The sequence below is a fragment of the Lepidochelys kempii genome, chromosome 10 (genome assembly GCF_965140265.1).
Source record: "Lepidochelys kempii isolate rLepKem1 chromosome 10, rLepKem1.hap2, whole genome shotgun sequence".
Classification (NCBI taxonomy): domain Eukaryota; kingdom Metazoa; phylum Chordata; order Testudines; family Cheloniidae; genus Lepidochelys; species Lepidochelys kempii.
The window spans coordinates 45328877-45381635 of record NC_133265.1 but is presented as its reverse complement, the minus strand read 5'-3'; the positions used below and the strand labels follow the sequence as shown (position 1 = coordinate 45381635).

Sequence of the window (52759 nt, the reverse complement as noted above, 5' to 3'; positions counted from 1 at the left end):
AACGCAGCACGGCAGGCACACAGCCCAGTGAGCACCAACGCACAGAGGCATGTCACTACACAGAGATGCTGAATATGAAGGATTAAAGACAGGGAGAATCAATCTTACTCCTAACACAGGGGGCGGTTTTTTTCCAAGTCATGCATGCAGCTACTGGAGGCGAGCCAGCTCTCACGGGCAGGCAGCTGGTTGGAATAAAAGCAGAGCAGAGACTGAAGGCTGGCCAGCTGCTGAAGACGCCAAAAGCTGCTACTAATCGCTCAGGGGAGCAGCCTCGCAAATAAAGCTCTGAGCAAGAGGGGGCAGAGCAGCGAGTTCACCTTTCCCCTCCCACAGCTCCTCCTCTGGTCTGCGCTCGGCAGAGGCAGGGATGGGGCTCGGGGAAGGGGCCCGGCCCGGCTTTATGACATTCAGCCCCATCCTACTTTGCTCCTTTTTGACCAGTATGTCTCCTGCTATAAGAGAGCGCACTGCATGCCAGGGCGGCGTTGGGCAGCTCCAGCAGGAACTGCTGCCAAAGCCTCTCTGTGAGCAGCTGCAGCACAACTCCTGAGAGCCTGGTGCTGTGACGTGCCTGACCCGCTCTGGCCAATGGACCTGGAGTCACAGTCTCTCATCCCCTAGCTGCCCAGGGAGCGGAGACTGACACCGCCAGGGCTGAGCCAGCTCGGAGCTGCTGGCTGACGTTGGCCTGTTTCCGAATCCTCTGACCCAGTCCGGGGCGTGCTTTGAGTGCCATGCCCCAGCAGACGGAGCCAGATGCCAGCACTCCGTTGAGCTTGCCATCAGACCAGCCTCTGCAGCCAAAGCTCCAGAGGTCTTTTAAGACCCAGGATTTCACCCGGAAACTCCAAGCTGCCAGACTGACTGGGTTCTGTGCACGTAGAGAGCGAGGCACAAGGCTCTCCTCGTTTAATGGCCTTGGAATACAACAGTCAAATTTTAACAACGCTCTCCTCTCCGTCCCCCTGGAAGCACCTGCCTTTCAGAACCTTCCACCTCCTCTCTGCTCCCAGGCAGGGGAAGAGCAGCTGGGCTGGGCTCCTGGTGGGTGGGGAGTTCAAACAATCTCCTTCTGCTTCATTAACCCCTTCTTTGCTCCCTGATGAATCTTTGAATCCAGTTTCCCTGTAGAGGGGGGGAGAAAGGGAAAAAAAACAACAGAACATCTCATCACTTTATTTTTAAGCATCATTTGCAATGCAAATCAGCTGGAGGCAGCGAGGTCTCCTAGTTAGTGTGTTCCTGTCACATTCAATTATCCTGCTTCAGAAGCCAGGCATTTCCAAACTCATCGCTTCGCTCTGCAGGCGTGACACAGAGAGAGGGGAGGCACTGTGCACCACGCAGAAAAGAAATCCTGGGGGGGGTTTCAGCAAAGAGGAGAGGAAATTAACATCCATTGCTCCTGCCGCTGCTGGGAAGAAACAGATCGTGCTGCTCACTGGTGTGACATGACATGTTTTAAGGAAACACTCGTACCCAGGTATCTTCTCCAAACTCTGTGCAGGAGAGACATCCCTGTGTGCTGGCCCAGTGGCCCCGTCAGAGCAGAGCCCCTGCTGAATGAGGGCAGTGACCTGAAGAAGCAGAGCAGAGCAGACTGGAGCCCTGCATGACTGCCCTACTGCCAAGTGGGAGAGGTCAGAGTTTGAAGCCTGCAGGGCTCCCAAGTGTAAAGCCCAGCCAAGGGGCCTCTCTGGGCTGCAGCCAGAATGGACTAATGGGAAGCACATCTCTAGCATGCCCCGCCTCCCTCCTGGGAGCAGAGCGGGCCAGCAATTGTGAACAAGCAGGCTCACAGACAGCTGCACCCCGCTGGCAGCAGCAGGACCCAGAGCCAACACTGCCTTCCTTGGGCTTTGCTGGCAGACGGGCTACGGCCCTGACAGAGGCTCTACCATGATTCCCAGCCTGCCAGGCACTGTGCTTCCAGCTTCCCTTCCCCAGCATGAAGGCAGGGGCAGGCCATTAACAAACCTGATCCAGTAACTGAAGCACAGACCCTATTCAGGCCAAGGGCTCATGCAGAGGCACTGGGGGGGAGCAAGCTGGAGCCCAGAGTGCAGGGGCAAATGTTTGCCTCCCTGGGTCATGCCCATCCCCCTCTTTCCCCTTACTTTCAATCCACGTCTTCCCTTCCATGTCACTCTCTCCAAAGCAATGCATGTGGCAAGGGCTGGTTTCCCTCCTGCCATGGAGGCCCTTGTTTGGAGGTGAGGGGAGGGTGCCCACTGCAAATTTACAGTGGTACACAAATGGGTCGGTACATCATCACATATCACACTGACAGCCCCGCCCAGGGCAGTGCCCTGAGACCCTTCCACGACCTGGGGCACCACCACCAGTTAGGATAATCCCATATGGTCTCAATCTCTGCCCTAGCTTTCTAGGGGAGGCGCACTTAGCTCCACCGCCCGCCCACCCACCATGCAACAGCGGGAGAGAAACAGGGAGCCCTCCTAAGCTGCCGTGCTCACTCCAGAGAGGGCCACGGGGTTGATGGCTCTACGTATCTTCTTTGATCCCTGTCAGACTGATGGAGGATGCACGACATCATCCCAGCCTGAATGGCAACCGTTCTCTCACTCCCCAGCACTGACTGGCTCCTCTGAATGAGCATTGCTTCCCCCTGCTGACCAGCCAGCTTCAGCGCTGGGCGACAACAGCGCCTCCGAACAAGGCCATGCTGTCTACCCCAGGCCCCCTCCTCCCTGGTCCCAGGACTGCACCACCCCTCGCACTAACATTCATCTCACCGTGTAGAGTCACAACCCCGCCCCGCAGGGTTCTGCATGGTGGCGGGTCCCACCCTTTGCAAATACAGAGCTTGTCTTTGGCTTTTATAGCTGCTGTACACATTCTCCGCTGCCATTTGTATTCCTTAATCAATGTGCTGCAGAGCCCCTGACCATTGCTCCACAGACAGAGCAATTCGTCAGGGGGAAGCAGCCTGCACTGATCTCAGCTCTGTCACAGCACAAGCTGACTTTAAACACGCTCATCCATAACCAGCAGTAACTCATTAGCGCCATCCGTGGGGTCAGCTCCGTCTGCCTGCAGACACAAGCGGCTGTCCCAGCGGTGCTCCGACTGGCAGAACTGAGCATGCCCACTGTGGTTCAGAGGCGCGGCACAAAGGCGCAGGTGCTTGTGGCTGCCTCTAGAGGGAGCTCTAAGCAGCATGGAGATGTCAGGCAGTTCTACCAGCCTGTCTGCGAGCAGCTAAGGGCTTCTAGCTAGGACAGGTGCTATTGAAGACTGGTAGATAAAGGGCAGTTACCTGGTCGAATAGCAACTGCAGGCATGAGCGCCCTTAAAAGCAAAGAAACAAACCCTGCCCTGGAGTGCAAGGAACACAACAGGCAGAACTGCACTGGGAGAGGGGCTGGGGAACAGGCCAAGGAGCCAGAGCTGACATGCACTCCACTCTCCGGGTTACTCCATCTCCCTTCTGGGGGTTAATCAAGGTACCATCCCAGGACACGTATGATACTGTTCCAGGCAACAAGGGCATGTCCACTGGGAAATGGGACCATACACGGCCAGCTGTGTCTCCCCCTGGAAGAGCCGTGCTGCTGCAGCTGAGCTACACCTCAGCAGTGGGGGCTCTCTCGGGCCGGGGCAGCTGCCCACATTTCATAGAATCATAGAATATCAGGGTTGGAAGGGACCTCAGGAGGTCATCTAGTCCAACCCCCTGCTCAAAGCAGGACCAATCCCCAACTAAATCATCCCAGCCAGGACTTTGTCAAGCCTGACCTTAAAAATATCTAAGGAAGGAGATTCCGCCACCTCCCTAGGTAACGCATTCCAGTGTTACACCACCCTCCTAGTGAAAAAGTTTTTCCTAATATCCAACCTAAACCTCCCCCACTGCAACTTGAGACCATTACTCCTTGTTCTGTCATCAGCTACCACTGAGAACAGTCTAGATCCATCCTCTTTGGAACCACCTCTCAGGTAGTTGAAAGCAGCTATTAAATCCCCCCTCATTCTTCTCTTCTGCAGACTAAACAATCCCAGTTCCCTCAGCCTCTCCTCATAAGTTATGTGTTCCAGTCCCCTAATCATTTTTGTTGCCCTCCGCTGGACGTTTTCCAATTTTTCTACATCCTTCTTGTAGTGTGGGGCCCAAAACTGGACACAGTACTCCAGATGAGGCCTCACCAATGTCGAATAGAGGGGAACGATCACGTCCCTCGATCTGCTGGCAATGCCCCTACATCCCAAAATGCCATTGGCCTTCTTGGCAACAAGGGCACACTGTTGACTCATATCCAGCTTCTCGTCCACTGTAACCCCTAGGTCCTTTTCTGCAGAACTGCTGCCAAGCCATTTGGTCCCTAGTCTGTAGCGGTGCATGGGGTTCTTCCGTCCTAAGTGCATTTCCATGTGTTTAGCTATTAACATTTCAGGGCTAGCTCCAAAACACAGCAAGCTGCTTGGGTTTGTGCTGGAGTGGCTGGTGAAGTTCCCCTCGCCCCAGAGATAAATCCTGCGCCTGCCCAAGGAACAATGGTGTCTTGGGCTAACTGGCCTACTAATTCCAGCGCAAAGCAGCGAGAACCTACATGCATGGCTACCATGAGAGGTCTTGTTCACACCAGGCAGCTTTGCTCAGAACCTCCCACCGATAATGGGAGGAATCAAATCCCAGAGGCTTCCTCCTCCTGCCTCTCTCTCAGGTCACCCTAAATCTCCCTGAAGTTGGCTTCCCCTCCTTTGGCCTAGGTTCTGGGCTAAGTCTGGTTGTCTGGCCAGTCCTCTGCGACAATCTACACTCCAGCAGAAGCTTTCCGGGAATAGGGATGCACGGACTTTTCTGCAAAAAGGAATTTGCAAAAAGGTGTCAGCAGCTGATGGTAGTATCCAGCACGCAGATCACCTCTGCCAGGGTTTGCAGCCATCACCGGAGCCAGAAGCAAGGTGAAACCATGCTTGGGAAATTGGAGTGGCCATGGGCTGGGAGGATCTACTGCTGCAGGGAATCTGCACTGCCCTCATTCTCCTTCTGGTGACAGGCCACATCTAACAGCTGTCCCAGCCCTAGAGTCACCTCTGGCTGAAAGGAAAGTGTGATTAGCCACCACACGTCTCAGCAGTTGTGAGCTCACAGTGGCCGGACTGCCCAGTAGCCTCCCATGTCAGACCAGCGTGTTACCGAACGGAGGGCTCCTCACAGAGGAAGAACGGCAGTGAAGCTACAAACTTAGCTACACGCTTCCATCTCACATGGCCAAGAGCTCTGCCAAGCCTGGAACATCTTGGCTTCACATTTGGCACCAACTTCATTTACTAGTCTCAAGTGCAACTGCTTCTCCTTATCTCCAGAAACCAGGCTGATAAGAAAACACCCAGCACTATCAGCTAGTTAAAAAATTGTCAGCCAGTGGGTAACCTGCAGCGAGGACAGAGATAAGCACAAGTCAAAGGTGAATAGCGAAGAACAGGCACCAGGAGTCCGGTTCTCTCAAAACTTGATCAAGTCATTAAATGCCTTTCTATCTCACATTCCAGAATCCACGGAATGCCCCACATGCAACCTCTGCTGTCTGAACCCCAAAGCTTCCTGGACAGCTGCGTTCTACTGGAATGTCCGACCAACAGGGGGAAACTCGTGAATGCAGGCAGCAGGACTTCTACTGGAGCTGGGCCTAGACTGTGGAACTCACTGCCACAAGAGTTAAGGATGAGCACAGGCCTCCTACACTCAAAACTAAGAGAAAATGTGTTTCTCCAACTCAGCTTTCCTTCAGTGAGTTTTGCCCACACCGCCTGCCCAAGCACACACAAGCAATGGAGCTATTTCCTCTCCAATCTGGGGATGGAGAGAGATTGCTATTGCTATTTGTATCCCCCTGGGAGGCACTTAGACACCACAGTGATCAGGATCAGATCTCTACACGGATTAGACGGAGCCTTTCCTGCACAAGCCCCATTTCTGTTTGATCAAACTAGGGTCTCGTTTCCAGGGAGAATGCTTCCAGGCATTTGGGTCCCTGGCTGAGTGAGGTTTACAGGAGACCCTGTAGCAAGTCAGTGTGCTCAGGTGAGGATGCTAAAGTGACCCGTACTCAGGGCCTTGTTTTAAGGCTCATGAGGCGTTATGCTTTTGAGGTTGATTGTATCCGATCTGAAGCGTGCCTCTGTTATGACAGTGCATTACTGTGGTGAAAGCTCAAAGGTTCTCTACTCCTTCCCACACTTGTCACCAATATCATCTGCCTGGCCCGGAATGACTGTCTCCCCGCTGAAGGGGAACATGAATCACGGCTGCTGCTGCTCTGCTTTACCCTGATGACAGATCCTGTGCAGAAGGAGTCAGGGAAGGCAAAGCCAGCAGTGGGAGTGGGACACTCAGACACCCTCAAGCCCAGCTGGCGTCCTTCCAGTCTGTTAAACTGCTCCCTTCTCAAGCAGGAAACTGTCACAACACAAAGGACACGATGTGGCAGCTGGCATTTGTATGTGGAGATGCAGTCAGCCCCTGCCCACACTGCACAGAGCACATCAGCATTCCACTCAGCCACTGCACCCTGCAGCCTCCTTGCCAGAGGTGGCTTGATGGAGGGAGGTGCGGGGAATGTGGGCAGAGAATGAATCAGAGAGGGGAAGGGTTGGACAGGCTTGGGGTCAGGCAGCTGATGCCAAAATAAATCACACTTGTAAGGATGTTCCAGCAACACAAAAAGCCCCTGTTACAAACAGCTCCTTTCACTCCCACATACATCCACCAGAATTGCTGCTCAAGGAGTTAGAGCACTCACCTTCCACATGAGGATGCCGGTGCCCGTAAAAGGAAATAAACCAAACAAAGCCACTTTGCCCCCTGGAAACATGCGGTGGGGGAGAACGGTCCGCATACAGCCAATGAAAGGCAGACTAAAGCCACAGGGAGGGAAACGTTCCTCTCAATCAATGGAGAGAGAAAAGACTCCAGACTGTACGTCAGAGGAGGTTAACTAGTCCCTAGAAACCCTGCTGCTTCTGAGTCTAACTACTCCCAGTGAAACACACTGCAAATTCGAAAGAAGACCTAGTGATCAGCTAGCGAAACAAAGAGCAGAGACTAGTTTTGCTTATGCTGATCTGAGCCTGTCAAATTAATTTTTCACATCCCCTGGAACCATGTGTGGTCCCTTCCCAAGGCTGGGAAGTGGGGATGATGCTAATAAGGCCAGAGCTGACTGCAGGATCCCCAACTGCTGCACCCCTTTTCCATTCTCTTTACAGGGATGGGCAGTAATAACCAGCAGCTGCGAATGGTTGGTTGCTCATAAAAGGGACTTACAACACTAGCAAGCATAGAGTGGACAGATGCTCTGCAGCGTCCCTCACAGCTCTGCCAAGATAGTTCGGCCTAGACCTGCACCCTCTTGCTATTTCACTCCTGGGTGTCCCATACTGATAGCCAGTCAAGCCAAACTGGGTGGCAATTTTGTGATGCAGACAAGTGTCTACTAGGGACTAGCCTAAGACCCATCTAAGCCATGTTCTCTTTTAATGGCAAGTTGAGACTTGAATTGAGGTCTGTGAAGGTGGAAAAGGAGTGCTATTATCCCTGTACCAGTGAGACACCATTCCCTTCATGCACATGGCTAGCATGGTGGGATCTGTAAGTTTGCTACTTGTCCTATTTGAAGGGATGCTTTTGGCTACAAAGGTTTATCATCGAATCAAACAACCTGGCATCCTCAGCCATGCGCCATGTGGTCGTGCCAAAAACAGATCAACTGCAAACATGTGTTTCCTACTTCCATGTGATGAGTCTTAAGCCTCTAGGAGCCTTAGCAAGGGAAAGGGAGAAGTCATGTGTTTTCAAGGAAGCAACGGCTGGGGATAAGGGAACTGAAGAGGAAGCTACTACAGATGTGTTTGCATTATTAAACAAACACCTATGGATCAAAGCCTGTGAACAGCTACACAGAATGCAAGCACAGCTGGAGGACAAAAACTGACAATAGCCTGCCAGAAAGGGAGAGAGGGGTGTGTCTGTGGGGTGCCATGACTTACAGATTTTGGGTTTTCCTTTCATGGGAAACTTCACGATCATCTCCTGGGGATTAGTGCAGACATAGACGAACGGAGACGCAGACTCCTGGCTCAACTCAGGATACTGAAAAGAACAAACACAAACTGCCTTAGACAAACTGCAGCGGGTGCGAGAGCAGCTCTAGATTCAAAAAGAGCACAGCGGGCAGGAACATTTGTGTGGCATGAGAAGGTAATTCAGAATTTAAGGGCTTGTCTAAACACATTGGTTGCACCAACTTAAATAGGTTTAAAAACTACACTAGGGGCAAACCCTGGGTGGCTCTGATATCAGCTGGGCTTGCGTCTGATAAACGCCAGCTTTGGCAGATAAGAGTTGAATCCATTCACAAAGTTTAACCTGTTTAACTGAATCGCTTTTATCACTACTATTCAATCAGACCTATTCTTGCTGTAGAATGGACCCGTCTTGAGAACCTTCTGCTTCTGAGGAGTTGTTGACAGAATCTTGCTGGTATATGTAATGGTTTGCTGAACCCATCAAATGACAAGACCCCTCTTCCAAGGAGTTTATTCTAACTCCAGGTATGTGACTGCAGCATGTGTAGACATACATGAGTCAGCTTTGATCTAGATAGCCACGGCAGCATGGCTTAGCTGCTTCAGTCCATATCCACGGTCCCAGGAAGACTTGTGCAGCCCATGTTGCTGCAGATTCACTACTACTGTTCTTGGAGCCAGCTAGATCAAAGCTAGCTTGGGTATGTCTACACATGCTGCAGTCACCCCTCTGACTGCAGTGCAGACATACCGTCAGACTAATGTGACACTAGGAGCAGGTCTGCAGTTTAAAGAGGAGCCAGCACCCAGATGCAGTTGGGGAGAAGAACTGTTTTCTCCTTTTGAAATCCAGGGCATCTTCTGGAAGGAACTTATGTAAAGCAACTTCACTGCAATGAAAACATCTGGGGAATTTGTACAGGAAACACAGTCAACAGAGCTCTTCTCTTGCTAGCCAAAAAGGAAGGATTCACCAAGAAAGGGAATGCACTGAAGCTCTGTCTGGACGCAACTAGTCTAGTTGCACTGATGTTCAGAAGGTGTGTTTAAGTTCCTAGATGAGTAAAAACTAACACACACGGAGACATCTGCAGTTACAAGTTGGTAGGATACAGTCTCAAGGGTTACCAATCCTCAAGCTTCAGGACTGAAAAGACTGAAAAGCCCATTACCAAATATTTGTTTCCCATGTAGGTACTTACAGAGTGTGATAAAGTCACTCCTTAACTTTCTGTTGGTTAAACTAAATAGATTGAGCTCCTTGAATCCATCACTATAAGGCAGGTTTTCTAATCCTTTAATCATTTTTTTGGCTCTTCTCTGAACCCTTTCCAGTTTATCCACATCCTTGTTGAATTGTTGACACCAGAACTGGACACAGGATTCCAGCATCAGTGCCAACTACAGGGGTAAAATAACCTCTCTAATGCTAGACTGCTAGAGAAAGTATAGTCTGTTCATGGGCTTCCATAACTGTACATGTACACAAACGCACATGCACACGCGGCATTCCAACAGTAATCAACACCCATCCTTAAACCTCACCTTGTGTGCTCTTCCCACATCCCCCAGTAGGGCCGTTATGGCAGCATGGAGGTTACAAAACTCAAAGGCGTGAGACTGCCCTTGACAATTCACTGGCTCAAGGGCTTTGGTTTTCCTTGCATTGACTCTGAAAAGGGCAGTGTTTTGTTGAAACATAACCTTTTGCCAGCAGGAATTTTTGCAGGCATGAGAACTTAGGCAAAGCTTCCCTCTCATCTGATTGGTTCTACCTCCCGTGACTGTGAGATTTCCCTCTGTGGAATTCCGAGGTCCGTTTGCCAGTTCAGCAGCAGTTGTATCTGCCTTGTTCATTACGATGCCCTGTTCTCTCAGCCATGCTGATGTCCCATTAGTTGCACACTGTCAAGCTGGGCTATTAGTGTGCGTTCTGGATGGAAGAAGAGGTGCTCAGGCCACATCAGTGGGCAGCATGGTGTGAAGCAGCACACAGGAATGGTGTAAAGGCTTCCTGAGCCTGAATCCATTCGGGAGAGTTGTGGATGAGGCATCAATAGAGCTTTGTCGATCTGTGTACTGGGCCCAGCTCAGTTGATTTATACCAACACAGTGTACAGACCTGAGGCTCTGAGAAAAGTGCCAATGTAGTCCCCAACTGTGCAATGGTTGGGGGCACCCCACTGTTCACCAATTACATTTGTGATCAGAGAACTAGTAAAGCTAATAAGTTACCTAAGTGAACCCTGATTCTTACTGGATGTTTTAGATTGCAACCAAATTACGAGACCAGTCAGACTGGAGAGAGACACCAATGACTGAAGTGGCAATTTAGAAATGCACTTGAGCAAAATTGAGAAGGCTATTTGCTAAATCTGGTGGACCCAAGGCATGAATGATCACCTACTCTGCTGGATCACCACTCCTAGGGACATAAACATCTTTGGAGCAGCTAACATCAACTAACTGAAGCCCCTCATTATTGCTATTTGAGCAAGCATGTTGTCCTCTCTCCACCTCTTGGGCTATCTGTAGCCTGACCTGGGGGCACGCAATATAACTGATATATGTCTGTATTCTTTTGACTCGGCATTTGTACCAATCGGGTCATGATGCATGATGCTCTGTAGTCAGAACTGCTATCTCACCAGATACTATGGAATCTTGTGGGTGCAGTGGCCCTCCCCTACTTCTACAACTTCATCTGTCCTTCCTGAATAATTCAGATCCCAAGTACTAGAGAATCCCATTTATATATATCCTGCCACGCTTCTGAGTTGTCTCTTCTACCGCCGAGCATTCTAGCTCCCCTACTTTTGCTTTTCAGCTTGCGCTGTCTGACAGAGATGCTGGCAGTAGAACACAAAGGTACAGTTTTCAGAAGTGCATAAGTGAGTTAGGAGCAAAAGTCCCATTTCCCCCCCCAGAAGTGACTTAGGCACTTTAGGAACCTAACTCACACTGACTTTCAATGGGACTGAGGTTTCTAAGTGCTAGTCACCTTTGGAAATTTTTACCCTTTGCTTAGTTATATGTAACTTCTTTATCTGACCCCGTTACCTTTCTTGGATTGTACGTCTGAGCCCTCCTGCCACTTCGCTGAGGCAACTGGAATGTCTCTCCTCTCCACTATGAGTGGACTCAAACACAGCGAATAGCAAACCCCAAACAAAAAGAAAAGGAGTACTTGTGGCACCTTAGAGACTAACCAATTTATTTGAGCATAAGCTTTCGTGAGCTACAGCTCACTTCATCGGATGCATACTGTGGAAAGTACAGAAGATCTTTTTATACACACAAAGCATGAAAAAATGGGTGTTTACCACTACAAAAGGTTCTCTCTCCCCCCACCCCACTCTCCTGTTGGTAATAGCTTATCTAAAGTGATCACTCTCCTTACAATGTGTATGATAATCAAGTTGGGCCATTTCCAGCACAAATCCAGGGTTTAACAAGAACGTCGGGGGGGAGAGGGGGGAGGAAAAAACAAGGGGAAATAGGTTACCTTGCATAATGACTTAGCCACTCCCAATTTCTATTCAAGCTTAAGTTAATTGTATCCAATTTGCAAATGAATTCCAATTCAACAGTCTCTCGCTGGAGTCTGGTTTTGAAGTTTTTTTGTTGTAATATCGCAACTTTCATGTCTGTAATCGCGTGACCAGAGAGATTGAAGTGTTAACATTCATAAACCAGTCGGAGAACACTTCAGTCTCTCTGGTCACGCGATTACAGACATGAAAGTTGCGATATTACAACAAAAAAACTTCAAAACCAGACTCCAGCGAGAGACTGTTGAATTGGAATTCATTTGCAAATTGGATACAATTAACTTAAGCTTGAATAGAGATTGGGAGTGGCTAAGTCATTATGCAAGGTAACCTATTTCCCCTTGTTTTTTCCTACCCCCCCCCCCCCCGACGTTCTTGTTAAACCCTGGATTTGTGCTGGAAATGGCCCAACTTGATTATCATACACATTGTAAGGAGAGTGATCACTTTAGATAAGCTATTACCAGCAGGAGAGTGGGGTGGGGGGAGAGAAAACCTTTTGTAGTGGTAAACACCCATTTTTTCATGCTTTGTGTGTATAAAAAGATCTTCTATACTTTCCACAGTATGCATCCGATGAAGTGAACTGTAGCTCACAAAGCTCATGCTCAAATAAATTGGTTAGTCTCTAAGGTGCCACAAGTACTCCTTTTCTTTTTGCGAATACAGACTAACACAGCTGTTACTCTGAAACCCCAAACATGAACTAGGACTAGATGAGCACAGCCACTCGCACAGAAGCCAGGAATTCCTGGCTCATTCCACCACACCAGAAAGATCCAAACCCCAGTCTAAACAAGAGCACTGGGGGGACCTGAGTTTGTTACTAGGAGGAATTAAGGAGATCCTTTTCTCCTGCTAAACAAACAGACAGAGCTTGAGGCTAAATGCAGCATTTCAGTACCAGCTGGAAGTCAGCTATCTAGTCAGCTCCACAGAAGGCAGGCTGCCTACAGCTCCCACACTCCCTATGGATTCAGAAGTCCGAACACACAGCAGGTGGCTATCAGCCACTCCACACAACCAAAACAATCAGGATGGAATCCACCACACTGAATGTTTCCACCTCTTTGCTATTGACCTCTCCCCAGCATGCAGTGACCAGCCTGTTCCATGGGGGGCCATTTTCATCCAGTCAAATTTAACTGAACGACAATTTTCTGCACTTTATCTTAATTCAGGGGAGCAGTGGAAACCCTGAAAGAGGCCAGGAAGGGGAGGAACTGAGAGCAATAGCTGTAGCTAGGGGGTGTGCAGATTACCCCAGAGATGCTTGGACATAACACATTTGGCAATAAACACTGGGTCAGATACTCTTGGCCTACTCTGCTCCCTCATGCAGTTTAGCAGCATAAAGGAAGCAAAGACTGACTGCACCACTCAAGCTGGGATTCCCCTGGCACAGGAATTGCCAGCAGGCATAGATTGATGCCACTGGCTCCTATGCCACTCTTCCTGTAGCCCACCTGAGAGGAGACACAACTGGAGCACACTGCACTCCAGCTATTTTCAGCAGGAGGATGATTCCCAGGGGACTATTACTAACCGGGAGAGTTCAGAGTAGCCCCTCACAGCTCCCTCTCTCTGCTGCACCCAGCACAAACTGGATACAATAGACGACCTAGCCCATTCAGATTTTTTCCCATCTCCTTCTCATACTAGAATATTTGAATTTTCATATTATTTTACAGAGGATATTCCTGCTCCCTCATCCCATTTCTCCTTGTATTCCCCCACCCCCACTTCCCCACCTCCAGCTGATTACCATTCCAGCGCAGGAGGGCTGGACACAGCTCCTTGGAAGCCTGTAAACCATTACCATGTCATTAGCCTGAATGGGGCTCTCCCTATCCCCACCTCCAAGTCCCTGGCTCTACAGTGCTGAGTTTGCCTGTCTGAAAGGTGTCACACACCAAGCTGGGCAGAACTGAAACAACCAAGGATAAGAAAAGTGCTAGGAGAGCACAGATCACTCAGGCTGCGTCTGGACTGCCACTTTCAGCGCTAAAACTTTAGTCGTTCAGGGGTGTGGAAAACCCACCGCCCTGAGCCACAAAAATTTTAGTGCTGAAAAGTGCCAGGACAGACAGCGCTTCCGCTCCCAGCGACAAAGCTACCACCCCTCGTTTGGGCTGGTTATTTCTTATTGCGGAGCGCGCTCTCTCCCGGCGATAGGGCGCGTCTACACTGCCCGCGGCACGGCGCTGTCGCAGCCACGCTGTAAGGTGGGCAGTGTAGACGCACCCTGAGAGAGACCTGGTGTGGCTGAATCCTATCAGAAAACAGAGGCACAACTCATGATGGAGCAGAGGTCCCAGAGAACAAAGCAGGGAGCAAAACCTTTCCCAAGGAGTTTTACTAGTGACCTTTCAGGCTATTCTTTTGGTCTGACTGAGGTCTTCAGACAGGAAAGCAGAAGGAAATAAACAAATGCCCCAGAAAAGACCAAGGTATAAAAATAATGTGTTAATAAGCCTAGTTCTTTTCTTGTCCCTGTCTTAAAGAAAGGCCGGCCTACAGAGCTCTGCAGTGCAGCCTGCCACCTTTAATATGGAGCTGTACAGGTCCCATGCTGATTGAATCAAGGTGGAGAAAACTGCACACGGGGACCTGCAGTCTCTGAGAGCAGCTGCCATCTCTTCTATCCCATGGATGTTAGGGGTGGTCCTCAGACTCCTGGTAAGGTGCCAAAGCAGCCAGTTTGAGTGCCCTGGGGTACCAGAGAAAGGTGGGCATACAGAGGGGATAGGGGCTAATGATGGAAACAGCTGAATGGCATTGACAGCTTTCCTTATCAGGGCCCAGAATGAGAAACAAACCTAAACTTTGTCACCCGCTGCTGATCCAGGCGGCCATCTTGAGGTCTGGGCTTCATCTCCCCTCAGTGCTTCAAAATAAAAGAGGCTACGCCAGAAAGCAAGGCTGTCTGGAAGGAATAAAGGCCAGCGGAGCCCATGTGCTAACATCAGAGCTGGGTTATTTCTCCCCATGAAATCTAGTTCAAAAACGTCTTGGCAGTGATTCAGCCACTCGGAAAGAGCATAGGGCTGCTGCGGCGGGGCCTGTGTGTCAATAAATCAGCCATCTGTGGCAGGCAGAAACACCCCATACTCTGTGCTGCCTGCTCCAAGAGTTAGAGCGAGAAGCCACTTGGCTGTCCCCACGTCAGGAGGCTGGGAAGCAAAGCGTTCCCTGCGAGAGGAATGCGAGGGCTGAATGGCGTGCTTGTGACCGAGGACAGCTGGGGGAGGTTTGGGGAGCATGCTTGGCCAGCGGGCAACTTACTTCACCCAGTTTTCAGTGAGATTTGTGGGAAAGGCGGATCCACTCTTTTTTCATGCCTCATAAGCTTCATCGCTGTCAGACTAACATAACAGGTAATTAACTACTAAAGAGCCGTTTTCGCCTCCTCTCCTGAGGGAAATTGCTCACCATCCAGCTAGAAAATGTTGCTGTAGCGGTTTCCAAAAGAGAAAAAAAATTCTCAGCAGTTTCTGGCAAGGAGCATGGGAGCCGCAGCCAAACAGTGGCATTTATGCCAGCACTTGTAACCTGCTCTCCAACCCCACTACAAATGTGACCAATGGCTGAGAGGCAGCCTAAGCAACTAGAGACCAGTAAAATTACACCAATACTTATCTAGACCCCTTGCTTTTTTGTACTCCAAAAGGCCAGGACTGGGGCAAAAACACACAGGCAGCAAGCAACAACTTCAGTACAATCTAGTGGGTAGCATGGGAGATCCCAGATCTATTGCTAGCTGTGCCACTGTGCAACCTTCCCCACCTCTGAAACCCAGAGCCATTTGTCAGTGTTCATAAGCCACTTTGAGAGCATCTGATGAAAAACAGAGAAAGGCGAAGTGTTGGTCTAGTGATGGAGCAGCTTGGCTTCTGGGGGCCATTCCAGGGAAGGGATCTGGACTTGGAAATGCCCAGTTTTAAATGAGAAATGTTATCTGTATGGGCGGCGTTCATCTGGCGTTGATTGTTACTCTCCAGGGCAGGGTTTCCACCATGCAAAATAATGGTGCTAGAACAACAACAGGGCAAACAGGAAACAAAAGTTCCAACGATCATCCATTTTTTGTGTGTGTCAATGTCCTTTTGCAAGATCAAGCTTCAACTTTAAAGCATCATTTTCAGAATAACCCTCTCTAGCTGTTAGCTGCAGGGCCTGGAAGCAGGAGAATGCCAGATGCTTCTTATCCCAAACAACCCCTACACAGAATGCTAGATTTTTCAGATTATTCCTTAGGTAAATCATACAGCATAGCCAGGTTCCTGTTCCAGGCACTGCACGTGAGTGTAGCATCCTGTTCCTGGCCAGTCACAGTCTCCAACGTTGCTTTTCTCCGGGATCTTGAAAATCCCCTGTCCTTGAAACTGTCTTCAGGAGGCTCGAGGGAAGCTCTAGTCTGAAAAGCAAAGCTAAGAATGGCCTCTTGGGGTTCCGTTATCATCTCACTGGCTTCACAGAGGAAATGTGATTTACCAGTCAAAAGGTGTGTTTCTCTGACTGCAAGTGCTGTGAAGTCTGCCTGGGCTCAGAGAAGTGCTAGAATCATTCTGGCTCATACCTAAGCACCAGTAATCAAGATTCTGTCCACCAGACTGTTCCCTCAGCCACACCAAGGTCTTCCACAGGGTTGCCCAGGTGTAACTGAAGGCAGAATTTGACCCAGCAGCTGGAACTCAATGACCGATCTAAGAAAAGGAGTACTTGTGGCACCTTAAAGACTAACCAATTTATTTTGAGCATAAGCTTTCGTGAGCTACAGCTCACTTCATCAGATGCATGATCTGTTCACAGTGCCTGGGCCAGACTTGGCACTGCAGGGCTTCAGGGGGTTTTTAAACCAAAGGGAAAACCCTTTGGCTCAGAAAGTCAGCAGCCCTGGTGCCGAACACACACTGAGAGCAGGTCTGTCGGTAAGGGTGCTGCCATTTTTAGTCACTTTCCATGACACCTTGGGCAAGAACTTCACCTCTCCTTGCCTCAGTTTCCCACCTTTGTAAAGTACTGGATTGAAGGAGCTAGGTGAGTGCAAACTGTTACACCTGAGACACTGGTTTCTCTCACAACACACTGGGGGATACTGGAACTTTGCATCTTCAGAGATGTTCTCTGCTCTGATTGCTGTTCCATCCATCACTATCTTCTCTAATTTCTCACTTCCACAGAGAGTCTATTGATTACGATGAGCAGAGAGCTTCCCCGATCCGTAGGAGGGGAGGCCAAACTTCAATGCCAAGTTTACTAGCCCAGAAACAAAGTATCCAGTATTCTTGCCAGAGATCTGGACTCTTATCACTGATGCCCCATTTACCACCTCTTTGGGATCGAGAACCCAGATAACTGTCCAAAGCCACTGCATTAGCCATATGGCTGATGGGAGGGGAAGTGCTTCGGTGCAGTGCTGAGGCAGGCTGGGCTAGAAAGCAGCTAATCAGTGATATTCCACTCAGGACTGGCAGAAGGAAAAGGAAGATTACAAAACAACAACAAAAGCTGCCAGCCAAACTTTCGTTTGAAAGCCTGTTCGGTCTAGACTGCAACAAGTGAGGAAGGAACAGCTCAGAACCACAGCTGCTAATGGTTATGGATTTGGCAATCAAAATGTCTTTGCTAAAAAAAGTTAACTGCCTTACCACTGAGGTTACAAACCACAGCCTTGATGCATTGTTGCAGTCAGCATCCTCCCTGCTGTTTTTGAGAGCTTACATCTGCTGCTGGCGGATCATATGCTGGCAAGCGGCACCAGCTCCTTTCATGGGGCCGCACAAGGAGCTTTGCTAGGCTGCCTTCATTTCCCCTTCTTCCCACAACTATGCCCTTCAGGTATCGCTTTTTTTCTCTGCCTGCTTGTGCAGTATTCCGTTATTCCGGAGCACAATCAGATCCACAAGCAGGAGGGAGGATAGGCGTGGGACACTGCTGCATTCTCTCCAGGATGGCCTTTTCCAGTCAAGCACCACTGCTTTCCTGGGGTGCTCTCTGCATCAGAGTTCCCAGCCCAGATCTACACCACAACCTGTAGCTTGGTTGTGTAAGGTGCAGGGGGAAGAAATTATGATTTAATAGGAATGGGGCTTCAAAAGGTAGATGAACATTTAAACTAGTTGAACGGCATTTGATTTTAAAATGCTGAACAGACCCACACTGCTCAGTTCTCAGAAGGCTTGGAGGATGCAAGGGTGCCAGAAAACCTGGAATGTGAGCCGTCCTCCTCTGCTTTCCTAATTCCCAAGCTCACCACTGCCAAGTGATCAAGTGCCACTTAAGCCTTCAACATCTCTATTCCCTACCTGGAAAAACACCTGCCCGCAGTGAGCCAAGCAAGCTACATTTGAATGGGTTCGACACATTTGCTGGATGACTGATGACCAACAGGAGAAACTGGAAAAACATTCACCAGTATGAAGGCCAAAAGGTACATTTCACATGTTTTCTTGTTCCATGCCATCCTCTCTTATGGCCAGACAAAAGGCGGGAGCAGGAAGAAAACAGGACTGGAATGGTGGGGGAAAGAGTGCTTGCTTCTACATTAGCAACTCATGGTAGCATTGTGGGAGTGTTTCTCTCAGCAGAATAAAGTCCTTTTATAAATGACTACTAAGGAATTAATAATTCACATTCCAACAACCCCGTTAGGAAAGGGTTAAGGAAAAAAGCAATTGCAGAGTCCAGCTAACGCCATAAACAATCACACCCATTACTTACAAAAATTTTGCACCTTTAAGAAAAAGACCCCTTGGCTAGAAATTAACAATTAATGTATCCACCCAACTCCTTGCTCTGGTAAACTTCATCACTCACGATCACTCAACCCACCCAGCCTTGGGTTTGACCCCTAACGTTGCTCTGTAATGAAAGCAAATTGTTAGATGCATGCTGTTTGTTTTCGATATTGTTGATTAAATTATATCCGAGTCCACCAATTCTCAGAGTGGGATGTACTGGTGGAATCCAGATATTTTTATAAATGGATTTGGAAAGACTGACCTGTTTTGGGTTATGAAATGTATTAAGTACATGGTGATGAAGGCTTATAGAAGTACATGTAGTCCTTGCACATCTGTATTTGAACTATATTAACTGTGTTGAATAACAGCTAAAATATTCCTCTCTCCCTCACACACACACAATCATTTTTCACTTCTGGGCAATTCCCTAGCCTTTTAAATCCATGTCACTGAACAGAGTTTACTTTTTGGGCCCAGTCTTTAGCAGGACCTTATAGCAGGCCGGCAGTGTTTGCCTGAAACAACCCAACATCCCACCTGCTGTGGAATGCTAAGAGGGTTCTCATCATACAAGTGTAGGACTGCAAGGGACCTCGAGAGGTTATCTAATCCAGTCCCCTGCACTCAAGGCAGGACTATGTAATAAGTAGACCATTCCTGACAGGTGTTTATCTAACCTGTTCTTAAAAACCTCCAATGATGGAGGTTCCACAACCTCCCTAGGCAATTTGTTCCAGTGCTTAACCACCCTGACAGTTAGGAAGTTTTTCCTAATGTGCAACCTACACCTCCCTCATGGCAGATTCTTGTCCAATCCTAAGAGGTTAAGGAGAACAATTTTTCTCCCTCTTCCTTGTAACAATCTTTTATTTACTTGAAAACTGTTAAGTCCCCTCTCAGTCTTCTCTTCTCCAAACTAAACACACCCAATTTTTTCAATCTTCCCTCATAGGTCATGTTTTCTAGACCTTTAATCATTTTGTTGCTCTTCTCTGGACTTTCTCCAATTTGTCCACATCTTTCCTGCAATGTGGCATCCAGAACTGGACACAATACTCCAGCGGAGGCCACATCAGCGCAGAGTAGAGCAAAAGAACTACTTCTCGTGTCTTGCTTCAACACTCCTGTTAATATATCCCAGCATGATGTCCACGTTTTTTCCCAACACCGTTACATTGTTCACTCATATTTAGCTTGCGACCCACTATAACTCCCAGATCCCTTTCCACAGTACTCATTCCTAGGCAGTCGTTTCCCATTTTGTATGTATGCAACTGATTGTTTCTTCCGGAATGGAGTACTCCACATTTGTCCTTATTGAATTTCATCCAATTTATGTCACATCATTTTTCCAGATCATTTTGAATTTTAATCCTATCCTCCAAAGCACTTGCAAACCCTCCCAGCTTGGTATCATCAACAAACTTGTGAAGTTTAATGATTCACTAGAGCAGATGGTTCATTACCCCACTCTGGAATAAGGGAGCTGGGACTTATTCTCTAGAAATTGAAGATCGAGGGTGAGGGCTGAGCAGTCTGGAGGGAAGAACTCTAGAAGCACCGAAGTCTAGGAAGGTTTGAATTGAATTTTGTTACCTTATCTTTACTGTCAGTATTAGTAAAATCAAATACCAAGAAGGAGCTGAGTTTCAACTCTCCATAGAGCGTGGACTGTGTTTGAGAGCAAAGTTAAGTCCCGAACCACTGACTAGCTTGCTAAAATAGTAGCAAAGGCTAAATCTACAATCACCATTAATTAAGTCATATGCTTCAGCTTTAGCCTCAGTTCTTCCCCAGGGTCTCTGAAACCAGAGAAGAGGGCATGCTAGCCTCTATCAAATGCTGTAATACTAACATTCAGTTCCTTTTGGCATGCTAATGTGTTCCTAAATTAATCATCAACTGGCAATTTCTCCTGCATTTTAACAGATTGAGCAGTAAATTTTTTATAACTGCTGGCTTATGCTGGGAAGCTAGAGTATCAGAACAAGCTCTTCTGAAAACTAGAGAGCTTTGGATAAGGAAAAATTCTAAAGGCCCTGGAGAACTAAAATCCAAATTAACTGTATTCCTAATTTGCTCTGCTTTGTCACAAATAAGCAAGACCCTGGAGGAGGACTCTCTTGCCTGAAAACTATACTGAGAAATCTCAAACAGGAGGGCTGGTATAAACATACTCTTTGCAACATCTGTAGGTCTCTGCAAGCCAGAATTAGACCTTATTCAACCTGATCTGGAATTAGATTACACGTGATCAATCCAGGTTTAGACATTGCTAATTTTGTGGGCCCCTGAGTTAGAAGGGCATGGATGCTGGCTACAATTGTTAGCTGTGGCATAGATACATTACTTTCTGCACCAGGCTAGTCAAGTTCCAAACAAATCTCAAATCCTTGTGGAGACCTTTTAATGGTAGACATGTGCAACTTGGCAGACTCTCATCAGGAAGTAGAAGGTGTTAACTGCCACAGTGAGAAACAACGTCATTACTCCATCTTCAAAACACAGATCACCCGAGATGTGAGATGGAATTCCTACCCCCACAGAAAGTACACGCACACCAACAGACAGATGTTCTCACATGTGGATTGCCACTGCCTCTCACACATAACCCTCTTGTTTGAACCCTGTGTCAGGAAACTTTTACAGTCAGAAACTGAAACATGAGAGGGTCTTTGCAGCTCCCCCAGGATAACTCCTCTGAAATGTTGCCAAATCTCACAATTTTATCATGAGGCTCACAGTATTTGGTGTTCTTAAAGACCCAGCCCTTGGGATCAGATAACTGAATGAGAATCTCAGTTTTCTTTTAAAAAAAAGGGGGGTGGGGGAAATGACATTCATGGTTACAGAGAAAAGCTTGAAACATGAGTTGAGTGTACCCTAAAGGCTCAAAACCCAGAAGGCAAATAAAATTTCCAAACTGACTGGTGGTTTGTTTTTTTTTTTAATCTGATGATTTCTGAATACTTGGGATTGGCAATACTGCATCAGTGGGACTTTTACTTTGGACTTTTAGAATAAAATACTTAGGACTTGCACTCATTTTATATTCACATGTTCCGGAGATGCTTTGTGCAGTAAATTATTTACATCTTTACATATCTGTATCGTTTCACTATTTTATACTGTATACTTCAGTTACTGTGTTCCTGTGTTTTTCTCCCTTTGATTTCTTGTTCAGGGGCTGATTATTAGCATGTATTGGGACTGGTCTACACTACTGCTTAAGTCAACCTAACTTACGTCGCTCAAGGGTGTGAAAAAGACACCCCCCTAAGCGACACAAGTTACAGTGACCTAAGCGATGTCCACACCGGCACTACGTCAGTGGAAGACGCTCTCCCGCTGATATAGCTTCCGCCTCTCGTGGAGCTGGAGTAATTATGCCGAAGAGAGAACGCTCTACCGTTAGTATAGCACGTCTTCACCAGATGTGCTACAGCAGCACAGCTGCACCGGTGCAGCTGTGCGGATGTAGTGCTCTAGTGTAGACTTGCCCTTAGTCTCTCATCTGTAAACATTTCGAAGAATGTTATCTTCTGGATCCTAAGTACAGCAAGACCTATTTATTGTATTCCTGCATGGGATATTCATTGTTTCTTGTATTCCTGGCACCCTAGTATTTTGGGGGCACTAGGTTCAAACTCAGTGGAGTGGGAAAAGTAAAGCCTGCTGAAAAGGCCCACTTGCCCTTCAGGCACAAAAATTTAGCAAAGCCCCCTTACACAGATTTAAAGTGGCAGGTGATTTTTCACTCACATGTGAAAAATAAATTCCTAATTTCTTTCCAGCATCATCTTGTATTTAATACCAAGGTTTGACATCTATCTGTAGTCACCCACTTTCAAAACCATTTAGAAATACTTAAATACCTGATATGAAAATGCTTTTTGGTAATTAAAATAAAAGCTGCTTTAGATCTCAGATCATCAACAGAATATGAATAGACCTCAGTGCATTAATTGTAAATCATCTGGTTCTTTATTTCCCTGCCAAGGCCTGCCTGTAGCATTCTGTGTTTCCCCAGTTACAACAGATGAGCTCACTAACACCTAACACGGGAAAAGGAAGGCTGCTCTCTGCTCTGCTTGAGGTGTTGGTGAGGTCAGCCTGGAGCAGGGAAAAGCAGCTCCTTAACTCAGCTCTTGGCAGGTCACAATTAGCACAGCTAAGTGCAACAAAGGGACCATTTGAAGTTGAATTTCCATTTTTTGAGGCACCCATTAATGAAAGCAAGTGAACCCAGAATACACTCCAAGAAGATGGGAGATCTGTCAGCACAGCCCAGACGTTCAGAGTTAAGCCTGCCACATCTCAGGCTGTCTGAGCAGCAGAGCAGACTGGTAACCAGGCTGAGTGATGGGAGGAGTTATAGCTTCACTCTACTGTTGCCAGTGCAATTCAAACCATTCATGTCAGGTGGATGTTGTATCTGATGATAATAACCCTTTGTATTCCGATCCAAGGATCACAAGGAATGACATCAGCCTCGCACCACTTCTGCCAGGGAAGGAGTACTCCATCTTACAGATGGAGAAACAGGCACAGAGAGGTTAAGTGACTTGCCCATGTTCACACAGAAAATCAGTAGCACAGCTGGGCTTAGAGCCCATGTCACCTGATTGCAGGTCTGTGGTGATTTTAGCCTCAAGACCACCTTTCTTCCCCCAAACCCCCCTAAGCCGCCGGGCATGCCATTAACACAGGGCCCAATCCTGCAACTCTTCCTCATACAGTTAGTCCTTAATCATGCAAATTGCTGCACTGAAATCAATGCGACCAGTCATGCAAAAACTACACCTTAGTAAGGGCTGAAAGATTGGACCCACAGCAGTGATCTGAACATACAAGTTCACAGTATACATACAGTAAGTCTTCAAATTAACAACTAATAAAGAATACACCAATTAGACTGTGAGATCTCTGAGGTAGGGACCACCTCTGCCCGTCTGTTTGCTCAGCACATCGGGGCCTCATTCTGATTTAGCCTTCTGAGCAAATCTGTAATCTAAATATTAAAGGATGATGAGGAGTGAAAAACAGCAGCAGGGTGTCATGGAAATTAAAAGCTGGGTTTTACTAAACTTCATTAATACCTGACAGAGGAAGCAAACAGCAAGGAAAGAGAAACACCTTTGCCTACAGAAAAGATTAGACACAAGTAAAAACAAACATGTTTGATCTTGAAAAAAACACGGCCTCCATCACCAGGCAATGTGCACACTGGACACTTATTTAATTTTCAAACCATCATCCACTGATGTGGTCACATGGGATCTGTGTAATTACTCAATTTCCTGGAAATGTGAAAGACGTATCAAATGGGAGCTGAGGGGGTGGGGGGCAGATAATCAAAGGAGAATGTTTGAGAAGAAGTCTAGCATGTCTTGCTCTCATGGAGGGATCTCTGCTGCCAGGTTTGCACTGTTTAACTTACTGTATTGTCAGGTTTTAAAACATTTTCATTGGCTTTCTCCTATGATACAAATACAAGTGTTCAGAAGACTAGGTGCTCCACCCTGCTTATCCTGAAGCCAACAGGGATTTGTCTGCACTAGGAAAGGAACCCATTGCAATAGCTGGCTTCTGTATCAGGTGCTGCTAAAACTGTGTTGAAAATAGATGAGAGTAGACAAAACCACATCACATGCAGCAGCGGTTCAGAAAACAGGACTGAGCCCTGCTCCCAACAAGGTTCAATTCTGGTTTCTGAACGAGTGCTGAACATGGGTCGGTCCTGTCTACATACTAGGGATGTAAAATGTTAACCTGCCTTAACAGTTAACCCCTGGACCGGCCCACCAACCCTAGCGACCCCACACCAGCTGGCCCGCCAACCCCAGTGTCCCTGCACCGGCCAGCACCGTCCAGAGCAGCCCCAGCCATGCTGGCCGGCCCTTTAATCAGTTAACCGTTTAAACAAAATATTTTTAATCGTTTAAATGGTTAACTTTCTAAACAAGATTTACATCCCTACTATATAGACTCAGGGTTAAACTGTTTTCACTCTGATTCAACTACACTCATTATTGACAAGAGGCAACAACATCCTCATCACTAATTTAACTGGGAGCACATTCATATTAAATTCTAGCCAATACATATGGGGCAAAATACCAAACCCACAAACAGTAACTCCTGGATAGCATTAATTCTGAAAGCGACAGCAAATTAGAGAGGATATACATTTACAATGCAGTATGGTAACAGAAAAAAGCCAGTGTGATTTTGGGCTGGACATGTAAAGGTAACATAGTACTGAGAGGAGAGGAAAGGAAATTATACAGCTCTGGCGAGACTGCTCCTGGAATAATGTGTTCAATTCTAGTGCCTCAACAAAACAGAAAGATGACAGCAAACTGGAAGGAATTGTAAGACAGCAACAGAACTGATTAAGAGTCTGAAGGGCTTGATCTATGAGGAGAGATTAAAGGCTAATTACATACAGCTTGTGTTAACAAAAACTAGGGAAGCGCTATGACAACTGTCTACATGTACCTACAGGGAATAACCACCAAGAAAGAAGAGGAATTTTCCAGGGCATTTCCCAGGGGGTGGAACTAGGAGTGATGGGATTCAATTAAAAAAAGAAAACATATAGGCTGGAGATCAGGACATATCTCCTATCAATGCAACTGATTAGACTGGTGGAAGTTTCCCAAGGGCAGCTGGGAAAGGAAAAAGGCCGGTGTTTGAAACTAGACTGCAACGGGCATTGGATAATATAGTGTATGGAACAATCGTGCTCTGGCCCCAGGGGATGGAGGTGATGATCTAATTGGTCTACTCCCTTCTTCACTTCCTGGGATTCTGTAACTCTAGGCAGGCTGCACGGTCATGACATTAAGTGGCCTTTCTGATACCTTGGTCCCAAGGCGCCCTCTGCTGTTCAGGTTCTAACAGTCCTGTCCCAATTCTAAAAGCCAAACAGATGACAGGGAAAAGAAAAATCCCATCCAGTTCAGTATGTCGCCTTTATCTCTAGTCCCCAGCCACCACTCTTCCTTCTTCTGCTTGGTGCTGCGGGGAGGAAAGGGGAGAGCTCTCCCTCATGTGAAATGATGTCACACTGATCAGCTGCTTCTTCATAGCCCAAAGGAAACTCATCGCTATGGTATGTTCTGCTTTAACCAGAGCATTGTTCTCCTGGACAGCCACTTTATCAGCTTCTCTCCCAAAGAATCCACTTAACCTATGGATAGGGACTGGCAGTGACTGCTGCTTAACTGTGATAGCATTCACATAAATTCCTCTTAATAGGGACCAGTCAAGGAAATAAATGGTGTTTAATCAGATGTCACCTGGTGTGAAGTTTAAGCTCCTAGCTCTTAATACAGCTGGTGCCAAACAGAAGCTGAAATGCAATGAGTATAGCTTTAACCCAGGACAGCAGTGCTTCTCATACAGCGGTTTGCAGAGTGTCAGCAGGTGTGCAAATGAGCCACATCTGTCACAACAACCTTCTTGGCACCAGGAAAGCCAAGAACACCTTTCAGCATTAGTTCCCCTGAACCAGTGTTGACTGGATTAAACAGAGACAATAAGAATAATGTAGACCTGACAAAACTACTTCCAAAGCCATACTGGAGACTGACTTCCACCAGCATTCCATCATGCTCCCAGCAGCAGCAAACCCTGTTTTGTCTCGTCTGTACCAGCACTTAGACCACTTTCCACACTGGTCCAGAGGAAACTCTTGCTGAAATGTGTTCTCTTCCCAGTGCACACAAGAGTAGTGGTCTCCTCATCTTAATTTAAATCCTTTCTTCAGTGTTCTCCTTACTTTCCCATGGATCAATGTACAGATACGAGTCAGGGTAGCTTGAAGGCAAGCAGGTAGACAGTTAAAAAGTCAGCTCAGAGAGGCTGGTTTTCCTCACTCACCTGCTCCTTGAATTGTTCTTGTGACAGACAATCAGCCAAGTCCACACAACCCAGGAGGCACCCAGAAGGATAATCTCTGGGAAATTCCACATCTGCGCCAAGAGAAAGAAAAGGATTGAAAAAACACACACTCATTGTGATCGTCCCATTTCTCAGTAAGCTCTTAACTGGAAACACGCTCATTTGCTCATCTCTCCCGCTCAAACTTTTTGAGGCACAAGAAAATTTAGTGTTTATTTTCTGTAATTCCTTTCGTATTTAGGGACACACGGTACACAGCTTAGGAAACATGGTCTTGGAGAACTGGCTTAAGCCAGACAGATGATGGTAAAGACAAAGACTGTGCATGGCTATGCCAACACATCTCCATCTTGCCCTGCTACACCTCTGTTGTAATGTACCTGGGCTCCCAATACACTCAGTCCATGCACCTCGATCCTGATATTCACCACCCACATTATTCCAATCCTGAGCCAGCCCTTTAGCAGAAACTGCCGATGAGCACACTACAGTGCTTTAGATCATGTGGTGCTTTGGAGATGGAGGCAACTGTCAACTGCCAGCTGAGCCAAAGTGACCTTAATAAAAATAAAATCTAGCTCCTGTAAACACCTTCCGTTTGTAGATCTCAAAGCACTTTACAAAGGAGGTCAATATCATTAACCTCATTTTACAGATAGGGAAACTGAGGCACAAAGCAGGTAAGTGACTTACCCAAGGTCACCCAGCCAAGAATAGAACCCAGGTCTCCTGAATCCCAGTCCAGTACTCCAGCTACTGGGCCATGCTGCTTTAAAAGCAAACACGCACAAAAATCCAAGATGGCCTGAAATTTGGGGCTCTCATTCCTAGCGAGGGATGGCAGCATCATGTTTTTGTGCATCTCTCCCCTGTTGTGGCTTTTTAGGGAACAGTATGGCCGATGCACAGTGAATGCACAGTTCCTTGCTCTGGTGAGGCAGGAAGAAATCCCTAGGCATATTTGGGCTGACTAATATCCAGAGGTGCTGCACCAAGAGGCGACATCTCCTTGGCCATGCAGCCTGGACCAGGCTGATGTCTCAGGCTCACCTAGCCTCACAAAAGAGAGAGATCTGCATGCTAATCTGCAGCTTTTTATTCCTGGCCTCCAGGAGGCCAGAACATATGATAGCATTTGAACTTCAGAGCACCAGCTCCTTCGTACATTCACATGCAACGACTTATTGCCTGAACCAAGAACGAAGAGGCATTGCTGCTAGGAGGTATTGTCAAAGTAAGATGCAATTCACTAGTGCTCATAGCTTCTGACTAGCCAAGAGGACAGAGTTGATCTGCTTCATGACTCCCTTCTGGCTGAAGAAATGCAGAAAGGAAGAGGGGAATTGAAAGGAGAAAGGAAGGTTAATGAGAGAAGCAGCAATAACTGCCCAAGAGTGCCTGCTTCCTGCCTCTGCTCATTACACGACTCAAGGTACCAAAATCAGAGACCCAATAGTGAGGTTCACCTTCCCGGAGCAGCATTCTGTAGGTGGCCTCTAGCTCAGAGATTTCTTGAGGGGATGGTCTTTTAGCAGTAGCTGCTATCCACAGCCGCCCTCTGTGGGATGTGTACCAGGTCCTGCCCTCCACCCTAGAGAGAACAGAAGAGGATGCAGAACTGACATGCCAGCTGAGATCCCACATGGCCCAGTCTTCAATGGAACATTTCACCCTGTGATTCCTGTTACCAAGCTTTGCCCTGGGAAAGGACATTTTCCTCTTCAGTGAGGAGGGCTGTTAGTGAGAAGACTTCTGGAGCCAGTGAATCTCATCAAGCAACTTATTTACATGGTTTAGTCACTCTACTCTGACTTTTCAATACCCAGAAATCAAGACTCTGTACTCCTAGGAGCTAGGCAGTGGTCAGTATGCAATCTAATGGGCAACATGGCCCACAAACGTAGACAAAGCAGTCAGCATCTGCCCTTTTCTTTAGGTGCAGCTCCCAGAGACTATGGGAACAGGATGAAAGGCTCCACCTTTATCAGAGTGGCTGGCTTGCAGCATTCCCAGGCTGCTCAGATCCAGGAGCAGGGTAAGATGGGATCTGAAGTCTCTACAGCCTGAGGAACTGATAAGTCTGCTTTTCAGAATTAAAAGTCATCTCCTCAGAAACTTCAGAGAAAAAAAAAATCTACAGAAATTCAGGGATTTCCCAAGACACCCCAATTACACTGGAACAGGGAGACAGCAGCTGATTTGTCTGGAAAACTGCCTTGTAAAGGGGAAGCTTGTCTAGTAACGTCTTCTGGCCCTCCCTGGGGAACCCTGCTCCTAGGCATGGAGCACCGCGATGCTGCAGGTTATCTATCAAGGAATTTGTAGATAGCAAAATAGCAAAATACTGGAGTATTTTCAGGCCTTTGTTAATTATCGTCATAAAGAAGCTGACTCTTTCCAGTCTGCTCAGTTCCGAACTCAACAGCATGCTCGGATGAAGAAGTGCAGCTCCCTGTTTGTACATATCCTGCCCAAACATTTCCCTCAGGGAAATCACAGTTCCATGTCTTTATTTTTACCTTTTGATTCCTTTTACCAGCAAAGAAGCCCAAGGCTGGTGCATGCTGAGACACCAGCCATCATCTGAGATCTCCTGTAATTCTCGATCCTGAATCCGTAACCTGTTCCTTTCGGAGGCAGACTCATGCCCAGTTTCTGCAGAATGGGCAGTTTTTCTGTGCAGGAGCAAGCCAGTCTGGTCTACCCACTTCAGCATGTTCAAAACAAACACATAACAGAAGGTTTAACTCGGTCCAAATCACTAAGTTTTTTCTTTACTTAAGAACAACAGTGCAGAAGGCACCATGGCCTAGCCCTCCTGCTGGATTAGATCTTTGGCTCACTGTATCAGAACCCTGCTCTTACCATTCTCTGGCTACTGCTGGGTAAGCCAGACTTGAACCCGAAGGGGGGGGGGGGGGAGAGAGAATCTAACCTGGGATGGTGCCAGTGTAGCCCAGAGCAAGGTGTGAGTCAGGTGGCCACCTTTGTCATGCCCCCGAGAGAGACCACAAGCCAAGCATACAAAGAGTGCAGACCACTCATCAAATGGAGCACTGCATGCCAAAGCCTGGAGTCTCTGCATGCCACACCCTGGTAGCAGTCAAAGCAAGGGAAACTGTAATCTGCTCTATGTAACCCTCACATTGGCTGCCCTTGAACTAAATGGCAGATTTAAAGAGTAGAACTATCAACCGACATTGTCCCACAGCATAGACGGCACATACATAGTGTGTTCACAACTGAGCAACACCCAGTTGGCAGCACCTGCACTGGGAAGAGTTTAAGGGAGGCCAAAGGGATTGTTCAGACAACCAGCTGACACAGCATCCTCCCCCTCCTCGTGGACTGCCATATGGGATATTGGCATTCAGAGCCAGCCTTCGGATGCAGCCACAGACCCCTTCTGGGTGCACAAACAGTACTCATGGCCACTTATCACATGCCTTTTCCTCTTGAGAGGGAATGAGGAAAAACAACCAGCTATAGCCCAAGAGCTCCCACAACTCTTGAAAAATACCTGGATGTAGAAAAACAGTTAAGGGGAGGCAGGAGAGGCACAGACCCTGGTATGAAGACAGGGAGGGGTTTAAATTGCATTATCTGGCATGGCCTGTCACAGGCTAAGAATAAGCGTATATTCATGCTTGGAAGTGTCTGAGCAGAAATGCACGGTGCACAGGAACCAAAGAAAGACAAGAGGGGACACTAGCAAGTGGAGAGCGTGACCAAGGGGGCACAACTGAAATCTGGCAGGCAGATCCTTATAAAGGGAATTTTAAATGGGAAACTCCTTTAGACTGAATGTCAGGAAACCTTCCCAAGAGCGAGATGCATCAGGCTGAGAAAGGGGGAGGAAACCCACTGCTCTGAGTTAAATATGCCACTGGCAAAAATTCTGCCCAGGCCGAGAGTTTGGGATGGACTAGCCCACCTAGCTGGCCGTGTCCATCTCTCACTCAGATGATCCTAATCCCACAGAGGAGGCTGGGGGACAGGGAAGAGATGCCATCAACACATGGGAAGTTACAATCCTTGGGCGCATGTCTCTTGGCAGCCACTGCTCGGGGAGGAATCAGAAATTGGCACTAACCAAGGGGGCAGGCTGGAGAAGGTGGGGATTCACCAGAAGCCCAGAGCTCACTTCAGACTTCCCCTGGGGTCTCCTCGATGGCTTGCTCAGTGTGCCACAGTTAATGGCATCAATTGTCTCATCCAACCTGCAAGGACACACAAACCACGTTAATACCCCCCGGCCTCCTGTCCCAGAAGCACTTCCTGTCATTTCTCCCAGCCAGGCTGCTCCCCCTGCTGCCTCCCTCCCTCCGATAGTCGGGCTCCTGCAGACACTCAAGGCATGTTTGCTGTAGATATACAGCTGTACTGCTCTGTGTTCTCCCAGGGAGCTACTGGCCCAGAACACTCACAAACGTGCCAGCTAAGGACAGTTCTGCCTGTAAGTCAGACAGAGTGCAAAATTCAGCAGGGACAGTCAGTACTGAGAGCATGGCCCTGCACAGCACAGGGTAGCCCTGTAAAACTGGCATCCAGATCACCCCATGTCATTAATGATCCCAGGACACTGGTCACAAAGCAAGACTATCTAAAGGGACCCCATTTATCTGGCACCCCGTAGTATCTGAGCTTCAACAGCCCTGTGAGATGGGGATGATGGCACATCTTAATTTTACAGATGGGAAACTGAGGCACGGACACTCTAAGGGCAGGTCTTCACTACCCACTGGTTCGGCGGGTAGTGATCGATCCTCGAATGCACTCCTCGTCGACTCCAGAACTCCAGCTTGCGAGAGGCGGAAGCGGAGTCGAAGGGGGAGCAGCAGCGGTCGACTCACCGCCATCTTCACAGCCAGGTAAGTTGACCTAAGATATACCGACTTCAGCTACGCTATTCACGTAGCTGAAGTTGTGTATCTTAGGTCCACCCCCCACTTCTAGTGTAGACCAGGGCTAAGTGACTTGCCCAAGGTCACACAAGAAGTCTGTGGCACAGCAGAGACTTAAACAGTCCCAGGCTTGTGTCCAAGCCACTAGACTAGCCTTCTGAGAGCCACAGTGGCCTGGCCAAACCCTAATGTGGGCAACTCCATTTGGAATGTGGTATTCGTCACTCCACCTCCTAAAAGCTGGGGGGCAGTTCTGTACACATAGAATGGCTGCCATGTTCCACCCCAGAGGATGCTGAATTTCATTTGTAGGGGAAGTGATCCCGTTACAGTGAGTCTGGAAGATGCCCAGGTATGCAAAGCTCTACAGAACATCAAGTTATTATATTGTTGCTTCCTTTTTGCCTCTTCTTTATTCCTAGGCATATTTGCACACAAGCAGATTTTTGCTCCTTAGGAGTGTAATCTGCTCCTGAAGCACAAACCCCTAAACTCTCTGTGCTGTCATGACTACAGCAGATGTCTGCAACACCACAGACAGAGGGATGAGATTGTGAACAGGGAAATAAGCAGCAGGAGCAAATCGGTTGCTAAAGAGCTCAGGATCCTGTTTGTCTCAAACAATGAGATACAGGGAGAAGCACAGAACGTTCTAACCAAGTGGCAGGGCTGCCTCTCAAGAGAATGGGCTCCGCAGTTTGTCGTCTGTTGCTATTGATGGTAGCTCAGCTGCCTCGCTAACAATCACAGATAGCGTTTCTCCTCTCTCTGCTCTCTGGAGCGTACTCTGCTCCCTGCCAGCTCGGTGGCTGATGCCACCTACTCACTTGCTGTGATATTCAGCCATGCTGTCCTGCTCCTCCAGGATCTGCCTGCCAGCAAAGTCGATGGTGATTTTCCTGGCAAGTCGAGAAGCGTGGCGCAGCTCTCGCAGCTCCTCCTCTCTCTTCTGCAGTGCCTCACGCTCTTGTTTGGACAGCCACTGGTTGGAGTCTGTAGCAAAGTAATCCGACTCGTCATCGATGACTTGAGTACGGCGCACGCTGGTGAGAGACAGCGACAGAGAAAAAGCAGAGTGGTACCAGGTACGACAGCAAACAGCCCCAGACATACCTGGAAACATCACATCAGTCATGCAGCCACCCCTCCCCATGCTCCCACGACCCCCTTGTGGTCTCTGGAGAACATGGCTTGTCAGTAACATGAAGCCAGATGCATGAAATTTTGCCCTTTTGAGGACCATGCTGACAACCTGTCAGGAACTCGAGGGAATAAAACGGAAAGAGAGCACAACTACTTCCATCTTAAATACGGAGGAGAACCTGTGGAGACTACACACAACAGCAAGCCCTGGACGCAGCTCTCATGGATTGAGACAGGGCATTATTGTTGTAGTGGCATGAATGTAGTAGAGTGTGATTTGTTCCCTACAGTGTCCTTTACAGATCCCCAAAATCCGCCCCCACTCATGCCCTTCCTAGGTTAAGGCCCCCTTTCCCTTGTAAGCCCCGTTCTTCTGGCTGAAAGGGACTGAACAGTTTTCTTTTCCCCATTTCCACCCCAAGGTAGAGAGCACTGAGGCCAAAGCACCAGCAAACCTCGCAGACCTAACAGGGGATGAGAGACCAGACAGGGAATTAAGCCCAAGGCTCCTGCAGAGCCCTGCCAACAGACCACCCAGCTGGCCCCTGGCCTCAACACAGTGCTTGAAAAATTCACTCAGTATGAGACTTCTTCCACCTGGCGACTGCGATCACGTCTCAAAGGGCAAGGATAGTGAGGCGTTTATCCATTGCAGAATGCAGTCTGTCAACCCAAAACTACTTGTGAATTTCACACATGCCACTGGGCTATGGAAGATTCTGGGGCTGGGCTCTCTCAATCTCTCCAGCTGAAGCTGTTCCACTTTTTCAGTAAAAGAAACCAGGAGTGGCCATGGGGCTGAAGCCAGCGTCTGTCCCCCCGCAAAAAAGCCGAGAACAGCTTGGGGCTGAAGACAGCATCCCTCCTCCCCCCGAAGCTGGGAGCAGGTGTGGGGCTGAAGCTGGGAACCCCAGTGGCCCCTCACGCCCCCACAGCTGAAGCTGGGAGCAGCGTGAGACTGAAGCCCCCAGACCTGGGGCTCCCTGCGGGCAGAAGCCCTGAGTCCATGGGCAGAGTTGTGGGGGCATAAGGGTGTTGTCCCCCCCACCAAACTGCAGTGACTTACCCAGAGTGGGGCAGTCCACCCCCCCCCCCCCCAACACAGAAAGCAAGGTGTCCTGCTGAGGTGAGTCACGGGGTGGAGGTGGCGCTCTCTCCCTGGACCCCACTGCGTGGAGCTGGCCCAAGCCCTGCCAACTCTTGCCCCCTCCAAAACAGAAGTCAAACTACACCTATGCCCAAGGGTCCCCACCCTTGGCCCAGAGCCCTGAATCCCCCCACCTACCCCCATTGGGCCCTGGCATTTTTATAGCATGTTGAGGGGGGGCTCAAAAAGAAAAAGGTTGAGAGCCCCTGGTTTAGAGTCCCCAGCACGGAGTTCCCACAGCTGCTGCAAGATGAGTGCCGTCAGAACAGACTCAAACATCAGCAGTAGCTGAAAGGCATGTAAGGTGTGTGGTTATGCAGCAAGATGGTCATCTCAGCAGGAGAATTTTCACACCATTGCCTTTGCAAAGTTCCCATGGTTTTCCTTTAAAAGTGAATTGTCGGGGGGAGAGAAACGGGCTTGAGTCTTTCCGCGCCGCCGCCCACCCAACAACAGCAGCAAAAGTTTGTTGTTCTTGTTTTTATATCAGAAATTCAAGTCTTGTCTGCCCTGGAACACCCTGTGGTGACCGGGAGAACGAATGAAACTAGATCACAAGAGAGTGAAAGTGGCAGCCATTGAGAGGGGAAGGGAATTTTACTCTCGCTGTTTAAAACTCTGTTTTTGCTATCATCTATTGAACTCCAGCGGCTACGGCGCATGGGGAAGAAAGGGTGTGTCTGTTAAAGATTCATCACCGCTGGCCTACAGCTAACTTGTAAGAGCTCACAATACACATCCTCGGAGACCCCCAAGAAAGCCACACCAGAAAAGACCAGACTTGAAATTCCTGATCACTGCAAGATAGTAAAAAAACTACTTAAAAACAACCACCCCACCTCATTTCAGGCCTTCTTAACACATCAGCAGAAAAAAAGAGGAAAATACCAATTTTTTTAAATGTCCTTTGCTGGTCACCTTTAAATGACATTCTCCATTTAGAGAGACAATCTGTTCAGAGGGAAAAAACATCAGGAAAAGAAGAGGGACAAGCACAAAATTTAGCACCACAACAAAGACTGTAGCTCAAAACAAGAACCATCAATGGGCCAAAGAGAAATTCCTGTGAGAGTCAGGGAATCTCGGCACATTTCATGTGACTGATCCAGCCAGCTGATGTACCACTTCCCTACCAATCTCAAGTCCAACAGCCCCAGAGGAACCATGTTTTCCAGCAGAAATACTGTTCTCAGCAGTATACAATACTGGTGTGACCACCTGCCGGCTGGTCAGTGGCCAATATGAAATGTACTGAGGCATTCAGTGCAGTTCCTAGTGGACAAACCTACTACAATGGGTTCGCTTGCTGGAAGTCTCACCTGAGAGGTTAGGACTGGATGAGTCACAGAGACTAGACTCCCCTTCCCCACTACAGGGCCTCCATCTGGGGCAGGAGGCACCAGCTTGCCATACCACTGCCTGGACCACTCCCATCTTGTGATATTTTCTCTATGATTGTGATCCCCCCTATAAATTCAGGTTTAATAGATTTGCAGCCAAGGCAGTTTTGGAAGGGATGGAATGCTGATACTATTTAGATCAAAAGTGACTCTGGCCTGGAGGATGGTTTGTGCTATTTCAGCAAGCACCATACCTCATTCTGTCAAATTCCAGCAACTTGTCTTTGTGTTTCACGGCCATCTCCAGACCTGTCTTAAGCTGAGCTTCCTGACGAGGCAGCAGGTCCTTGCTGAGGATCTCCATCTGCCCAGAACTCTCAGTACCTGGGATACACAGACACAAATCATGATCAGGTTCTTGGGGATGGGCTATCAGTTTAAACACTGCTCCTGCTGCAGCTGGGCACAGAGATACTCCCAAGAACATGTGACATTATAGGAAACTGAAGAGGTCACTTGTCCAAAAGTCCGGCACTTTTAAAATTGTCCTAACCCCCACCTCCCTGCTTCCCCTCTTCCATGTTCTCCTCTCATCCTCCTTTCTCCAGCAACAAATTAAGTGCTCAGATACCATGGTGATGGGCCTGGGATAAAAATCTAGACAGAAACCATTTACCCTCGCTGCTCCAGTCACCTTCCCCAGTAACTTAGTTGTTTAGTTTCTATGGGAAGTAATTCTTCCTGTGTTCCCCCACTTCCCCTTATTTCCCTCAATTTTTGATTATGTCCCCTAATTCAAGCCCTTCTCTGGAAGCCCTGATTGTTCTCCTATTCTGTTCCTACTGAAAAGGGATTTCCAAAACCCTGACTGTAGAGTTCTTTGCCGCAATATGCTGCTTGTTATTTTATTTTCTGATCCTCCGATTTCTCTTTTCTCCTACTCCCCACACCTTTCAACATGCAACACCCCCCCCATCCTCCTCTTCCTCCTCCATCTAGCTGGCATTGTTTGATTGCCCCCCTGTGTCTTACACTGACTGTCCTCTGTCCCCATGCTCAGCCCCACAGATGTCTGTCCCTCATTAGCTATTTTGATTGGACCTCTCCACCTGAATCTTGCATGAGCCTTGTTTTCCAGTGGGATTGAAATCCAAAAGGCCTGGTAGAGTGACATGCGTTTCCAAAGTGGGTGATTTGAGAGGTGTGTGACACCTGAGTGTCAAGCCTGCCTTATGGGCTGAACATACTCAACCATTAACAGGACAGGAAAGCAGGGAGGAGATTGCAGCAGCAGCCAGCCAGGGGAAGCAAGCACAGTTCCTGAACCAGCCAGTGGGATTTTCCTCGCCATTTCCTCTTCAGGAATATCTCTCTTCTATTAGGGCCTACTCCAAAGCCTGGTAAGTCAATGGAAAGATTCCCATTGGCTTCAATGGGCTTTGCATCAGGCCCTTAGCAGATCCAGAAGCTTGGGGTCATTTCTCCTCTATGGCTGGACACTGGGAGCAGGTTTCATATTGATGGATATTTTACTCCTGTGTGTGTGGCTCTCTGTAACAGCCAGACACAAATCTGAAGAACTAGCTCAAGCACTGTAAATACTTAGGGATTTAGATTCTTCCCTGCTCGCAGGATGCTAATGAAAGCCTTGGTCCTGTGACAAGGACAGCCACACTCCAAGCAAGGTCTAGTGGCACTTGCAGGGAGAGGGGCAGAGCTGAGCCCTGAAGATGCCAAGTCAGAAGGCTCGTTCCATTGACATTTGTAAAGGAAACTAGGCTAGAGCCCCCCCAGATGAAATGGAGTTCAGCTCCTGTTCCTCTCCACCCACACCAGCAGCACTGTCTGAAATCAAATACGCAGCAATCAAGACAGGGAGATACTGAAAACACCTTTTCAGCAAGCTGGGGCGCTGCTACTTAGCCCAGCTCCTGCACCTCAGTCACTAGGAAGAGGAGCCTACACTGAGACCATAGAAGACTAGATTCCAGGCTCTAACCAGAGGACCTGGAAATCCAGATGTTTCAGCAAAATTAATGTAGACGGCCCCAGAATCCATAGGATTTCACTAGGGGGTTAAGTGTTGTTAGCTTTGCTTCTCCTCTTGGTCCTGTTCCTACATTTACCACCTCAGAAAAGTGTCAGACACAAAATTGTTCCAAAATATTAATATCATCTGCTTCCACAGAAACCTCACAAGTCCCACTGCTGTAATCCCAGTCCCCAGCAGCAGACACTCTACATGGGACTTTTATTCTAATTTTTAAGGACTGCTGCAAGTGCCTCATTTCCACAAATAATTCCAGGCTGTCTAATGGCCAGCCTCGGTGCTTTGCAGTCAGTGCATCATGCATTGCCACTCAAGAAATTCAGACGCTACACCCAGACCTGGTCTCCCCTGGCTAGTGCCTGGGAACCATGCAGAAGGGGAAGCACAACATGCTGGGCAAGAAACAGGACTGATGAGCTCCAGTGAGATTCTCATCCAGCCCTCCAAGGCCAAAGAATGCTGTCACAGGACTGCAGTGGCTTGGATACATTTTGGAGAGCTTTGGTCATCTTCTCCAGGGAGTTCAAATTCTGTAGAAAGCGTCCAGAGGCAGTCCCTGAATCTTTGGGAACTTTCCCACACACAGTTTTCTAGAGCCCCTCACTATAACCAGAAGGAACAGATCTATACTGCTAAGAGACAAAAAAGATTTAGGCGATGAAGTGAGCTGTAGCTCACGAAAGCTCATGCTCAAATAAATTGGTTAGTCTCTAAGGTGCCACAAGTACTCCTTTTCTTTTTGCGAATACAGACTAACACGGCTGTTACTCTGAAACCAGTGAAAACATAGGCATAGGCTCTAGTCTAATGTAACAGTAGAGCAAAGGTGGAACGGTGTATAACTTTCTGGATTAACTGCATTACACATGATTGCTACCAACCTGCCATGAGCTTCTTCAGCAGCTTCTGGCTCTTGTTTGAGTCACGCTGCAGAATGTCCTGCTCTTCATTCGTGCACACCTAAAAGACAACAAGAAGATCAAGGCTAAGAGTGATATTTAGCACCTGATAGCCTCAAAGCCATTGACAAAAGTTAAGGGTGAGCTGTAAAGGATAATGAAAAGCGGGTCCACACGATTTCACCAGGGTCCACAGGCCATGGACCCTTCTGCATCTTCACTGTGTATGGAAAGAAGACCTTGATCTCTGCTCATTTTTTTCATCTTAGGTTTCAGAGTAACAGCCGTGTTAGACTGTATTCGCAAAAAGAAAAGGAGTACTTGTGGCACCTTAAGTGAGCTGTAGCTCACGAAAGCTTATGCTCAAATAAATTGGTTGGTCTCTAAGGTGCCACAAGTACTCTTTTCTTTTTTATCTTAGACATCTCAGCAACACCAAGACTGGTTTTTTCTGTTCTTTTGCTGAAGGATTTCAGGGATGTGTGGTTCTCTCACAACTTCATTAAAGAGGTGGGTGGCATTTAACAAAGGCATTCTTTTCTCTCAGGTGGTTACTAGGCACTGGAGTTAAACAGATATTTAAAATACTCTGATTAAAACTTCTCTCTCCTCTCACCTATTCAGCTTTCACTCTCTTGTGAAGTCAATTGTACTGGCTTTCCAGTCACTACACTGTCCGAGGGAGACAAAAAGTTCAAGGGTTTTTGTTGTTCTTTTAAACAAAATTCATCATAACATTGTGGGGAATAAAAGGTCGGACACCGATTCCCCCCCCCGGCTACCTTTAAAATGCCTTCATTTTGGTTGTTTTAAATAACATATTTAACTCCATTTTGTAGAGAACTCTCAGGAGAAAGGAACTCTCTGTTAAAGGTCTAACCCTCCCGCCATTTTCCCTTCAGATAAGCAGACAGAATGCACAATATGCTGTGAGACTCCCGAGAATTCTTTCCTGCAAAACAAAGGTAGGCCCAATTTGACATTTTTCATATTCCTAAGGTAAAAATAAATTTAAAAATCCTTTTAAAAAAATGACACGTATGCACAGCCTGCCATAACCACCTTTCAGGGCTTCATTCATCACAAAACAGAAAAAAAGGGCCCAACCCCAATTTTTATTTTACTTTTCTTTATAGAGCTCTTTTAATTAATTAATTCCCACCCACCCTAAGGAGTCAGAGCGCATCAGTCCATTTTATAAATGGGGAAACTGAGGGCCAGGAAAATGAAAACGCAACTCGTGTCCTCCTGTGGAAAAACACACATGAGCTTGAATGGCAAAGAAAATCTGATCACATAAAATCCTATTTGGGAGGCACCTTCTGATCTGACCCTGTATTGTCTCCCAGCCCTTCCGGAATGCAAAGATCATTAAAAAAAATTCTAAATATAGGAATGGAATGGTCATTTCTGCTCCAGACTCTTTATACTGGGTTAAAGGGCCGAAGTAGCATAAATACCCTGGTTCCAGCTGGAAAAGATTTCCCTCCAGTGCAAGCACTGTGGAGGACCCCACTGCAAGCTCCAGCAGGCAAAGGGAGTGTGCCAGGGGGTTCCAGTGCTGTGGCCCACAGGGAAGCCCCAGGAGGCTGCCATAATTTAGGTAATTTAGAGCTCTGTAAATTATGTCAGCAGCCTCTCCAGCCCTTGGAGTCACCCAAATTCAGAAGGGTGAACAGATGGCTTAAAGCCACCTTACTCCCCCTGTGCTGCAAGTTGGGTGCAACACAGACTCTCACCCTACAGCCTTAGCGAGGATCCAGGTTCTAAAGCAGTGGTTCTCAAACTTTTGTACTGGTGACCCCTTTCATACAGCAAGCGTCTGAGTGCGACCCCACCCCCCTTATAAATTAAAAACACTTAAATATATTTAACACCATTATAAATGCTGGAGGCAAAGTGGAGTTTGGGGTGGAGGCTGACAGCTCGTGACCCCCCCGTAGTAACTTCACAGCCCCCTGAGGGGTCCCAACCCCCAGTTTGAGAACCCTTGTTCTTAAGGGACTTTGATCGGAGCAGGCCAATTCGGAAGGGGGAAGAACTTTGCTAATTTACAGGAAAGATAAGAAACTAGTGGGGCTAATTCAGCCACATGCCATCTCCAAGACCCAAGCACGAAAGACTGCAGTTAAGTATGGCAGATAGAAAAAAGCAGCGTTACATACCAGTGTACTACAAAATAAGCAGGGGCCGGAGCCCTCCTGTTCGCAGACAATACGGCCACAGGTCAAACAGTTATTGATGAGTTTGTGCTTCTGGCCCAGGCACTCACAGGAGTGGCGTCCAGGGATCAGGACTGCCAGTTTGTCCTGACCCTCCTTGGTGTACAGGTTGACGAATTTGGCCTTTTTCTTGGAGGTACTGCTGACGCTGCCACCACTGCCCATCTCTTGTGCCTAATTTAGAAAGAGCAAACAGTGAATTTAATCTGCATTCTCACTGCAACACAAACATCAGAAAGAAACAGGAGCCCTTTAAACAAAGAATGGGGATAAACAGCCAGACAGATACCTGGCCAGCTTGAGTGAAAGTGGGACCAGACTCCAAATTCAAACCAGGATGATATCACTGAACAGAAGCAAGCCTCAGAAAAGGTCAGCACCATTTACATGAAAGGAGGACTGCTCAGCTTCGTGTTCTCTCTTTGCAAACTGGAATTGCCTGGGTTCTATGTGCCGGAGAGAAAGTTCTTGGATTCTGCGACCAAGAGCCTACATTAGGTTTTGTTAAATCAAACAAAAACTATAGAAAATCAGACCAGCAATCCAAAGCCCAGCCAACACCTTGGTGCAAGACACAATGCTAGTGCTGAACAAGGTGGGCAAATGGTATAGCATGGTAAATCCACATTCCTGACACATCTATAAAGTAATCTATGCACCTAAACGCAGATGGAAATCACAAACACCTGAGAGAGAAGAGACCTTTTAGCTCACACAGATTATGTATTAATTATATTGATCAGTTATGAATTCCCAGTAATCACTCAATTGACAGGTTCTTGTCCCAAGATCAGGCCAAGTATTATTATAATTACTGTTCAGTTAGGAATCCTGATGTGCACAGTTGCAACACTCACACTTTAGGAACCCTTCTGTATTTACAAATAGTTTATTAATACATTTAGCAAAGTCACCAACACGCTAACCCAGCAAGGTAGATAGATATGATACAGAACATACCTCTGAACATCAACATACACTATCCCTTGCAGAACAACCTGAAATGTTACCCAATATCTTCCTCATCACCAGTAGCCATCATTCTGGCACCTCCCAATGGCTACCTCTCTCTCTCCTCCTGCCCACAGGCTGGATACAACTTTTATAATATGTTACACTGATATCACTATGCCTAATGCCTATTCAGTAGGGGTTTCTCCCCTCTTCCTTACTTGTATTTCCTCACACTACTAAAGTTGAGGTGTCTTTCTTCTGTAGGTTAGTATATTAATGATCTCAACTTACCACATACGTCAATTCATTACCATGGCACTCTTGTGGTCAGACCACTGCGGATGTTCTATCCAAAAGAAGGCATTCGCTCATGTTCCTGTGGTTGGCTGGTGTTGTTATGGGCAAAATTCCCCTTTACACACTCTATTTCCAGTTCCCCAGAACATAGGGGTGATCACTAGACTATTTATCTGTGCCAAAGTTCATAGGCTTCAAGCCCTATGCTACATGCTGAAACCAATGTCTTACAGAACACAGGCCTGTAGGTTTCTTACTGCTGAACAAATCAATGCTAAAGTGAGCACTATGGGCTACACATCTAATCCACAGCCCACCTCTCCCACCTGAGAAGGATTTCTCTATGCAGTGTATATTCTTTGGCAATTTGACATACTGTAATTTATTATTGTTCTCATCTGAGGCACATTAGCAAGATTGGCACGTTACTTTTGATGTTTGTCTCTCTCAGGTGCATACTTTGTCTTATGCCGAGGTGACTCTGATGATAGATGGGACAGGATACCATGGATGATGGCTGCATGAGTGGCTGGTCAGTGGAATTCTCAATCTTTTCCCTCAAGTCCTCTTTCACCTTGAGCACTGAAATGAGTTCTCGCTTCCTTCAAGTCTCTAGCAGGCATTGTATAGGTAATGTTTCTGATAAAGTTTGCCTCTCAGTTATAGATTCCAAGGCCCTCACATCATGGAACACAGAAATTGCTATAGTGGAACCAAACGTATCTCTAGCCTAATGTTACTTCTCTGATAACGGCCAACACCAGATGCTTTGAAGGAGGGTATAAACTTACAATAATGTGTCTTCGTGTGCAACACCATCCCCTGAGCCGAGGGGGAGGCAGGTTTTCCTGATCCCAGCTGATAAGCAACTCATGGGTTGAAGCCTGAGGATCGATCACCCTTATTTTATCCTCACAATTGTCACTCCAGATTCTAGTCATATTCAAACAGTGAATCTAGTCTCTGCCTGTTGTTTATCATCTGTGATATGCTTGAAAATCTTCTTTTGGTGCTGGACAGTTTCCCTCTGCCTCTATTCTTCCTAGTCTCTCCTAGACTTGGGGGAAGGGCCATTTCTAAGAATCCCTCCTCAGTACGGCCTGGCTCTATCACAGATGTAACACTTCACTGGCTCTGCTAACTGTATGTTGTTAACAGATCACTCCAACTTCCTGAACTTCACCCCAGCTATTGTTGGTTCTAGGTTCCCAGGTCTCCATTGTTGCTTCTGTCTCAGATGGCGCCAGGTAACAGCATCAGGACACCTTCTCTCATGTCTCTTCCTTTTCCTGTCTCTGTTGCGTACAATGTTCTGACTCACTCCTCGTTTCAATGGTGCTGTGACTCTGGTTTAGGGTTTAATGATGGGTGCTTCCTCCATCACCCCTGCTCTGTCCAATCAGCGCTATTTCCACAACCAGGCCAGAGCTCTGCTTTTATTAACAAGAATGAAAAGAGACACAGTGACCTCAGTTTGCAGGCCTTGCCAGAGGTTTCTCAGCACCTTAATTAGGGTAACAGAGAAAACTCTAAGGAAATAGCTGAAACCTCCTAAGCCTGTTTAACCCCTTCATTTCCAAAACAAAGTCCATATTCCTTTCCCTTTCAGACGATTTAAACTTTAAAGGTGTTTTCAGCATTTTAAAGTATCCCCATAGGAAAACCTCTATTTATATTAAATAGTAAAACAGGGATGGCCAAAGTGCAACCCATAAAACTCTACAATTTGGCCTGTGGCAACTCTCACTTTCAGCATTCAGCTGTAACCCCTGGGGACTACATGTCCCAGCATGCAATGTTCCATCTTGAGCCAAAGGACTCAAATCAAGAACAATGCATACTAGGACCCTTATTTTTTTGCAGGTTGCTCCATCACATTAAAGAGAACAATGGCTGCAACCTGCTCTATTTGATACAAAGTTATGGCTCCTATTCTACACCTGGACTGTGGCATAGGTTAACTGCTCAGGCCCCTGGTAAGCTGCCTATAAGTCTCCAAGTTAGATGCCCTGTGCTAGAAGCAAAGCCCAAAGAATGAATCTGGAAAACTGTACAAGATGACAGCAAAGATTCTCATTTCCTTAATGTGTACCCTGAGAGAGAGAGAGAACTATGGAACTGAAAGAGAAGGTGCTAGTGTGCATCCCAGTGGTGGGGAGCTAATGCTTGGAGACTAGGATTGTGTCGGTTATGAACAATGTCCTAACTTCAGATTTCCTGCTTTGTAGGTTTGCATTTCAGTGTATTTCCATTTTGGAGACATATGCATGGGCAGCCTTAACTCTAACAGAACAAAGTTTTGTTTGCAAGTTTCCTAGGTTGGTTTTAAATATAGGAGGCTAAGGACGCAGGGCTAGAGATGAGCTGCTAGGCTGGAAATGGGGGCTAGGCTGGGGCATAGGTGCTATGAAGCCAGTTAAATAATCAGATCTCCTCCAAACTTTGCAGGCCAGTGGAGAAAGCTTTAACCAATGCTTCAGCTTCCTCTGTCTGGCACTCAAAGCTTTTCAAGTGAAGCAGCAGGAGCCGGAAAAGCTTTGAGTGCACACTAAAGCTTTCGCCAGAGCAAATATAAAGCTTTAAACCAAGCAGATGTGACTGTTTCACCAGCACGCCAGTTTCTTAGCCCTGCACCTGGACCAATACCCTACCAAGGCCCTCAGTCTTCTCCATCCCCTGCTTTAAGCAGACACCTTCCATTGCTCACTATCTATTTTCATGTGTCCACTGCCCCATCCAGTCACCTCATAAAACAAAGCACTGTCCACACTGGCAAGTTTCTGCACAGTAAAGCAGCTTTCTGCGTTGTAACTCCTGAGGTATAAAAAGCCACCTCAACGAGAGGTGTAGTGCTTTCTGCACCAGGGATATGGCGCTGCAGGGCCAGTGTAGACACCGTGGCGATTACAGCACTGCAATTGGCCTCTGGGAGGTGTCCCACGATGCCTGTTCTCACCTCTCTGGTCATCAGTTTGAACTCTAGTACTCTGTCCTCAGGTGATCAACCGTCATCCCCACCTCGTACATTCTTTGCAAATTTGAAAGTCCCCTTCCTGTTTGCTCGGTGATGCGTGCAGTGATCTCAGCGCATCTTTCCAGATGGCCATGCCTGCTCCATGCACCAGGCGATCCCCCGCTTGGAGCAATGCTGAGCTGCTGGACCTCATCAGCATTTGGGGAGAGGAGGCTGTGCAGTCCCAACTGCGCTCCAGCCATAGGAATGATGATACCTATGGACAGATTTCACGATGCATGATAGAAAGGGGCCATGACTGGGACACACTGCAGTGCAGGGTCAAAGTGAAGGAGCTGCGGAACGCCTACCACAAGGCACACGAGGCAAACCGCCACCCCGGTGCTGCACCCACGAGCTGCCGGTTCTACAAAGAGCTGGACGCGATACTCAGTGGTGACCCCACCTCCGCTGCGAAGACCCTGTGGAAACTTTGTTGGCTTGCATGCCAGTCAAGAGTGGACCGAGCCAGAGAAGGAAATCTTGGATGAGGATGTGGAGGAGAAGGGGGACCCAGAGGCAGACATGCGTTCAGCCAGGACCTCTTTTCTACTCTGGAGAAGGCTAGCCGGTCACAGCTGTCGGATGTTGGCGAAGCGCAAACAGGAGAGGAGGCCCCTGGTAAGTGGATTTGATTTTGGGAATTGCTGAGGCGAGTTGTCAGTGGCAGGAGGGCTGCAGAAAGCAGGCTTGTCTCTGTATGATGCAAGTACCACCACATGCCTAGTCTGAGTGGCAGAACAGGCTGTTGATTGCCTGAGATCTCCAGGAATCTCTCATGGAGATACTGGGCAATCTGTTGCTGCAGGATCCTCGGCAGAGCTGCTTTGTTTCTTGCCCCATTAACGGTAACTTTCCCGCACCATCATGCCATCACTTGTGGGGGACCATTGCCGCACACAGGTGAGCTGCATAAGGGCCAGAGCGGAAGCCTTGGAGAAAACCCTCCCTTGTTTCCCTGCTCACCCTCAGCAGCAAGGTATCTTCCATAATGGTCAGATCCTGTGAATAACGTGGGGACAGGAATGATTATCAGGCCCCTCCTACAGTAATGGGTTTCCCCCAGAGCCACGTGCCCAGTGTACAGCAGGGTCCGGGGAGAGTGATTTACCCTGTCCCTGCGGCTACTCACCATTTTGGCCGTCTTGTGGCTCATTGTGCTTGCCTGGGGTTAGTGACAGGTGTGTGAATACTGGCTGTGTTTTAAATCACTGAATCAGTGTTCTCTGTGTTGCAAACAATACTGCTTCTGTAAAATGTTGCGTTTAAACTTCACAGAGATAACCTTGGGAGCCCAGCTTCCCTCTTTGTTATCGGTGGCTGAATGGCTGCGCAGAATTAGAAAGCGGCCATGAAGAACTAAGGAGGACTTTCTGCGTGAAGTTATGATGCACTCCGCAGCTGAGAAAAAGGAACTGAAGGAGTGGTGGGACAGCGAGAAGAGGGACCTAACGGAGAATGTGGCATGCCAGAATGAAGCCACAGAGCAGCTCTTGAACGTTATGGAGTGCCAAGCAGACATGTTCCAGGCGATACTCACATTGCAAGCTGAGCAGCTCCGCACCCTCCCTCCCCTGCAGCCACTGTCACACAACTCTTTCCCATGCACCCCCCAGACACCACCAACAGACTCTTATCAACCTCCTGGCTCCAGTCTTTACCCATGGCATTCCACTCCTGCCCCATCACAGTCCAGCACTGTGGACTCCCACCACCCACTGCACTCAACACCCATCCCTCTGCGGTTTGGCCCTGCTGAAGTACAGTACCTGCTGCATTGTACTACAAAGGAGAAGGTTGGATACGATCCCTGGACATACACAAATCTTTAGCCATCCTGGGATCCACCTCCTCCCGCATCCCCCTCAGTGCTGATGGGACATTTTGTTTGACTCTCCCCTCTGGCTGTTGTTTTTTAATAAAATAATTGTGTTGGTTTGAAAGCAATCTTTATTCTGTTAAGTGAAAGCAAACAGATCTGTGCAAGGCGACAGGTAATTTTCTTAAACCTTCATAGTGCATCGTCTGCACCAATCACAACGACTTCCTACCATTACAAGCACTGCACTCCTGAGCATAGCAACAAATGTTACTAACTTTCAGTTTCAAATTGCTGCCTCATGGCATCCCTGATCCTTATGGCTCCACACTGCGCCCCTCAAATAGTCCTGTTCTCTGGCTGTTCAAACTCAGCCTCCAGGTGCTGAGCCTCTGCAGTCCAGCCCCGAGTGAAGCTTTCACCCTTCCCCTCACAAATATTATGGAGCGTACAGCATGCAGCTATAAGCATAGGAATATTGTCATCAGCCAGGTCCAGCTTCCCATATAGGCAGTGCCAGCGGGCTTTTAAACTGCCAAAAGCACACTCAACAGTCATTCTGCACTTGCTCAGCCTGTTGTTGAACTGCTCCTTGCTGCTGTCAAGTTGCCCCGTGTATGGCTTCATAAGCCACGGCATTAAGGGGTAGGCGGGGTCTCCCAGAATCACAATGGGCATTTCGACTTCCCCTGCGGTGATCTTCTGGTCCGGGAAGAAAGTCCCTGCTTGCAGCTTCTTGAACAGGCCAGTGTTCCGAAAGATGCATGCGCCATGCACTTTTCCGGACCAGTCCGCGTTAATGTCCGTGAAACACCCATGGTGATCCACAAGCGCCTGGAGAACCATTGAGAAATATCCCTTGCAATTAATGAACTCGGTGCCTAGGTGGCCTGGTGCCAGAATTGGACTGTGTGTGCCATCTATCGCCCCTCCGCAGTTAGGGAAGCCCATTTGTGCAAAGCCATCCACAGTGTCACGCACATTTCCCAGAATCATTGTCTTTCGGAGCAGGATGCAATTAATGACCCTGCACACTTCCCTCAACACGAGTCCAATGGTCGACCTTCCCACTCTGATCTGGTTAGCTACCGATCGATAGCAGTCTGGAGTAGCCAGCTTCCACTGTGCAATCACCACATGCTCCTCCAGTGCAGGTCAGCTCTCATTCTCGTGTCCTTGCGCTGCAGGCTGGGGCGAGCTCATCACACAGTCCCATGAATGTGGCTTTCCTCATGTGAAAGTTCTGTAGCCACTGCTCATCATCCCAGGCGTGCATGACGATGTGATCCCACCATTCAGTGCTTGTTTCCCGAGCCCAAAAGCAGCGTTCCACTGTGGTCAGCACCTCCATGAATGCCACAAGCAATCTCATGTTGTAGCTATTTCGCGTGGTGTGATCAATGTCGCACGCCTCTTGCCTTTGTAATTTAAGGAATAACTCCACTGCCATTCATGATGTGTTGGTCAGGACGAGCAGCATACTGGTCAACAGTTCAGGATCCATTCCTGTAGACCAAAGAGGCAGAGCGTGCAGTACACTAACCGTTGAAAGATGGCACCAAATCTGGACAGAAGCACAGGGATTGCTGGGATGCAAAGAAATGCATCACAGGGCATTGGGAATGGACCCATGATACCCCGCAACCCCATCCGTCTTCCCACAATTCCTAGTGGCAGAAGAGGAAGAGATGCACCGCTCCAAATACCGCTGCAAGTGCCACAAGTGTGAACATGCTATTGTGCAGGCAGCTGACAGTGTGAACACCCAACAGCGGTTTCCCTTCAGCACTCTCTGAGCAGCGCTGCAACTCCCAGCACTGTAACTGCCACTGTAGACATACCCTTAGACTAGATCTAAGACACATGCTACTTTTTCCATTTCAACATTAGCTGTGTATTCATTAACACTGCCAGGCACAATCATTTATGTTGCTTCTGGGGATTGATATCTTCACTGTCTGTTACATATATTAATCCAAGCTTTCATTTTTAAAAAAAAATTGTGTCTCTTGTCCCCAGGGTTGTGCAGAGAAACTTGAAAATATAAACAGAGTATAAGCCAATGGAGTGCTGTGAGCAAGAGTCTGCGGAGAGCCTGAAACAACAGTTCTAAAATGTGTGACCTGCCCCATTCATTCCAGTGGGACTATTTACTCTAAGGGCTAGTCTACACTGGCAGCGCTTTCATGTGGCTTGTGCGGTCGTGGCAGAGCACTGGGAGAGAGGTCTCCCAGCACTCTAAAAACACTACCCCCATGAGGGGCATAGCTCCCAGCGCTGGTGCACTGTCTACAGTGGCGCTTTACAGCGCTCAAACTTCCTGTGCTCAGGGGGGTGTTTTTTCACACCCCTGAGCACGAAAGTTGCAGCACTGTAAAGTGTCAGTGTAGACAAGCCCGAAAACTTGCTGGAGATTTCTGCTAAAGTGATCAGCCCTGAAGGTCTGCTTTCTGCGCTCTGTTAGATCTGCTACCCTAGTCCAAAGTGGTATTGCTCCATGCCATGTTACACGCAGTTGTTTAGTAAAGACTGTCCCATGCTAGCAGTGCTAATGAGTCCCCAGAACAGTTACATCTGTTCACACAGTTAGCTCCTATTGCTGGAAGTCAGTTGCGGCTTGCACAAAGCCATCTATTTCCTTCTGCTCCTCTGTGAGACCCATTTGCTCTGCATTCCACAGTTGCCACTCTGCCCTGGCTGCCAGGCACACTCACCTTGGCCAGATCAAGGGGTGTTTTTACTTCCTCTGCAGGCAGATTGGGCTCAGCATACAGAGATGTTTCTTGCTTGTTCCTTCCTTTGCGCCTCCCCCTCTTGCCTTGGTCTCCAGCCCGATGCACATCTGAAATCTCTAAAGGGTTGTGCAAAGAGAGAGGAAGGTGTGTTAGCCAGCAGCAGTGAATATTGCTGACCTCTTGGGGAGAGTGATCACTTGGCTTTAAACCTTCAAAATGGGCAGAAAGGGAGATCCAGAACTAGCTGCAGAAGATGCTTCGTGGCCCTACAAGCATCTGCTGATCAAGTAATTAAGACAAGTTTTGGTTACTTTTGATACTTTCATCCTACCACCCACCCTCTACTCTGACCCACCATCTCTTTTTCTATATATTGGCAAAGGGTCGGAAGCCGTCTGAGAGGACTTTCTCCATCGGGTTACCAGCTCTTCTATAAATCGACTTTTCTTCCCATCTGTTCCCTGGATGAGGTCAATTACATACTCTCGGATCTCCTCCTCATTTTCAATTGACAAGATGTACCTGGAAGGGGACAAAAAGAAGAAAACTGATAACATGAGTATATTTTCCAAGAGACAGGCAACACCAAAGCTAACCTCAACTTTCCCTCCACACTCTTTGAATCAAGTTACTTCAGCGAGCATGGGAGAGAAGACGTTACAAAAAAGGCCCAAGAGGAAGACAAATATCTGAGGAAGATACGCTTGGAAAAATCCCTTGTTATTTCTGGACCAGTGAAAAAACGGGAAGGTCAGATACCTTTCCAACCCACCCCCTCCCCACCAACAATGACAACTGCACTCTTCCTACTACCAAAGGAAATTAAAACCACACTGGGATTCCTGCTCACTCCATACTCTCTAATATCGAACCACAAATGAAGTCCAAGACAATCTCATGGGTTTAAATATTATTGAAATAAATATTTCCTCCTTCTACTTGTCTACAAACATCAAAATCTTTTGTCCTTCTCTTTCACCTTCGAATGGAAGAATATCAAAGCACTTTACAAACAAACACCCCTTCCCAAATACATGGCAGATGGAGTTAATCCTGATCTATTTCACAGAGAGGTTACCTAATATGCCAAAGACAATGCAGGAAATCATCAGAGCCAGGAATACAAAAACCCAGGGCTAACAACTACTTCATAACCTATACACACACAACACATCAAAACTAGATTGCCCACATAGAACAGACTGGACCTTCACTTTAAAAGTGACTGATGAAAGTGGCGAGGGGCGGGGGAGGTTGTGCCCATGTTTGTTTCTTTATACTGCATAACAAAGGCCTGAAACATTTTACACATACTGGAGAATTTCCTGAGGGTCCCAAAGAGGTAGACTGAGAGCATGCCAGTCCTTCAGGTGCAGGAGTCCTGATTTTCTTCCAACTGTTTGTACCATAGTAGTTGAGTTACACAGGTGTTGAACAATAAACAAAATTTTAAACAATGTGAATTATCTGTCCTTTGCAAATCAAGTTGCACTTGCTTGGTATCTGCAGTATCATAAGCCCATTAATTCTCTAATCACTCATAGTGTCTTCCAGGAAAAACAAGAATTTTGAATGTAAAAGAAAGCAGCTGGAGCGGGAGGAGACAAAAAAAAAAAAAAAACCCACCAACCTTTCAGATTATCTTTATCCATAATAAAGAAGCAAAAGAAGAGCACAAACCCAGTTTTTCCTTTGCACTAGCCTTACAGGGCTCATCCAAAGATGCACAAACAGTAAACTGCACAGGAGCTGCACTTGGAAGGCTGAAGGGCTAAATGAGCTCTGCTAGGAATCAGATACAACTAAGCCATTCCCGGTCCTGAGACACCCAGTGTCGCATTTAGAGGCTCGTCCTAGTAGGTTACAAAGTTACCTCTGGATTTGGACAAGGACTTCAGGTGAGGAAATACCAGCATGATTAAAATGGTCTCTCCCTTGGAAAAGGATACAAATCCACTTCATAATGTCTATATGAGAAAGACTGCAGGTGTGATGGGAGAGAATAACTGGCACATTGATACTATAGGGAGAGAGACTATACATGGGTTTTCACAGCACAATTAGCTCGAGTTAGCATACTCAAGTTTACTGCACTCGAGTACCTATCGAGGGACTACAGTTGAATGCCTGCTTGGTGTGGTGCTCTGTCCCTCTTTGGTAGCACTAGACCGGGGTGGCCAACCTGAGCCTGAGAAGGAGCCAGAATTTACCAATGTACATTGCCAAAGAACCACAGTAATACATCAGCAGCCCGGTCAATCAGCGCCTCCCCCTCCCTCCCCGCCATAGGCGCCGACTCCGTGGGTGCTCCAGGGCTGGAGCACCCGCAGGGAAAAATTAGTGGGTGCTCTGATTAACCAAAAACCTGAGCCAATAAAAGAAAAAATGGAAAAGAGCAAAGACTCCTTTTCGCAAGAAAAGCTCCCTCTCTTCAACATCCAGGTGTTGTGGGAAGCTTTAGGCCCATGAACAGTGCAAAACAGATGTATGTAGTAGAGTAGTTCCTGGCTCCCGGAGCTCCCAGGGACCAGAGAGTCAGAGGGGGAAGTCCCATCAGTGACCATCCAGGCCACCCCAATCCACACTGGGCGGGGGCCCAAGTGGGGTCAATTGAGCCCTACAGCAGGATCTGTAGAGCTGCAACCTGACCAGTCCAATCTGAATCGGTCCTTGTCTCTTACCACTCCCCCCCCACCAACGACCCGAGCCTCTCCCTTCCCCTACCGACTCTCATCCCCTCCCCTCCCGCCATCTGCCCGAGCCTCTCCCTTCCCCTACCGACTCTCATCCCCTCCCCTCCCGCCATCTGCCCGAGCCTCTCCCTTCCCCTACCGACTCTCATCCCCTCCCCTCCCGCCATCTGCCCGAGCCTCTCCCTTCCCCTACCGACTCTCATCCCCTCCCCTCCCCTCCCGCCATCTGCCCGAGCCTCTCCCTTCCCCTACCGACTCTCATCCCCTCCCCTCCCCTCCCGCCATCTGCCCGAGCCTCTCCCTTCCCCTACCGACTCTCATCCCCTCCCCTCCCGCCATCTGCCCGAGCCTCTCCCTTCCCCTACCAACTCTCATCCCCTCCCCTCCCGCCATCTGCCCGAGCCTCTCCCTTCCCCTACCGACTCTCATCCCCTCCCCTCCCCTCCCGCCATCTGCCCGAGCCTCTCCCTTCCCCTACCGACTCTCATCCCCTCCCCTCCCGCCATCTGCCCGAGCCTCTCCCTTCCCCTACCGACTCTCATCCCCTCCCCTCCCGCCATCTGCCCGAGCCTCTCCCTTCCCCCGCGCCGCGCCGCGCACCCCACGATTTCCTCGCTGACATCCAGCCCGAAGTCGCCGCGCAGCTGCTGGATGCACCAGGCCAGGAGCGCCCCGGCAGCGGCCATCTCGGCCCGGGGAAGGGCGATCTGGGCGCCCCGCCGGCGGCTCGGTGCAGCACTTCCGGCCCGCCGGGCAACACGGGCCGCGGCGCGGGGTTCCGCCGCCTCGCTGCGCCCAGCCTGAGCCAGGCCGCGGCAGCCGCGGAGGGGCAGGGCCTGAGGCGTCCCGGCGGGGGAAGCGGCCGGAGGGTGGTGCCCCCCTGGGCCCGGACGGGAGCACTGGCACCAGCGCGACCTGGGCCGGATCCTTCACACAAAGGCCTGGAGCGAGGCGGGGGCGCGCCGGGCCGCTCAGCCCCGTAGGGGGTCCTGGGGACAGCCCTCCCCTGAGCCGGGGCGGGGCCTGCACTGGGAGGGGGCGGGGCCTACACTCGCGGGGGGAGGAGGGTAGGTCTGCAATGGCTGCGGGGCTGGGGGGGGAGGTGATGGACTGCATTGTCTGGGGGTTGCCAGGTGGGGGCCAGTACTGGCTAAGGGTGGGGGAGGTGGTGACCGTGGAGGGTGGTATGAAAAGCAGGATAGCTTAGCAAAATAGCCTCGTGTGGAGTCCACATTAGGCTTTAGCTTCACTGCAAAAGTGCCGTTTTATACCGAGGTGACTAA

The 52759-nt window shown here is 48.2% G+C and overlaps 1 protein-coding gene across 2 annotated transcripts; it reads right to left on the bottom strand.

Moving 5' to 3' along the window:
* Positions 1–872: 872 nt before the first annotated feature.
* Positions 873–52488, bottom strand: TRIP4 (thyroid hormone receptor interactor 4). Of its 2 annotated transcripts, XM_073363226.1 has the most exons (14): positions 52077–52488; positions 50098–50179; positions 49139–49305; positions 48763–48899; positions 39909–40139; positions 37726–37804; positions 35049–35178; positions 31992–32207; positions 30354–30480; positions 28780–28967; positions 27727–27851; positions 26240–26331; positions 8017–8119; positions 873–1128 (listed from the first exon to the last, which is right to left on the bottom strand). In XM_073363226.1, the coding sequence occupies exons 1-14, from the start codon at positions 52096–52098 to the stop codon at positions 1061–1063; spliced, it is 1767 nt and encodes a 588-aa protein (XP_073219327.1). In that variant the 5' UTR covers positions 52099–52488; the 3' UTR covers positions 873–1060. The 2 variants fall into 2 exon arrangements, with proteins under 2 accessions (XP_073219327.1, XP_073219328.1); XM_073363227.1 differs by lacking the exon at positions 50098–50179 and having other exon boundaries at positions 52077–52486.
* Positions 52489–52759: the final 271 nt, after the last annotated feature.

Excerpts from the sequence above, each read along its gene's own strand:
- TRIP4 (XM_073363226.1), bottom strand. The coding sequence starts at position 52,098 with ATGTCAGCGAGGAAATCGTGGG. Across the intron at positions 35,179-37,725 it reads GCTGAAGAAGCTCATGGCAG|GTACTGAGAGTTCTGGGCAG; the intron begins GTTGGTAGCAAT and ends TGTGTATCCCAG. Across the intron at positions 32,208-35,048 it reads CTGGAATTTGACAGAATGAG|CGTGCGCCGTACTCAAGTCA; the intron begins GTATGGTGCTTG and ends GTCTCTCACCAG.